This window comes from Nesoenas mayeri, assembly GCF_963082525.1.
Source record: "Nesoenas mayeri genome assembly, chromosome: 8".
NCBI classification, from domain to species: Eukaryota; Metazoa; Chordata; class Aves; order Columbiformes; family Columbidae; genus Nesoenas; species Nesoenas mayeri.
The window spans coordinates 11,169,644-11,241,732 of NC_137554.1; the positions used below are offsets into that span (position 1 = coordinate 11,169,644).

At 37.7% G+C, this 72,089-nt stretch overlaps 2 protein-coding genes across 2 annotated transcripts in view; one reads left to right on the forward strand and one right to left on the reverse strand.

Moving 5' to 3' along the window:
• Positions 1 to 747: 747 nt before the first annotated feature.
• On the reverse strand, positions 748 to 37,740 carry HFM1 (helicase for meiosis 1; the record flags this gene model as incomplete). The annotated part of the gene is given in 38 exon segments (XM_080348686.1): positions 748 to 814; positions 1,096 to 1,253; positions 1,645 to 1,733; positions 2,520 to 2,618; positions 3,246 to 3,355; positions 3,528 to 3,610; positions 6,248 to 6,366; positions 6,758 to 6,853; positions 7,278 to 7,433; positions 8,957 to 9,060; positions 9,773 to 9,930; positions 10,963 to 11,046; positions 12,004 to 12,089; positions 14,819 to 14,950; positions 15,037 to 15,134; positions 15,333 to 15,380; positions 15,469 to 15,575; positions 16,373 to 16,464; positions 17,079 to 17,159; positions 19,126 to 19,173; positions 20,109 to 20,242; positions 21,005 to 21,099; positions 22,580 to 22,725; positions 24,678 to 24,779; positions 24,869 to 24,912; positions 25,822 to 25,910; positions 25,998 to 26,198; positions 26,637 to 26,798; positions 26,873 to 26,908; positions 26,914 to 27,000; positions 27,347 to 27,498; positions 29,498 to 29,630; positions 31,273 to 31,343; positions 32,875 to 32,922; positions 34,430 to 34,695; positions 35,451 to 35,772; positions 37,180 to 37,301; positions 37,670 to 37,740. Coding segments are annotated over 38 exon segments (4,296 nt in total).
• A 29,431-nt stretch (positions 37,741 to 67,171) lies between these two features.
• CDC7 (cell division cycle 7) overlaps positions 67,172 to 72,089 on the forward strand; it is a gene marked incomplete at its 3' end in the record, with an annotated part of 14,284 nt that continues 9,366 nt past the window's right edge. The window contains exons 1-3 of the mRNA XM_080348978.1: positions 67,172 to 67,271; positions 69,886 to 69,972; positions 71,843 to 71,978. Coding sequence (XP_080205104.1) covers positions 67,178 to 67,271; positions 69,886 to 69,972; positions 71,843 to 71,978 — 317 coding nt within the window. The 5' untranslated portion in view covers positions 67,172 to 67,177. The remainder of the gene's footprint in view (positions 67,272 to 69,885; positions 69,973 to 71,842; positions 71,979 to 72,089) is intronic.

A 72,089-nucleotide genomic window follows, 5' to 3' on the forward strand; every position in this document is an offset into this window, starting at 1 on the left:
TACTGTTCAAACACTAGAGCTACAAGAGGATAACCAAATCAAATGCTTGGTTGCCTAGATTTGTACTATGATGCCTAAATGTCCATTTTATGACCTCAGGTATCAAACACAACTTTAGAACATTGTTTATAGACATTTCACAACTGGTTTGCTGAGCCTGGAAACACATTTGCTTGAAGGAAGTTGCATTTTTTTATTAACAAGTTGACAACACTGTTAAAAGGAATACAGTCTAAAATAACTTACCATTCTATTGCTTTTACTTGTAAATCTAATTATTTTACAGAATCATTGCTATGAAAAATTCAGCATTACAGAAACTGAAAGACAAAACCAAACGAGCACTGAGAAATTTCTGAAGAAAGAATCTTTCATTCATTTAAAGAGTCGTTGTGAGCAGGGCACATAATAAACAGCTTGCTTTCCCTTATGTGATTTTTACTTTTTCTATAAAAGTACCTTCAGATTGAGAACTATTCTCCTTTGACATATTCCAATATTTTTCTCTGTAATCCTGAAAACAGCAAGGACAAATACTTAAGTACTTTTCAAAATAAGATAATATACCTAGAATTCCACAAATCAGACATCAGTTTTGCTATTATCTACTCTATGCAGCAATCCAGCTATTAGTAAATAGGTATACAACAGAAATCAAATTCTCTTAGCTGAATTTGAAGGCTTCACTCTGTAAAAGCGACTGTAACTTCTTTTCCCCAGCACTTACAATATATTTCGTTATATGTTTTACAAAAGGCCATCAAATATTCCAAGAAAGGGCTTGACATCACTGATTTCATCATCAAGAAGATATCTAAGGAAGATTAAGTAAACAAAAAAATTAAATTAGGTAGATCAAAACCTATGAAATTAGGAACATTATACAAAGTTTAGTCAAGAGATACCATTACAAGCAACATAATTTTAAAGTAAATTTTTCTTTCCAAGAAAAGTTAATTGCTACCATTATTGTGAAAATTCATCTTTTAAAAATGAATGTTATTAATTAACACATCACCTAAACATCTGTGTTCCATGAAGAACTAAGCACTGGAACACTGAGGCAACAGAAAAACATACATAACCTTTTATTACCTGGGATCCACTTCTTTTTCATATTCCTTTGTGCAAATGAAAAAATCCTCTTTCCTAGTAAATTTAGAAGAGTCTGAGATTATTTTTGAGATCGAAGAACACTGTACAGTTTTCAGCTCTTGTGAAAGACTTGAGTGGTTTTTTTCTTGAAAACTGAACTGCAATGTAAATGTTAAAAATTGTATACAATTAAAATAACTAACCAAGAGAGGAACTGCCAGATTGTTGTAGTATGTAGTACAGATATTTATACTGATATTATGGTATTTGACAAGGACCAAGCAAATGATAAATATCATTACATGACTTGCAGAATAGCAATCAAACTGAGTAAATAGTTTTGAAGTCTGCTACATAAAGTAAATTCAAGTCCTAGTTCTTTGTATCATGAATATCACCTAACACAGGATGCATGTCTATTTGGACAACACAAAAAGGTTCAGAAATTCAGTATGTCCAAACTAATTCATAAGTCAGATATCGTAACTATATTTACACAAGAAATTATCTAATTACAGGAAATTCTATTATCAAAATATTTTTACTCACCATATCTGCATTTCCACTCTGTACAGATAAATTTGCTTTTGATGTGCTATTAACCATAGAAACGACTGAGTTCTGAATATTGGTCTCATCTTTTAATGTGCAGAAACTGAAAATATCAAGTTGAATAATTTAAGTATATTTACGGAAGGGCAAAATTATTTATTTTTCAGTTCCGGATTATCTATTTATTTCTTTCCATACTTACGTTTAAAAAAATTCAAATAATTCAACAATTCATACATTTTGTAAGATGACATTTCACTTACTTTTATAACTGAACAACCTTCTATACATTTAATCATACAGATACACATGAAATACAGACAATATTTTTAACTGAATAAAATTGTAATTAATTATAGAATGCTTACTCTGTTGAAATGTCATTTGTGGCTTTGCTGCTTGGATGTTGGCAAAGTGGTTCACACTTATCTCGAATTTGAAAGCAGATATTTCCATGTTTCATATAAGAATGAAAGTTTTAAAAACTGAGTCACAAATCAGTCAAAACCCCTTGTAAACATTTTACATAATATGATAATAATAATTTGAAAATTATCCAAATGTCTTAACACTTGAAATATTCCTTCTATGGGTTTTGGGCTAATGTAAAAGATAAGCAGAGGTAAGCACTTAGATAAATTAACAAATATGCAGTTGCAGGCCAGCCAAAAAATTGTAATTATTACTTTCTCAACCCTCCCTTCTGTATTAGATTTGTTCTAATATAGGAGACATTCAAGGTAGAGGAAGAAACCTGGTGGTCAAGTCAATTAACCAAAAAATTTCAGGCAGAACAAAAAATTGTTCTCAAATAACAGTCTGGGAAACAATTTGTAAGTAGGAAAAAAATAATTGTGTTAAAATAACCTTACCTAATTCTCTATTGGCAAAATTGCTAGCAAATACTAATTTCTCATCATCAATATCATCCCAAACATCATCTCTCAGTTCAAAGTCCACACCCAATGCATCTGAAAAAACAAGATCTGCTTTTATCTGTATCAGTCAAGTTATGAAGCAAAGATTTTAAACTTTTTTTTTTTTTTTAATGCCATTGTCTGTTGGCTCTTCTCATGCACTAATAGTGAATGTTTCCAAGAGAAAGCTGTCATACATTTGTAATGGACAAGTACAACATAAACGGTTGCATGTTTTACGACCAGTTGTTCGAGCTGTTGAAATGGTCACATTTTGTCAACTACCAACAAAAGCTCATATTTCACTAACTTGTTCCAGCAGAAAGGGAAAATAATAAAATATATAGACATAGGGGTAAAATGCCACTTTTATTACAAGTGGCTTCAGTGGAAATACATTACAGTCATACCTTTCAAGAAGTATTTATAGATTTGGAGCCTCATATGTTTGATTTACTCATTACTGTTTTATTTAAAAGTACATTTGGATGCTTAGATCAACATTAGAAATTGTTACTGTCACCAGAAAGAAAGCCAGTTAAGGCTGCTATATTTCCCTATACTTTCAGTGTTCTATAATGCCGTACTGGTTGCTGTAGTGACTTCAGCAAGTCTGAGTTTAACAGTATATTCAAGTTAAAACAATGAAAATAATAATTTTGAACATTAGCAATAACTTACTAGTCTTTCCATAATTCCAGGATTGCAGTTGTTTCTGAGATACTCCTAAGCTATTAACATTATCTACCTGGTCCACTGAAGGTGATGAAGACAACTGTTTATTGCTAGACCTATTAAAAAAAAAAACCCACAAACAAACAAAACCAGTGACATGTCAGTAAAACAGCTGCAGAAAGTTGCAGAATAATTTTATTAAGAAAATAGTTTTTAGTTGTTATAATGTATCATACCACCTAAAATAAGTCAGATTTTTTTTTTTTTTTAACTTCTATTAGTCAGTACCTTGGCAATGCCGGCAATGAAGGTTTAGGAGTAAAACCAAATTGTTTGAGATCCACATTTGGAGCTTGATTTAACATCTGCATCTAAAGAAAGCACATTATTGTAACTAATAAGACATAAACATATTAAACCCCATTGTTTTTTAACATTCTTAATGACATCATTAATACTGTATCAAGTTAGCATAATTTTAAATATAACATAGAAAATCTTTCTGATTATCTAATATGATCAGTTAAAAAGGTTTGAATTACATGTGGAGTACTCCACTTCTAGTGGAGTTATCCAAGTACCCCAGCAAAGTCAGACTGTTTATTGCTTCCATTACCTGTAGGGTGAATAACAGAATAACAGAATGTTAGGGATTGGAAGGGACCTTGAAAGATCATCTAGTCCAATCCCCCTGCCAGAGCAGGAACACCTAGATGAGGTTACACAGGAAGGCGTCCAGGTGGGTTTTAAATGCCTCCAGACTAGGAGACTCCACAACCTCCCTGGGCAGCCTGTTCCAGCGTCTGTCACCCTCACTGAGAAGAAGTTTCTTCTCGAATTTAAGTGGAACCTTTTGTGTTCCAGTTTGAACCCATTACCCCTTGTCCTATCACTGGTTGTCACCAAGAAGAGCCTGGCTCCATCCTCCTGACACTCACCATTACATATTTATAAACATTAATGAGGTCACCCCTCAGTCTCCTCCAAGCTAAAGAGCCCCAGCTCCCTCAGCCTTTCCTCACATGGGAGATGCTCCACTCCATCATCTTTGTTGCCATGCTCCGGACTCTCTTCAGCAGTTCCCTGTCCTTCCTGAACTGAGGGGCCCAGAACTGGACACAATATTCCAGATGTGGTCTCACCAGGGCAGAGTAGAGGGGAAGGAGAACCTCTCTTAACCTACTAACAACCCCCCTTCTAATACACCCCAGAGTGCCATTGGCCTTCCTGGCCACAAGGGCACAGTGCTGGCTCATGGTCATCCTGCTGTCTACCAGGACCCCCAGGTTCCTCTCCCCTACGCTGCTCTCTAATAGGTCATTCCCCAACTTATACTGGAACCTGGGGTTGTTCCTGCCCAGATGCAATACTCTACACTTACCCTTGTTATATTTCATTAAATTTTTCCCCGCCCAACTCTCCAGCCTGTCCAAGTCTCACTGGATGGCAGCACAGCCTTCTGGCGTGTCAGCCACTCCTCCCAGCTTCGTGTCATCAGCAAACTTCCTGACAGTGCACTTTATTCCCTCATCCAAGTTACTGATGAATATATTTAATAATATGGGCCCCAGTACTGACCCTTGAACACTCCACTAGATACAGGCCTCCAACTAGACTCCCCCCCATTGACCACGACTCTCTAGCTTCTTCCCTTCAGCCAGTTCACAGTCCACCTCACTACCCGGTCATCCAGACCACACTCCCTCAGTTTAGCTATAGGGATGCTGTGGGAGACTGTGTCAAATGCCTTACTGAAGTCAAGGTAGACCACGTCCACCGCTCTGCCATCATCCATCCATCCTGTTATGTCCTCATAAAAGTCAATGAGGTTGGTCAAGCACGACTTCCCCTTGGTGAAGCCATGCTGACTGCCCCTAATGACCCTCTTATCCCTGATATGCCTTGAGATGGCACCAAAGATAAGTCGCTCCATCAGTTTCCCAGTGATGGAGGTGAGGCTGACTGGTCTATAGTTACCCAGGTCCTCCTTCTTGCTCTTTTTGAAGACTGGAGTGACATTTGCTTTCCTCCAGTCCTCAGGCACCTCTCACGTTTCCAAGACTTGGCAAAGATGATGGAGAGTGGTCCAGCAATGACCTCAGCCAGCTCCCTCAGCACCCACAGGTGCATCCCATCCGGACCCATGGATTTATGGATGTCTAGATTGCCTAACTGCTCCCTAACCCAGTCTTCATCAACCAAGGCAAACTCCTCCATTGTCCTGACTTCCTCTGGGGCCTCAGAGGTACAGGGCTCCTCAGGACAGCCTCTGGCAGAGTAGACAGAGACAAAGAAGGCATTCAGTAACTCTGCCTTCTCTGTATCTTCTGTCACCAGGGCACCCACCTCGTTCATCAGTGGGCCTACATTGCCTCTGGTGTTAGTTTTATCTGCCAGGTATTGGAAAAAGCTCTTCCTGTTGTCCTTGATTCTCTATTGCAAACAAACAAGCAAACAAAACTGCAAAGAGGAAATAAACCACTCCAATATCTCAAATGCCATTCTTGATGCAGAAAGAACTAGTTTAGTACTACATTCAAAGGGATAAAGTGTAGGCCATGAAATCTTTCAGAGGTTAAAAACTAACATGCTTGGTTTTCTTATAAACTAGTGGATCTACCTGTCAATGCAGAAAGATCTCTTAGTAGCATTACTCTGATAAATACCACTACTTGTTTTTCATTCAGGTAATATTTTGCTAAAACCAAGTCACACTACATTACCTTACAACGATGTCTCTGTACCTCACTCACCAAATGCCATAAAACTAAGAACACAGAGTACATGCACAGAAACGTATCACTGGAAGCATTCCAAACAGCAGCAGAACCTCTAAAACATTCCTGGACCTTTGGCACCTTTGTACTTCTTAGCTTTTTGCATTCCACCCAGAAAAGATGAACTAGAATGTTCATATTTAGTTATAAAATTATCTCTTCAAACAATATATACAGACACATAACAGAAAAAAATAAATCTATTAAATGGCAGACTGTATTCAAATGAACCTTTAACCGTTTTACAGGGGGTACAGATGAAATTGAGTTTCTGCTCCTTAAATCAGCTAGGTACAAAGAAAACTTTGAATCTCCGTTTATCTCAGACTTTGGAGGTACTCCAGTTTTACCTGAAAAAAAAAGGAATAAAAGTAATTTTCAGATTAGTTTAGATAAAACCTAATTCTTTCCAGATCAATGGAAACTTTGCCACTAAGCTTAGCATCTTCTATTAAAAGATCCTAAAAGACGTAACATGCCAATATTTATATGAAATCTAATAAGCTTAACATTGCTCTTGAATCACACGCTAGATGTTCTGAAAAATATTAATCATTGTAGTGCCTATACAAGTGTTATTAACAAATCTTTTTATTACTGATTTTATGACTGCATCATAGCAACAACTCAAGCCTCTCTGGCTTACATTGCTTCTGTTAACATAGCTATTGATATAAGTGAAGCCACTCTAAATTATATTTGTCTGGAAGTAACAGAAATAGTAGATTTAAGAAAACTCACAGCAGTCATGTCCACACGCATCTTTATTTTTACAGCGATGGTTGCATTCTCTGTTTCCATATTTCTTGTAAATAGTCTCCTGTTTAGATCTGCCTCCTAGATAAATATAATACAGAAATGATGATTTTTTTATTTCATATGTACTGTTGAGTGAGTATTTCATGCAGTGAAGGATGGGCTGAAAGTAATCTGGGTCACTAGAGTTTTGTTGCCTTTAAGAAAACTTCGTGCTGCTCAAACAATGTAATTGGAAATAAATCAGTGCTACTGAAAAACAGAGGCACTACCACATTCCCAAATTCTAACAGCAGTATTAGATACCAAACACCCATGATTTTTCTTACTTTCAAATTCATCAAAGAATTGCACTGTAGTACTTGATGAGCAGAAGCAGCAGCATTGTATTTTTATTATACTTGAGAAAGAAACAGTATGGATAAATAAAGATCTAGCTCTCTACTGAAAGCAAAATTCAATTTTCTGTTGACTTTGGTATTAGTCAGATGATCTGACTGTTTACCTGTATCTACTTTTGCTGCTGGCAGACTTTGTGGTGAGCCACAACACACATCATGTGAAGACTCAGCTTTCAGTTTTTGATTTGTAAACTCCTTACTTCCCACTGTTTTCGGTGTTAAGTAAAAGGCTGTATATAGTTGCTGTATATCAAAGCCAACTTTGAAAAGACAAAAATATTTTAAATTGCTATAAACTGTTTATAAACTACTGATTACCTTCAGTTTCCTAAAAAGTTTAAGACAGTATAAACGTTATTAAAAGATCCTGGACATTTGCTAAAATAACGTACCATTAAAAGCACACTATTATATGAATGGATTCTTTATGATTCAGACTAAAAAACCCAAACAATTTCAGACTTAAACACATGGTTAATAGATGAGTAACAAAATTAGTCCCTTTAACAGATTTTTTCTGTGTTCTTTTAAAACTACGTCTTTCTATGGCTTTGCACTGCCAACACAATTTTAACTTTAAAAGCATACTACAGTCTGTGTTCCAGGAGTATCAGCAACTCTGTACTGGCAAAGGCATAAAAATGAGTATGTTGATGATATTTTTGAAGTTGAGTGCTAGTAATGGTTCTACTTCTAATTAAACCAAGATTCGTATGAAATTATGGGAGACATCATTCCTAAAAAGAGTAGTTTTGTCTTTTATTAGGCAAATATTGCTGGTAGACCAGACAGGCTTTAAAAAAAAAAAAAAAGAGATATCCTTCAAGTCCAAAAGAGAAGCAGACTTTAAAATAAGCAGAGAGTAGGAACACCTGCATTTAGTCCAACTCCACTGTTACCATTTGAGAGAAATTAGCTTTTATGTTGAGTTTTACTGAACTCAGTACAACATGTAGATAGCCAAGTAGGAATAGGAGGACATTTTTTTCTTCATCACTGGTTAGAAAACCCTCATTTTTCCTGAGCGACAGGTTTAGCAACAGGAATACAGACTATTTCAGGCTTGATTATTGTAACAGTCTCAATATTCAATGTTTACCACAGAAGCACCAAATATACTTCAGTTAATCTAGCACACAGCAATCTTGTTTACAGGTGGGGCAGGATGACAGAATTTATTTAATACAACCAGTCCATTTTGAAATTGTATTTCAAAGTTCTGTGTTTCAAGGTCATCACTGTCTCTCCTCATCTGCTGTGATAGTTCCAGTTCTACGGAAATTGACACTGAGGGGACCAATGTTTAAATCTACACATTAAGGCACAAAATTTTCCACCGTAGAGATTTCTTGCTACTGAAGTGGAGATGAATCCATATCTAATACTTTTTAAATCACAATGCAAAACCTAACCATTCACAAATACAGCTCATCCCAGCATAAATAACCTACCAAGCTGATAGGTTACCCCTACTTCAAGTTAATTCAACTTGAAGATGAAGGGCAAAAGAGAATCATAATCTGTATCAACAGAGAAAAACAATATTTTCTAGCAGCAGTTTTGATGTTTCCCAGTTCATTAATATGCTATTACAGTAAATGAAACAAACAGATATGTAATTAGGACTATTAGATAATACTCAACCTAGTAAAAACATGGAATATAATTGTTTCCTACATCAGTTAATTTTATTATATTTTTTGTTTGATACAAAATGTTTTATTGATTTGTTCAAAATTCTTATGCACTTGTTTTTAAATTAAAAGCACACCAAACAACCTACCATAATCAGAACTGATTAAGTTTATACTAATGTCCTCTGATTTATGAGCTCTTTTCACTTCAATTTTCTTCATCCAATTTCCAGTTTTCAGCAGAACAGAATCCCTGTAATGTATCAGTAAAGTTTTGTTAGATATGGACAATGAAAACAAGACTTTCCACTATGGCATTTGTAACCAAGTCAAAGAGCCTTTATTTGGTCTTAATTATTGGATTTTGCTTGATAAGTGGCCTAAGAATAACCTTGCAACAATATATGACTCATGGCCATAAGAGAGCCAGGATCCTGCAGATCAGTTTCAGTTCTGCCAGAAGTGCCAGACTTGGGCCAGAACGCATGTGAAGGTCATGCAGTTGGGAAAAAAATTTGTTTCTCTTTTCTCGTTTGCTCCAAGCATATCTTAGCCAACTGGAGAATTTAACTTCATCTCTTCAGTGAAAAAACATTTTGACAGTATGACATAATTACAGAAATCTAGCTAATAAAAGTAACAACTTGAGAATGTATGTTTTTAATAGGCATTTTACTTGTTTTACATTTATGTGGAAATTATTATGACTTCCATAATATGACATCAGTGTTGTACAGATATTTACACATGCTCTCCATACTGACAAGCACACTGGCATGTTTTTGGAGTTTTTCAATCCTGTGCAGCATTTTAAATGACAACAGTGACTGGAAAATGCTGTTGGATAAAGAAAAATTTTGAACCATTTGGTATCAGTAGAAAGTACTGCAAAAACTGCAAGTTACAAAAAGGATTAAAAGCCAAAACGCTTAAAAGATGTGAGGCAAAAAACTGATCATACATACATAATTTTCTGATTAAAAATGACTTGGTTGTCAGCATCTCCTATGAGCAATGTAACATAGTGAAAGTCTGTCGCCGTTCTCTTTGTCTGTAGCTGCTCATAGTTTGTTAATTTGATGGTTACTAAGATTTCAGCCAACGTATCACTGTATTTTGGAAGCTAGGAAAAAATTATATAGAAGACATAACTGCTAAAATATGCAAATTAAAATATATGCCCTTCCATAAATTTTTAACTTAGTACAAGCTCGATTCAAGCAATTTCAATTTGTTGTACAATTTTTATTTGCTGTTCTGATACACTATTATATTGTACAAACTTGCCCATAACTGAATATCCTAAATTTGATTAGGTATTGAGAATAAAAGACAGTCTACATTAAGTCCTTGAAAAATTCTCCTCTGTTCAATGCAAACAGACTCAAGAAGAAAACTAGGTATATTTTGGTATCTCAACATTCCTCTAGAAGATATTTATAATTGTTAAATCTTTATTCTGAGAATAACTTTAGCAATACACGTCTGGTATTATGTCAAATGAAAAACTAAAACAGAACGGATAATTATAACGACACTATTTCACACATTTATTGAGTTTTTACTTCAAAAGTGTCTTCATTTGTAACAACTTCAGGAGACACTTTAAGGCTATTTTTCAAATTTTGCATTTCAGAAAAGTAAAGTGGCTATGTGACCTGTTTAAAGACAAAATGCCATCAGAACCTCAAAGCTCTTATTGAACATGGAATTGCACCCTGCCTTTGAAAGGGCACCAGCTAGGTTAATGTAATCATTTACTGGTTCTCTGTTTTCCTAAGTGTGATGTAGAAAATAAACATGAGCTAATGCTTCTTCAGTAAGTTTCATATGTATGTTTTCCTTTCTCTAAGGTTTGTTTATATTCGAGATAGAAGAGACCTCTCAGACTCCCATATAATGCTGGAATGTGCTGGTTTGCATCTGTAACATGAAATACTATTAACAAGAGAAGCCAATGTATTATAGGGAATGTCCATTCCAGGGCTCTCCTTCAGCGTTTGAGAGTTTGATTATACATGTTGAGGTGGGAGAAGGCCACGATATTGTGTCATCTTCTACCAGTGAAAGCTCAAAATTTCTTTAAGTCAGCATCTGCTCTTTCATTTAATAATATCAGCATACAAACATTAAAAAAAACTAAAAAAGTATTTACCTGTTCAACGTCAAGTTCATATTTTGGAAGGTGCAAAACAGATTCTTTTATCTGGTTTCCAAAAGGAGGATGTCTGTTTAAAATCTGCAAAGATTCTATTTCATTTCTGATACATTCAGCTGATCAGAGATGCCAACAGAAATGTAACCCCAAGGAATCAAAGTCACCAGAGTAACTATGCTATCAACAAAAGCCCTTATCACTACTTATCTACTTATCACTCTTATCTACTGTCAGTGATGCCCAGAATAGCAAAATAACCAAAAGAAAGTTCCAATACTTTTTCATATTGCTATCACTTCTGTTCAGGTGAAGATCCAATGAACTAGCCAATCACTTCAAAACCTGACTACTCAGGTTTTATATGAAATGATCCTTCTATCTTGTCCTAGCTTTAGTCAAAACAAAACAAATTACAGGAAAACTGCAAAAGGGGGCAGAAAATAGAAATAAAATTCCTATAGCCAAAACAGAAGAACCCAAGTAAGATCGATTTCCTTTAAAAATCTGTTGTATCTTCCAGAACACTGGAAAACCAGTTTCCTCAGAAAAGAAGCCGAGAGCTAAATAACTTGTCCTGGGGTAAAATCTAAAGTTTCCAAAAATAAGAAGTGCTTTATAGATTACTCATAGATTTATAGATTACTATCTTTAACTAAAATTAGCAATAAAGGAAATTCAGGATTCTCATCATTAACATATGTTAAGAGAAACTGTAAACATATATTCCCTTATATGTTTTCTAACACTACCAAAAGGGAAATGCATATTGCGCTTTGTTTCAAACTATGTTAATGATGGAGTTCTACATCCACATCACATTTGCTGGAACAAAACATCATACAGATTTTCAAGAAAAAACAGCAGTAGCCACATTATTTTTTAAATTCAGTAGTATAAATGAATAAACCACTTAAAACACTCAATTTTGTTGACATTCATATAGCAGATATATATTAACCATAACACTTTTACTGGTAACAGTATTAATACTCAAAAGTTTCCTTATCATACTTATCTGTGTACAAAATAATAAATTACCAATTCAAGTTCCCTTGGATTTGTGTCTTCTATTTTTTGAAATGTTGTCAGCCCAGCATTTACCATAGCATTTGACAGTGATACACCTGTGAAAAATTTAAGTTTGATGCTGTTAGATGACAACCACTAATCTCAAATTATTCTCAACAACTGCATTATCGCAGGTAAAACCAAAGCAGAAATCATTTTGTAGTATGTTTTCTCAGCTTTCCACTCAACAAATCACTAGATTTCTTTTCAGTTGATTCAAAATCTTAGTATTGCTCATATCCATTAGTAGAGAGGAAAAGAAATGCAACACAAATCAAACATGAAAACATTCAGTATTTCAATACTGTCAATTTTTGGTTACGTTTTCTAGAGTAAAACAAACTTCAGATCACTTTCTACAAGAGTCAAGAAATACTTCTCCCTATATATAATGAAAAAAGCATGTCACAGCATTCTTTGTCTCAGAATTTTTTTCCTTATCCAAGGAATCATTTAACTATGTTAAAATCATAAGGATTTCAATGTTTTTGAGCAAGCTAACAATAAAATTCACTCAAAAAAAATCTTATTATAATCTTCTAGGAGTCCTTGCAGATTTAGAACAAAAAATTCCCATGGCATGTCTGCCACAAAAGCAGACTGGCAGAGAATTCCACATATAACGTTATTCCTCTTTATGATACCCTGTTCTTTCAAACTTGCAACGAGATTGAGAGTCATCACAGCATATGAAAAGGCATTTCCCTTACCTGGACCTACAGCCTACTACAATAACTGCAATAATTCAAGATAAAGGATAGTACCAAATACTTAGAATGATTGTGTGGATTCTTCATACCTAAGTCTGTAGAAACAGTAGAAGAGATCTGTAAATTAAGTAGGAAACCTCACAAGAGACTGAGGTTGCTTCTTGGCAGATATTACAGCAATCTTATAAGAAAAGACTCACTTCAACACAAGACTTCAATGATTTAGAGAAACAGAAGTATTTTTGTCCTTTTATGTACATTTGAACAAGTTTTGGGTCTGACTTAAGGAAAGCATCTTCTATCATCTCCCCTCTCCTTTGCAGAAGCTCTGCACTCACTTACCATAGTGAGAGTAGACTCTCACTTACTACTTTTGCTGCTGCTTCAGTTAGAACTGTTGCCTTGTTTCTTTATATATCTGAAGACTAGTTCTTTTGTCATAATTCCTAAAATGGCAGAAGGGTTTCTACTAGTCAAGAAAATAGGAGACATAAATAAGACTCTTTCTCTGTCTTCATCTATTTCTGAGCAAGAAAAAAAAAAACCCAACAGAGGTAGAAATTAAACTGAACAAGTAGTAAAGGTGATAAAATCCAGTACAGCAACTGATCCTTATCCTATCTGTCAGAACAAGCAAACAGAAATCAAACATATCATACAACAACAAGAGCGAGCATCATTATTGGACAAAAGTAACAAATTAAGGTAGTTCTAGAAGAGCAGTAAGAATTCAATTGAATCCTCAGTCTCAGTAAGACCAAATATCAGTTAAAGGACAGTCCTTATAAAAGAAATACTGACTACTAAGGGGTTTTTTTAAGATTAAAAAATAACATACTAAGAGTTTAAAAATCAGGAATTTCTGAATATGTTACATGGTATCAGTACCTTTCTGTGAGTTCAAACAATTCACTTCACAAACACACAGAACAGGCTTAGTAGCCATAGCATGACAGAAGTCAAGAATCAGACATTGTAATATAGGCATCAATTAAATATTTGATTCAGGAAAAGAGAGTGAACTGTCAGCAGATGGTTCAAAAGAAGCCTGTGAGCGGAACAAATGGTACTTTGAAAGTTAGCAACTCTTTTTAATATATGCTGCAAGAGCAGTGACAGCATAGGAGAAATTCTGGACACGAGGCAGACTTCTCAGATGACCTCAGATGACATTGGCACGGATGCAGTAGTGGAAATGAGTTCCCACCACGCTGCACTGTGCTGCGCACAAGCTGACAAGCCCTGTCTCTTGTTTTGAATCCACATGAATGAAGCAACACAGCTTCTGCACTGAGCTGGCAAGGTTGTAACGTACTGTACCATATGGATCTTCTGGCTTAGCTGTTCTCCAGCTTGCAGATCTCTGTACTATATTGTTCTGTACAGAGTAGATGTGTCTTTAAAGAAAGAAGAAATACAGAGAAGTGATTTCTGAAAGCATGAAGGTATGATAAGAGCAGACATGAGAGCAGAAAGCTATAGTATTACCTCATACAAATAAAACTACATTTTTGTAATACACAGGGCTGCAAAATTTCTGAACTTCTTTTCAAATAATTATGACAAGTCTGTACTTCCAACCAGAAGTTCATCCAGTAACAGGATACAGTGACTGGAAGAAGATTACTAGAAACATGTGATTCTCCTGTGTAAGAACATCCTGAACAATAAATTTATTTCTATTTCATGATTCCTATCCATGCCAATGCAAATTAAAGGGCTTTCACACATATAAGTAACAGGATCTACAGTGACAAGCGTTTGGAAAGGAAGGCATAGCCTAGTCAGAGATAAGCAACCACACAAATGCGGAATATGCCAAAGATACTGAGATGAACATTAAGAAAAAAGAACAACTCTGAATCACTTCGAAAGCCTGAAGAAAATTATGAAACAGATTACTTTTACTTTTATCATAACAGACTATTCTGGCAACTGTGCTACACAATTGTGGGAAATGAATAATTAGGAGATTCATTTAATTGCATAAGCAGACACCCCAGAAATTAGCAGGCTAATTATGAGTTTTGATTCTCTATCAGATTACACCTTTATAATTTCTGACTAGTACCTACCAATTTTTTCCAATTGTTTAGATACATGAAGTGAATTTTCCCAAAGTTTGCACCTGAAACACTTTGCTAACATCAAAGAGTTTAATAAAGCAGAAAAGTTGTTCTTACATGATGCCAGAAAGTCAGATAACCCTGTAAAAATAAGATTGACCTGTATTAATCGAAGAAAATGTGGTTTATTATTATATGTGCGAAAAAATGATTAAATTTTACCATACATCTAGTAACTCTTAAGCCATTTCTAAATATTCTGCCAGTATCTTGTGTCAAAGTAAAGTCTTGAATAGGAATGCATCCTAGCTGAGCCTGAATAAGACTGGAAAAAAAATTTGGTATATAAGCCACACTGTAAGCAAAGTGTAACAACATACAAGTTTCTACTGGAAAATTCAGAATAGAAACAATGAAATGCAAGACCTGGTTCTCTACAAAATGATAAAATTTTAGGAGGGACTTCAACAGTCATAAAATGAAAGTTTTTCAATAAAAAGTAACAACACAATATAATATTTACCAGTTTATTTTCATTTCTCTTGTTTTTATCTTCCCCTCCATTGGAAACCTATACATGAAAATATACATATTTCCTGTTATTCATTTTATTTATTGATAAAGAGATACTTTCCTTTTTCAATGTATTTTTTTTCTACCTGATCGTTATTTTGTCCTTGTCTTTATTCAAAGTGTTCAGTATTTTCTTTTCATTTGTTCTTAACTTGACATCCAGAAATTCTGTGCAATTGGAGATCATGGTAATCTGTAACAATTTAACTTTTAATTTTCTTTGCCATGTTTTCTACCACTTCTTCCAACATTTAAAAAAAAGTTTGAAAAAAATTTTGTCTCAACACTATGACCCTGAAAAGACCATCATTCTTTCTAATAGCAACTTTCTTACATCTTCCTATAAAGACTTTTATGTAACAAAGGGGGAAGATTTTTCTTTCAGTTTTCAGATTACTATTCTGCTTGAAATTATCCCAAATCAACCACACTGCTAACACTTTATGACATACAAGGCAAATATAAACAGTTTTTGCTATCTGTTACATATTTCACTTTACTTTCTTCATAGTTTAGTAAAAAAGATAGGAGAACAGGCATTCCATTTTTTCATGGCCAGTTTGTTCTACTACAGTATTTGCATGAAAACAAAATGTCTTTTGTGACTTAACAGTAGCAATAATAGCCTGTTATCTGACAGAGGAAAATGACTTAAAACAGAAAGACAATAACATTCCTTTAAGAATAAAATCTGCTGTCCATGCAGCTGTTTTTTTGCAATAAAAAGTAACTAGTACAACACAAAATATAAACAGAAAAGCTTCAGTAGCTTCATATCTTCATAAGCAAGGTTAGTGAGGGGAGACAGATTTGGATATCGGAAGATCTGAGTACAAAGCCTCAAAATGACTCCATATGCAATTTATTCAGATGTATTCTTTAAATCAACGCCTGAGCTCTTTAAAAGGAATAAAAACTTCTGCTTCTTATCTTTGACTCTGTTTAAAATCAATTGAACATATGTAAATTTTCTTTAAAAAGTTAAATTACCAATTCCTTTAAAGTCTCTGTTCCCTTAATTGTGGAAAATTGTTTCACTGTATCGAACGCAATATAATACCAAGCCATTAATCTTCCAGTCTCTGTAAAAGAAGAATATACCTTAAAAAGTAAACATACCAAGTATTTTTTAGAGCATTTTAAAAGTCACAAAATTGCATTAATTTCCTTATTACAGGGCTCTCTGAGGTTCACCACCAATAAATCAGTATGTTATTGTCCCCAGCTGTCCAATGGATATTACTGACCCATCACAGGGTGGCAGAAAGAAACATGTGCCAGTTACAGCTTTCTCCAATGGAGATGAATTCATACTAATATACCAGACTGTGAGCCATAGATGCTGAGAAGTCAATCACCTCTAGTAGAGGATTGTAAAGGAGAGCAGGTATTGATAAGACCTGTTCTTCTTTGTACCGTGTCACATCCAATTATCCTGTGATAATGCTCTGTAATTTTCTCCTAATCTGCAACAGAATTTCCAGCAACAAGAGAAGACCTATTCATGGTTCAACCTTAAGAGAATGAACTTCCATGATTTGTTAAAGAAACTTGTTCATATATTCTAGTCAATCTCTCAGCCTCTACTCTCTATTACATCTGTGTACTCCTACTAATGGACCACAACTACTCTTTGTAGTTCACTACTATCTCGACATCACTTCTGAAAAATTAGTGTATTTTAAAAAATTGTTACCTGTTGGTTTGAAATTATTTGCTTCATCCATCCTGATCAAATCAAAAGATGATAAATCATTTAAGTTCCTCAAACACAGTTCTGTAAACAATTTGAAAATAGATGTATTTTTAGCACGTGCAGAAAAACTTATCTTTTTACAAACCAGAAATGTCATAATCAACTTTCACTGAATGTATACCCAAGTAGCTCCACAGAACTCAAGTAAATGTTTTAGAATAGGATCCTGCTTCTACTAAAGTTGGTGGTTAACTTCTGCCTGGAGAAACCTCACTCAAAAGATATTTGATACAGAACAACCCAACTCTTTTTCAGTGAAGCAAAAGTAGCAAAATAAAAGAAACTATTAAAAGAAACTAAGAGATGCACAGAACGTAGGCTGCCATATTCAATTCTGAATGACAGACCAGAGAGCCCATAGTATTTATAAAAAACATTTCCACTACACTGTTAACAATCAAATGGTTAAAATCTTAAATATCCACAGGTACTTATGAATCCTTCATCAGAAATTTTCATGCTCTATCAGGTACATTTGTATTTACTTCACTAAACCTATTTAGTCAGATATCTGCATGAGGGTGACAAAAGTATTTTGGTTTTATCTCTTTCAAAACCAAGGAAATTAAAAGGCAAAAATTACATTCCTGCAAAGTCCAGTTAAGTTATAGTTCCCATAGCAACCAGAAATAACTCACATTGCACATGAAATGTATGAAAACATAACTATCCACATACCTACAAAACATTTCATGTGTACAGGGAAAAGTGGCTAGTGTCTGTAAGAACTTTACAAAGAGGTTGTTTTTAAGATCACAGCACTTCAAGGAAATATAATCCGCACCTAAAAAGCATTTATAAGTGAAACCTTCTACCCTAGCACTATCTGTAGAGGTGATTTCAAACCACACCTTTTCCCATAAAGGCTTACTTAGGTGGTAACATGCTTCATTCCCTTCAACCTACATGCCAAAAATGGAAATGTCCTGATCTAAAAGACACCAAAAGGTAGAAAACATCTGAACGATCATATGAACTATGTAACTTTTACTGATAACTATGGCTTTTTTTCCTATCTGCAAATCACAGTCAAAGTCTCTCACGTTTCAAGACTTTAAGCAGTAGTGTATATACAAAGTGTATTCCTGGAGATGGCTTCTTGAAACCCTTACAAAATAAACAGCTTCGACATAGTCCCACCAAGCCCAACATCAATCACAAATTTTTCTATGCAATTCTGTAAAATGTAATAAATGTGTAAGTGGATTCCAAGTATTGGTCAGAGAGCAGAGTTCTCAGATGATAGCAGTCCAGATGTCTGAATAGTAAACCTATACAATATGAGTACTGTGACTTACCTGTAAAAAAATATAGAATTTAAGATTTGTTCCTATCCTCAAATTCACTGAGACCATCACTGGACATGATCTGCCACACTCTGGAGTTCTATGAAATTCCTTTTTCACATTATTTTTGCATTTTTGAATGACCAGTGCAAAAATATCTATAATAAAAATAACATGCTCTCTCTGTCCACCTATTCTCTATTACTGCTGCCTAGCATGCTATAATCACTCAATGTTAAACTGTTTCTGAATAAGATGTTTACATTTTACATGAAGATGTTTACATTTTGCATCCTTTGTTTTCAAGGCTAAGTTTATGATGAAGGGAAGATGACAATTTCTGAAAAGGGCTTTTCTGAAACTATAGTAACAGAGATGAGATCAATCAGGAAAAAACAGTAAGAATTACAAGCAATCAAAATTAAAGTGCTCTGCTCCATATATCTGAGAATGTATATGGAGATGATGTGGGTAAAGGCATTTAATGTTTTTCCTCGATACAAGAAAAACTTTTCCACCAGTCAAAATGTACAGGTAGTGTTTTAGAAGTAATTAAAACTTAAATAAAAGAAATAGCACAACATAGTAAATTACATTTGTTCTGTAATGGATATATTGAAATTAATGGAGATATATAAAAACCTGGATCAACCTGCCCTAACATGTGGCCATTTACTGAAAAAAGTTTAAAAGCCACTTACCTTGTAATTTTGCTTCAATTCCAGTTTTATCCAGGCCAGATGAAAAACCTTCATGAAAAGACAAAAGGCTTTTTAACCTAATACAATGACATACTTCCTCCTCAATATCATTACCCATCAAAACTGATTTGCTGATTTTTGTAAGCCAGACCAATACACTAAAGTGAAAAAATTGTAAATATTTATTATACTGGGAACAAGTCAAAAGCCTTACATAGTGTACATATGTAAGTATTAATAAGTGGCTGTTAGAACAGATGTGCAAAGTTAAGAGCTGCAGATATTCCCCTATGTAAAATATCAGAGTCCTAAAAGTTGCAGAAATGTCAGGGAACAAATTAACGTGTAAAGTTTTCCTATTTTAGAATACAGGAGGCCACGTAAATTGTGACACACATTCAAGTACTAAATGGTCTATGCTCCTGTCCCATCTATAAATCCTTAAAAAAAACTGTCTCCAGCAAATGTCCAATGACTCCATGATCAGGTGTAGAGCAAATGACCATAAACAAAGATGTGATCAGGGCTGGGTCTGAGAGGCTATTCTGGACAAGACAAATTGAAAACACCAACATTAAGATTACTGAAATATTGTTTTAGAATAACTATGAAATATTAGAGATTTTTTCTTTCTTAGAAGCAGATTACAGATTCAGTGCTGCAAAGTACCTTATGGCTTGATACTGCATTACTACACAGTCCAGTATATTAAGATCAAGTAGATTGTGTTGAAGCTGTAAATGGCATCTTCACAATTTTTAAATGTTATACCATGCTGAAACTCCTATTACTTGTATTAAATTAAATTAAACTGAAACTGTTGTTCCTAAAAATATTACAGACCATATTACACATCTTGTTTTCAACCCCTTATGGAATAATAGTCCTTAATAAAATGAAACAAACAAATAACATGGATCTAATACGTTTTAGTGTCATAATTTAGATCAAATAAAAACAAAACAAGCAAAAAACCAACAAACCATAATGGGTTGGATTTTTTAAGGCTCTAATATACAAGAATGTTGATCGTATCCATTCCAAAGCTACAGTAACATCTGTGACGGTATGTAGCACTATTTCTGCATTTAAGTGCTCAACAAGATGCCTGTGCAAGCTAGCAAAACAAACAAACAAAAGGTAAGTACATTTACCGATCAGTAGCACAAAAAGTGGTAAGCCTATTTTTTCGGGAACAAACAAACACAAAATAAACCCCTCCCCCAGAGCCACAATGATTTTCTGAAAACAATAAAGAATATGTAAATAATGAACAATTTAATTTGTTTATTATGGCTTAATGTCCAGTAAGCAAAGATTTTTAAAAACTCTGTCAACTGTGAAGTTTCACAATTATTTACAACACAAAGCTCAAAACATTTAAGTTACACCACAGTGTTGGTATTTTGAATATATTTGAAAAATTGAACCTTAACAAAACTACATGTGCAATCCTGGTTTACCCTTTCATGTCTTAACTTTCCTACATATTTCTCTTGATATTCTGTTCACATCACGTGAATGCCAAAGTCTGGTATTTTCCAGACCCTTTATCATCTAAAAATTCAGAGACAGGATCTGGGTTCAATTCTTGCTTTTTGTCTTTGCAATATGTACCATTTCAGTCTCTTCATTTTTCCAGCAGGAATCTACAACTTTTTTTTTTTTGTTATGATTAAGATGTTCTAAGGATGTTTTTAGCTGATAAAACAGAGGCTGCTTACTTCTGAATAGCTTGACTTCATTTTCCTTAATATTTTTAAAAATTTCTTTTAAATAGACCAAAAAAACACCCCAAAACCCACCTGAAAAAATACATTCTGTAGAAACTATGAAACATTGCTACCATCTGTCCAGTCTTATAAAAATACTTGGTTACCTGCTCTCTATTATGTCAGCACCGTTTAACATCTGTATATACTTTTCCCTTGTACTCCAACGAGTCATAATAACTGCTGTAGCTGTAGTATCAAACTGAAAAATAAAACCACAAACAAAAACTGCTCTCTAGTTCTCCACAAAAAAAAACCCATTCCGGTTAAGTATGCATCACATATCTGTTGAAACCATGAAAACTCTTAAAATCCTTGTTGAAATGGCTGTTGAATGCCAAGGCCTCTCTAATGTAAGAGGCAAATTCTAACTCCTTTGAGTAGCAAGCAGGACTCAGGATTCCGGCCGTTGCTGGCAGGCAGGTCTGTGCACCAGCCTGTATGTGTTAATGTACATATAACAGATACATGTCAAGAAACAATACAAATGTGAACTGTTATTGACCTCCTTGCAAGGTCCACAGCTAAGGAAAGGATTTCTAACCACAACCACAGAAAATTACTGACACGAATTCTCATTTGTAATCCCCAAACATTAGAAAGTCCTGAATGAATAGTCAAGGTTTTATAGTTATTTTTTATAATCTTCATCATCTAGTCTCAAGCCATCTCACTTAGATTATTTTGTTTGTAATGGAAAAAAAATATTGTTAGATTGATTTATTGGGTTTTGTATGAGAAGTTTCTTGACTTCTGATTTTTTTAGATCATAAAAGCATATGCAATACTGAAAGGCAGATCTTGGTAAATATTTTAGGTCTTGACTCAGTAAGTTAAAGTGGGTGAGGATTCTGAGTCACAACTTTAAAAATCTTACTGAATTATAATCTCTATAAAAAAAAATATGTTAAGAAAGTTAGGAATATAGGAATTTCCATACTAGTTTAGATCTTAGGTCCAGATAAATGCTCTCATATACAAAATATATCACAGTGGCTAATATAAGCAACCTCTGGAGACAGACATGGGGTAATCTATCTCCCATATCAGGCTTTCTAAAAATCAAAAAGACTTAAAAGTATAAGATTTAACATAAATGATTCTGAGACTTTAAAGAGGTATCATTAAAATAATGATTTTAAAATCTACCCCTTTCCCTTTTACAGCCAAAGCAAAGTCTCAACCCTTTTTAAAACATCACATTCTTGGCATCGGCAACCTCTTGTGGAAATGAATTGTAGCTTTTTTTGAAGGCAATGTTTCTAACCCTCCCCCTCTATTCTACTTCTAACTTAATTAGATGTTTTCTTGTCCTGATATTATGAGAAAAAAAGCACATTGCTCTCTATACTAGTCAATATTCCAGAATTTTTATCATGTAATTTGTAAGTTGTGTGCCAGCTTCCTACTTTTTCTCTAAGCCCCACTCCTTACATAACCCAAAAGTAACCTTCAGATCTTCTTCCACAGCAAGGTGAAGGAGTACTTTTTAGTGGACAATACAAAAGAAAACATATTTTTTTTCTCAGTTAAGAAGTTACTCAGGAATAATTTAACTATTAATAACACCCTTTAAAACCCAAATGCTGCAGTAAAATTTTTGGCATTGTAGATTCTATGCCAAGAATACTTTCTACTGATCTGCCTATAGATAGTATCAATATAATATAGCATTAACTTACTTGAGGCCTTCCTGCTCTCCCAATCATTTGCAGAATATCAGTTTCACTGTACTCTTGGAACACTCCTCCAACATAGTGCATCGTGGATTTTATAACCACCAGATGTGCGGGTAGATTGACTCCCATTGCTAGGGTGCTAGTAGTAACTACATTAGATTAAAGTATACTGATTGCAAGATGAACACCACTGAAATGTCTGGCAAACATTAAACAAGCAACAAATAAGCTCTTGATTCCTAAGAGCTCTTATTTTCTAGTGAAGTCAGTGGGTGTTCTGTACCACAAAAGGATTAGATGTAGATTACAGATATGTATTTGCATACATTCCGTAACATCTGGAGATAATCCAGAATACAATCCATCTTCAATACAACATACACACTGAAGAAACATTATTCATATTTCTTCATTGATATTTGGATACAGCCATGACTTCAGCTTTGTACTCATCAATATCTTTGATTTTTTTTTTAATCACCAGTCATTAGCATTGTTTATAACCATGGTACCAAATCAGAATCACCACCAACACTATCAAAATACTTTACCAATACACATTCTCACAGGAAAAACACCAGTCAAATTTGTGACAGATTATCTCACACTCATGTTTTCTTATTCACTTTCTTTAACAAATATATAGGGTGGCAGGAACTGAACATGGAAAGCCAGCTACACAGGCCAACTGACGTAACTACTTCACCAGGAAAATAAAATATTTATGAATTTTCCAAATCTTTTTTTAATGAAAGAAGAACTGAAATTAGTAATTATAGGTGCATCAGGAAAGACAAACAATCTAAAGGCATAACCATACCATCTTGTTAGACTAGTATTGGTTTTCATATTATGATGGTATGCAAAATGGGAAATTTGTTAAAGCAAAACAACCATTAAAAAGTTGCAAAGAAAGGTTACTTACCAGCGCAATCAGAACTTCAGTCTATGTATGTGTGTCTATACATATATACACACGTGCTTGTGAGTATGCATACATTGCAAGACCAAAGAAGTTTTCCCCTCTGCAATATCTGTGAAAGGTGTGTTAAAACCCTATCCCCATCATCCTCACAGACAGAGAAAGTGGAATATGCCCCTTACTCTTTCAGTTTCCTCTCAGTTGTAGAAACGTAATTCTAGTAGCTCGGATGATTCTGAAATATTTATACAAATATGCAAGTTTGCACTCTTTCAGTAGTAGTCCATATGCAGATTCACATTGTGCTTAGCTGTGACACAGGGTCTCAAAGTTATCTTTGCAAAGAGCAACTGTGGAACCACTGTCTCCTGAGATCTCAGAACTGGCACTGCAGTTGGCAAAGCCATACACAGTGCACCAGGCGACCAAAGCAGAGTAGTCTACAGTGATATGGAGACATTTTACTACCATGGACATTGTAACACTAGCAAGGCTGCCAGATCAAAGTAAGGGCATCTACCTAAAATTTTCAAAGAGAGTCATAACCACTTTACAGGAAAGAAAAGATCTATGAATCTTTCAGTGTTGTACATGAACACACACAATTCCCCATAGGGTCTGAATTGTTTTTACAGAAAAAGAAAGTCTAGATGAGATGAGACCATCATGGCTCAAACAGATATCCTCCCAATTCAGATAACAGCGGACAGTGTATTTCTTAGGAACCTCCCCAGCCTTCAAAGCACCTTGCATGAGAGTTTGAAAACAGTATCATGCCTATCTAAGCATTAATGCAAAAGATTACCCTCAGGGAAGCCACTGCTGCAAAGGACACAAAGAAAGTATCATGTGAAGACACACTAGCAGAGTTCCACCTCAAGAGGATGGCTTAGTGCTATGAAAAGGAAATTAAAATGGCCAGACCTGTACAGACGTATGAGGGAGGATGACCTCCATGTATGCTGAAAAGAAGAAAAGTTCCATGGTCTTTGATACCAGTGCATATGTATTCACAGGGTGAAAGTGCACATGGAACACAAACACATCTTTATCTAGCTTTCAGAAAATAATTCCAAAGATTAAACGAACTATAGAATCATAAGATATTACCACTTCCAAACTGCAATCTTCTCAGAATACATTAACAACATTTTGACTTTCAAAGTTAAATTTACTTACAAAGTACTGGTAAGTCTCCTACAGTAAAAGCTCCTTCAATTATTTTTCTGTCAGATACCTCCATACCCGCATGATGATAAGCCACACCATACATTAAAAGATCTGAAAATGACAATTATATCCATCACTTGACTAAGTATACTCAAGCAAGTATTCATTCACAGAGCAGAGAAGTAGTAGGTTATATTTACCTCTCAGTTTGGCATCTTTCAACGAATTTGCAGACATCTGTAGTCTATGTAACGCACACACAAAAAAGAGAATACTTCAAAAATCATCCAATTCACTAATAAGTGGAATATACAAAGATGCAACTATGTTTTTAAAATGCAAAAATAAAGCTTCACATGAAACTAGATACACAATTACCTCACTAGAGACTGTAAGATGTATTCCTTGACATGTACATTTTTTACATACTTTTCCATGGTTCTACTGCATTTGCACTTTTAAAGATGTTCTTAGTTTTCAACTATGTTTGATTATCAAAGGGACATAGTCTTAAAACAACTTCTAAAATATACATTATTTGTATATTTTCAACTGCCACCTTTCCCATCTTTTCAAAGCAATCAAGCTGAGTCTCTGGGGCAGCTGTTGCAGCCTCTCCAGCCCAGTCATCTTTTCACGTCATGACCTACAATGTATGTGTTGTTCACGTAAAGCAAAGACAACCATGTTAGAGATTCCAATCAGGAAGTAGCTTCTGCAGCTGCCATGACTAAGCAAACCAGAAGTAAATAATTAATATGGGTCAGGGCTGAATTTATTAAAGGTATCTCATAATGCAAAGACTTCTGGCTTAACCTAAAACACCAGTAAGACCACATCCAATTGAACCGTCCATATGCTTAGTCTTTACACTATACGGCCTTACAGGTCCATAGGTATTAACATTTGTATGTTTAGAAAGCAGCTTTTAGAAACAACTTAATTGTTGTGAAAAGTACCCTAAATATCTGAGAAGCAAATAGAATTTCCCAAGAAGAGTGCCATTTTATAAAAAAGAATGTCAACTGTGATAATGATTTTGCTGCAGACACTCCTCTGCTAGAAACTGTATTTAGCTTGACAGCTTTCTTCACAGATGTTGCAGGTTTACTGAAATACACAAACACTTACTAACAACTCAAATATAAAATACCTTTGTTTCTGTTCTATACTCAGTAGAAACTTAGCATCTTTTGCAAGAACAGAAGCAGCCTGCTGTACTCCTTTTCTTGTGGCACAAAACTATAAATAAGAAAATATTTTTTTGCAATAACACTTTCAAGAAATAAATCATTTTGAATGTGAGAAAAAAAAAAAAAGCTGCTGTACCACAAGTGCTGGTTTTTGTTCCGAGTATGTTTGTATAATACTCGCTATCTTGTAGTTAAGAGTTAAGTCAAATTTGAATTCTGTCTGATTGTCACTGCAAGGAAAACCAAGAACAATTTTACGTAGCTTCACTGGTCGTTGATCCTCATCTATTTTCAGACATACAGCAGGTGTCTTACTATCTGAAAGCCATTCTGCAATCTTTAAAAGAGAAGAAATAGAAAGGAAAATGATAAATTCATGCTTTTAATCACTCTCTAACTGCATCACACAATGATTAACTTAGCTTTTGTCACATGTAAACTATTAACACATCTGACATTGCTTTTATCATTAAAATCACATGTGAAGTTCTGCTTTCTACAGGACCAATGTAATTCAGACTGAAATTTCAAGTCTGTTCTGATTTGTACTGAGACAAAAATCACAAACAGCAATCTAAAACTGAAGCATGTCCATCCTTGGCCAATACTTTCATATGGTTGTAGGTAATTTGCTACATAAACATCAACCTGACAGCTGGCTTAGGTTGACAGCTTCAAAATGACAACTTTGTTATCAATCCGCATTTATAATTCCAAGTAAATTTTATAAAATACAACTACATTAATTAAAATAGAGTTAAAATGTAAATCTTACATCTTCAGCGTTTGGGATTGTTGCAGAAACAGCTACAAATCTCAAGGGAGGAACGGTGTCATGATTCTCTAAAAGACGCCAAAGAGAAGACTGAACAGTCTTCATCCGACTAACTACAACTTCTAAAGTTGCACCACGGCCTTCATCCTTTATAACATGTACCTATTAGGAATTTTTAAAGATTTGCTAAATATTTCTCCAATCTATATGTATTAAATAAATATTATATTTTCTAAGTTTTCTTTTATCTTCAAGAACAAAACATATAAAAACTTAATTTTCTTACTTCATCAATGAGAAACAGTCGTACAAGCTGGACTATAGAGTTGTCCCTCCACCTCCTAGTCATGCTATCCCATTTTTCCTAGGAGAAAAAAAACACAACGCAACAAAACAACAGAAATTGAAAGATGTTTCAAAGGCCAACACATGCCAGAACACAGTATGGGCAGACATGCCTAACAACTCTTTAACTAAAATCAGTTAAAATAATTCAAGCTAATGCCATTTATGTGTCATCTGGCATGATTATATTACTAACTGTTGTTTATATGAACTAACAGTACGCACAGCAGTATGCAGGGAAGCCTAATGATCATAAAATTACTACTTATTACCACAAAAAAAGGAGCAGTTCTAGTAGCACAAAATTAGTAGACTACTAATGTCTGCTTATTCTAGGTTTTGTAAGAATTGGGACTGAAACCTACAGGTGTAGTAATAATAATATCAGCATGATGTATTTCAAATAAATCATCCATCACTGTATCTCCTGTCAGCTCCTTGCAGCTGAGTCCTATAGGTCCAAATTTTTCTTTCCAATCATCGAAACGCTGACTGCATAGAGCTTTTATTGGTGCCACTAAAAATAACACAAAATAATCAATTATATCAGGAAACCCAAATCTTCAACTGTATTGCTAAAGATGCTAATTGCATAAATGTTTAAGATGCCTTCTTTAATTTAATTTCCCTAATTTTCATCTTTGCTCCCAGAAACATAAAATTTGTAATTGGTGTTAGTATCCTATTATCCTGTGCCATGTGTATGGATCAATGTTCAGCTTTGGGCTTCAGTTTTTCACTATCACAAACAGGAACCTTCAATTAAGGTTATTTATGCCCTCTCTTAATCATGATTTTTCCCTCAGTCCCACATGGAAACAATCATTCAGCTATCAAATTTTTTTTCTCATAGACAGAAGAAACCACAGGAATCACACTTTTTCTAATGGCAGATCTTACAAATACCAACCTTTTTCCAGTTGAGAATGATTTGAGCACTCTGTATTCAGAGAGAAAAGGAGTTAAAAATGAGAAACCATCCACAAGCAAGAGAGACAATACCAGAAGAACCCCAAATCGATCTAAACCAAATTTACAATTAAGTTTAGTCATGATCATACTGAGCAGCTAACACGGCAGGTAGCAGTTCTGATGATGGTCCTCATGAATATCCGGAGGATACATACTATACTTTTGCAGATGGGGGTTGATTTCTAGAAATCAGAAGTAATTCTCTACAAGGACTGATACTAGCAACACATGTAAGTTTCTATTGGATGGGTGATCTATGTGGGAAATGCAGTGATTTAAGTGAAACAAAAAGTGGTGTACACATGATCTGAAAACATCACCTCTGTTTCAGAAAGAGTTGTAAAATCTTGTACATGTATCAGTAGTCTATAATATCAGTGGAATCACCAGCTCTAGAAAACCGATTGACCTGCCAGCAAGTAATTCACAAAATTGCAAAAGTAAGAATATTTCACTATGCAGGAATGAAAGAAGCTAGTGATTGCTCCTGGAGCTTCAGTCACCATTCCTAAGCATGTCTTAAAGCTGATTAACATCTCTCTTCCAACATTTGGAAAACTGATGTCTCCTTCTCCATCGTTGTCGAACCTGTAAATGTCAGCAGACCGAATTCCACCAGCAGGTAACTGCTTCCCTACTGAAAGTTCCAACCAGCCAAACTGCATCAATTCTACCATGGCAATCAAAAATGCTACAGCATACTGAAATGCTCCACTTCAGTCTGCTGACATGCCTGTTCATAACCAAGATCTGTTTACGTTACACAGTAAACTAAACCAACACTAGCGTTATTGTAAGGATTAGTACACACTGGAATAAAAAGAAAACAAATAGGCTGAAACTTGTGTAAATATAAAGATTAACCATTAATAGCAAGACTGACAAATATATCACTGTATGAATTAATTAAAACTTGGACGAAGCCACCAATTTAATCTGATTTACATGATATGAACTCAATTCTACAGGAGGGAAAGAAAAAAAGAAAGTATAATAGCTGTGACCATCTTGAAGTATTCCCATTAGTTCCTATAAAGATCCATTAAACTAATTTAAATCATAGCTCTTTTCCCTCTAAACCAGTAGACAGAAAGCAACAGTTAGCACAAGAACATGCCAGGCAAGTGAATATTGGAAAATTTGATCCTCAGAGCAACAGAAAGGCATACAAAAGATAGTGCATGATTTCTGGCTCTGCCACTGAGATTTTGTTTGAGTTTTCTTTGCTTCCGCTTCCCTCCCCCTTCCATGTACATCTTGTGTTCTTAGAGGACAAACACTTTGAGATTTTTTTAAATTTTTATTTGTATAGGCAATGTTGAACACTACAATTACACAGTGCTGTTAAATACTAATAATAGCTAAAACAGCACCACAAATAAAAAAACCCTAAAAGAAATTACTTCTTAAAGAATGAGGTAGGTCACAATTTCTTAACATATTTAATTTCAATATTATTAAAGCAATTGCTCCAGAGTTCCATATTTACAGAATGACATTTTCTACTGCTGTCACCAAAACATTTAAAGCTGCATAATACTTACTGTAAACAACTTTAATACTTATCCAAGGCAGTGGGGCTTCCATGAGTAATCTGGTAATAGCTAGCTCAAACATTACAGTTTTTCCAGAGCCAGTTGGAGCACAAATCACAAAATTCCTGTCTGTATAAAGAAGCTAGGAAAGAATTCCAAAGTAGTAAATACAACACAGAGACACATTGTACATAGTTCATACATTTCAAAAGGACTGCTATGGGAAAATGACACAAGGAAATTATTATTACACTAATATATGTACTCCTCTAAAAGATTTTGTATTAGAGATGAAATTTAAGTCACAGCAAAAGAAATAACATCTTCTGCTACACACCTGCCACAGAAATGTAAATGAGACACTGTTCATCTAAGGTTATTGTGTAATGAAGTTCACAGTTCTTTGACAAACAAAAACCCCAGTATCTAGCCTTAGATGACATTAATACAGAATCACTGCCAATGTCCAACTGCAATCAAACATAGGCTCATCACAAACATGACAGGCTGAAATTCAAAGTGCAATTTGTTTTCCTTCTGTAATTCAATCTACATTCAAAATTCCAACATTGTTGAATACATCATTTTAACAGAATAATGTTAAGTTTTCAATAATGACAAAAGTAGGTTTTGCATGACTGTGCTTCCTTCCTCCCTCCCTTCCCTGACATTCCCTTCTCCTTTATCTCAGAAGCCAGGTATGCCCATCTTGGGTTCCATCATGCTTCTCTGGCCAGGTTGACTCTGCCCTCCTCCTTCCTCCTCCGCAGTGTCACTCACCTATACTCCCTACACGCAGCACACTCCGTGCACCTTCGTTTCCCTCTTTCCCTCCCAACTCCTGATGGATTATATTATTCTCATTCTTGTGTCCTTTCTGGCTAGCTGTTCATGTTCTAAAACTATTCTATGACTGTTAGGAGCTCACAAGGATGAATGGGAATCACCTAGTACTTGATTTATAAAGAACTGTTGCAATGACTGACACTGGCAGTACCTGCTGAACAGCTGCAGGAATTACCTGTGTTCTTCATCTACCATTACCAGTTTTCCAGTGCTCACAAAAATCAATGAAATATGAATGCTGTATGAATACAAAATTTTCCCTGATTTTTGCGATATAATCTGTTGTAAAATTAACTGTGAATCAGAGAAATTGTACCATTCTTAAATTTTTTTTCTTAATAAAACTTTACTTAGTGGCTAAGAAATTTAAAAAAGAACATCTGCAACATCCAAAGTAGCTTTAAAAACATGTTTAGAAGTGTTTGTGAATGACACTGGCATTTCCCCTAGAGTTGAATAAAAATCTCAAATGCTGTGTTGAAGACTCTGATGGAACCTGTACCTCCTCTCTGAAATATCTATAATAAAATCTTTCTTGAATTGGTTGCATTCAAAATAAGTTTTGAGGTTTAAAGAAAGAGCATAGCTGATAAAAAGGGCACAGCCAAACATCACTTCTCCAAAAGGACAACCTTCTCCAAAGTTCTGCTTTTTTTTTAATCTCCCTCTGAAAATCACTAAAAAGTATTACCAATCTGTAGCCATAAATACTCATGCAATTCACATCTTCACACAAACGTATTTAAAACTGAGAAAACATTTTAAAAATAAGTTCTGGTGTCTTCTCCCAGCTAAGTACAACTCCGCTCAACTATTCCAGGAAGAGGATCTAGATATACTACAGTTTTCTAAACCCTTTTCAGTTCTGAATATCAAAGTACCATTTAAATTTATCTACAAAGTACTCCTTGCAGCTGCAACTAACGTTTCATACTTACATCATCCAAAGCTTTAGACTGTGCATAGTTAAAATACGGGAACTCCTTAAAAATACTTCTAAATTGGGTTGCTTGACAGCGTTAAGGAAATGAAAACAATCAAGTGAAAATTATAAAATTTACTTTAGAACTGTAAATGCACCTCTTTCTTGTAATTTGTATGCAAGCTTAAAACACACAATCTTACTCTGATACAGGCTTGTAAAAAAATTATCAAAAAGTAACCTATTAAACTATTCAGTAGCTTTATTTAGATTCTTGGTATGCTGTATCTTCTTCACCAAAAAACCCACTACCTGTTTGAGAGGTCCCAGTATTATTACCAATAACCAAGAACCTCCTCCCTGGCGCAGGCTCCATGGAATGACATAAAATTATGGAACGTGAAACTGCAAAGGACAAAACCTTTATTCTACACTGCAAACTAAATAGAAGAGCAAGCAGAGCACTGCTGTCAGCATATCTAAAGTGTCAACAGACACTTTATACAAGTCACTTTATACTTGTAATACAACGCACATTAGCACAATATTGCATATTTAGTCATTAACAGCAGCAAAGAAATTCACCTACGATCTCTTAGTGCTGACAATAAAGATATTTTCAATTGCCAATATTGTGTATTCTTCAGACAACTACATTCTAATCTAAAATATGAGTAATAGTAGAGTATTGTTACATTATATATCCAAATGAGTGAGTTGACCCTTGTCTGGACTTCATTGAAGCCACTCAAGCAGAGTGATGGTAACCGTGCAATCAGGGTGCACACGCGGTCAGACGTAACACCAACAGGAACAGGAACAATGAACTGCTGAGGCCTCAGAACAACTAAGTCCTTATTCCTTTTGGAAATTATGACACTCCTGAAAGCTATTCACATGAATTTTACTTGCCTAAATTTAGACATTTCCTCTTCCTGTTATTTAACCTAACATCTGACAGGTTATTTAAAATAAAATATTGGGAAAAAGAGTGTTAAAACAGGCAAATAAAAGGTTTGACAGATATAGATGGATGGTTAATTATGTTATGGGTTCAAGGCAGGGACAAGAAGAAAGAAAATGATTGCAAAATCTGCTTAAAGAATCGAAATATATTGTTTGAACACTACAACATAAACACAGATCTATAAGGGATATGTTAAATTTATTTTCTCCTGATAAATTGAGACAAAAAGTAAGATTCAGTTTTCTTAACATGCCTAAATACTAACTCACTTTTTCTTTATATAAAGTGAATAGGGATATATGTGTATATGTGTCTTTGCATATAAAATCTGGCCTGAAATACATGTTATGCAAACTAAAAATTTTACATTTTAAAAATAAACAGTTTTGAGGATAAAATTTGAATGTTTGAAATAAGAATAAATTTGCTTAGTAATGAATGATCTGTAAGTTGTCTTATTTTCATTCTAGCTTTAGAAGTCCAAAAGGTAAATACCTATTCATCATTTGATTCCCAGCACAGTGTTACAAATCATAACTATTATGGTGTAGTGCATGAGTTCTTATGGCTACAAATTAAACACTATGATTTTGTAAATGTAAAAACATTGTAATAAAATCATCAAACCAGATACAGCAAATACAAGGATACGTATTTCTGTAACAGCCCTCAAATTTTCCAATTTTCTTCCTGTAGTTCCTAAACAAATAAAAGTAGTAAATCTATAAAACCAGGTTTATTTGCAACCAATAAACATGAAAATATCTTTCTGACCCCAAGCTATGTGTTTTGTAAGGAGCTGCAAGGCTACAAGAAGGTCCAGGTGATACAGAAGGAGCTGACAGGGAGGTCACCAGCTCATCATTTGAAAAGACCATCTTGGTGGACCATCTTTGCTGAACTCACTCCAGTTTAAGGATGTCTTGCGTGTACCAGAGGCTCAAAACCTGGTGCAGTATGTAGATGTGGTCTCAAAAGTGCCAAGAAGGCGGAGATGATAATTTTCCTGAACTTCCTGGCTTCGTTCCTGTTAACAAAGCCTAGGATGCTGTGGGCCTTCATTATTCACATTCGGTGAACTGTTTGTCAGCACCCAGGAACTTTTCTGCAGAGCTGCCCCCTCATCAGTCCATCCCAGGGGAACCCCAGGGGTTCTCCTCCTTCCCCAGGGCAGGACTTTGCATTCATTCCTGCTGAATTTCATTAGATCCCTAGCAGCCCCCTCCTCCGGGACAGATCCCTGCAGTACTCCACCTGTGGTGGGCATGTGGGCAGAGTGTGACCCATTAACCACCACCCTCTGAGCTTGACTATCCAATCATTTTTTTTACTCATGCAGTTGTCCATCTATTTCTGATATCCTAACTTGGATATAAGCATGTCATGGAAGATAGTGTTTCTCAGCCATTCTATCATTTGATTAAAAGCCTTGCTAAAGTAAAAAAAACCAACAATGTCCACTGCTCTCCCCTCATCCACAAATCTGGGCACTGTTGCTCAGAAGGCAATTAGAATTCCATTCCTGACCAGTCTCCAAATCTCATTCTAAGCCACAGCTCTGCCCTACAATTTTCTGCTACAACTATTTTTCTATTCTGCATTTCTGCAGCAGTTAGCCAGGTACACAACGTATTGTACACTCCACAGATGTAATGAGTCCCTGCCACAAAAAGCTTAAAACCTAGGAATAAGCCACATGTATTAAAAAACAAAACAAAAAAACCCCCATATAAAATACTTGTTTTATAAATTATTTTTGTGTTTGTAATTTCATCAATTTTTCAGCACTTTTCTAAATTTTCCAGATTTTTCCTATTTAAAAATCTATTTCTACAAAGATGCAAGTATGAGCCACATCACAAATAAACATTCCCTTTTCAGTTTCTGATTTCAAATGAAGATGAGACTATCTATCACATTAAGGGACAAGGCTGCTCTTTTTCAAATTGTTTAGGGAACTGATCCAAAGTGAAACTTTTGAAAAGGTTTACATGACTTGGCCCTTTTGCAAATATGTCTTTCTTTATAAATTGTTTACACAGCTCATAAACAGCAATGCAATTAAGTTCCATAGAATTGCAACGTATCACCTCGAGCCGGTGGGAAAATGTTCTTCACTCTACTTCAGACTACGCATATACATTATTATTATATACCAAAGATAGACGGTTGACTAGTATTCTTGAAAGAGAGCAACAATAATTACCTGTTATATCCAGAATCTCTGAAGCATTAGAAAATGATTCCATTTTAATTCCATTTTTAAATGCAATGTTCCCATCATTTACCCTATGAAGAGTAAAATCTGAGGCTTTAGTTACCGGAGAATTATGATTATTTCTCCATAAATCTTCTTTTCTCACTATTTTCATGTTTTCACTTGTATTTAAGTAAGTATCAATTTCTTTGACCTCCACAGACCTATCTTTAAATTCTGTATTTTTGTGCGTATAACGAGATGCTTTAAATAGGCTGCAAAAGATCCAAGATTTTAATTAATTTGTTGAAATGTTACACAGTTTCTATAATACTTGAAATATATGTATGTTTGTATTAGAAGCAGAACTAGCAAGACACAATCATCAGAAAATTTTGCATTCAACTTCATCTGACACTTTTCTACCTGAAGACTACTTTCAAGATACATTTCAACTTTACTTTCTTTCCAGAAAGAACCTGAAAGAATAAACTGCCTGTCCAGATGGGCTCTGGTTTCCAATAGCAGCCTGTCATTCTCTGCATAATTAAAAACAATAGAACCATACAAGTTCTGAGGAATGAGAAGAGCTGGGCATAGAAGAGGAGTCTATCTGTAAACCTCTCCTTCCAGGCCGCACTGAAATAATGTTGAGAACTGCTCCAGGTATTCCTGGCTGGCTGACCTCAGCTCTGAAAAGCAAGTGATCTTGGCCTTCTTGCTCATTACCATGTGGATAAAGAACTCAAAATAGTATTTTGAAACCCCTTTCTTATTTAACAATTTATTTAAAATTAAAGCAACATTATTCCTTACTGTTCTCAGAGGCTGAGTTCAGGACATATTTAATTACAGTACTAAAATATTGCCAAAAACCCCATATTTTTTCTTATACTGAAAAGAATTTGTGTCTGGAGCGCTGGTAAAGTACCTTCAATTGAATGATCCAAAACTCTGCACTTTAACAAATGTATCCAAAATAATATGATTCTGAGAGTTGATAAACAATCAGAATTTACTAGACACGTACCTTTTTCTGAATGTTGAATGGGCACTCTCATCATCACTGTTTTCCGGAAAATTACTTAATAGTTTATTTTGTGAAAAATTTGCACCAGGTTGATGAGAAACCCCTGTTCCTATTTTAGATTTTTCTTGGTCAGAAGAGAGAAACAATGAAACCATTTTCAGACTTTCATGAGGAAAACTAATCTTCTCTCTTTCTCCTGTGCTTAACTGGAGCACTTCTTTTTCAGAAGCTATTCCAAAATGAAGAGGGCCTGGCAATTTATCATTTACTTCCTCAGTGTTACTCTTACATTGTTGTATAAACTTCTGGTGCTTTCTCCCTCCTACAAAACAATAAATATTCATATTCCTATTCATAGTCGTTTTATTTAATATCTTCCACATCAATTACATGAAGTGATACTTCTAACTTATTACAAGAACTTTAGTGCATATTTTATGACTTATGCTGATGAAGCATTAAATTAATCAATTAAAAGGTTATAAAAATAGGGTCACTTTCTATGCTTTCCACACAAAAGTAATGGAGCAAAACTATTCCTCAGAACTACAAAGTAGTTTGTAAGATGGAAACTCTTCACCTTGTCTCACAATAAAGACCGTATTTTTAAAAACATTACACGATGACCAAGCTTGAAGTTCCTACTACAAACAGCTGTGAGATCAACCCTGCAATCTCAACAGTCAAAATTTGTAATGATGTCAGTGACAGGCTGGTTTCATAGTCATCTTGGTTAATTATCACATTTTGCAGGGTTAGTTCTCAGAAGGATTGGTAACCTGATCTGTCTGACCATACCAGCATTGCTGTCAGCAAAAGGAAGGCAAAAGCAGAAATAAGCAACTGAATATAACAAGATTATGAAAGAGGTCTATTCTGCAGACTATTCATTTCAGTGTTATCCATCTAGAAACTTAAAATTACAATGGCCTGTTTGTGACATAACCTCAACGGTTCTAATTTTACAAACACCAGGCAGCTTATTTGAATGAGTGTTTCAGCATTGAATTGCTCTTGGATAAAGTATAAAAACCCCTTTTGTCTTAACAATATAATGCCTAAATAGAGAGTATAATAAATCAACACAGCAACTAAGAAATTCACAAATCTAGTTGACAAAGTAACCAAATTCTTTAGAATAAATTTTCTTAAGGTGATCCTGAATGTCTAGATGGAAGGAATACTCCACTTCGCAGCAGTTAACAGCCAGATTCAAATTTGGCTACTTGAACAGCAATTTGAAAAAAGCACCAAAAGGGATGAAAGTTAGTTTCATATAAATTCTCTGTTCCTTAGGTGGGAGACAGCTCATGCGACCAATGTGCTGCATGATGCTCTTACAGCTGCTTCCCACCATGTTATGGTACTTCATGAAAAAATGTGGAGTAGCTGTAATTCTGATCATAGTTCTTACCTTGCCCACTTTTGCAAAGTAAACTTGTAGCCTGTGTACGCCCAGAGGACCACCAATACCCCAAACATATGTAAGACCATCACTCTCAACTAAAATATATTCTTTGTCTATATTTGCTTACCTAGAATATTTCAAATTTCACAGCATTAAAAGAGAGAGAAGGAATTGTCAAGCTAATTATTTATTAAGCCATTCAAAATAAGTGTCAGACACTATGATTTAGTGGGACTTGGCAGTGTTAGGTTTACAGTTGGACTTAATGATCTTAAAGGTGTTTTCCAGACTAAATGACCCTGTGATTCTATTCTATTTTACCCATATGAGTGCTGGCTGCATTTTTTTCCAGTTCCCTCTGTAACTCATCTGCAGCTGGAATTTCAGCAATAGCTGGAGCAGGTGCAAGCCAGCAAATCTTCGGCTCTTTATTTTCCGGGTACCTATTTTTAACACACAAATGTAAGGCAAAAGCATTGTTTAAGCATCTTCCACAACATCTAAATAACCTACTGTTTCTTCTGCTAAAAATATTATTTAATTCATGTGATTTTTTAAACACAGAAAATTTAAGAGGCAAAATTTCTGCTAACCCGTTTCTTACAGCCCTAAGATATACCTGCATCATTCAAAACTCAGTATGCTTGGAGAAACATTACAAACTATGGGTTATGAACCTGGAAAATTCTAGTCCCATATTTCTATAGACATACAGAAAAGTGAGTTACAAAAAAAAAAAATCTGCTAGGTGGAATTCAGAGTGTGGAAAATCCTGGAAACCAATTATATATATTTAAAAATAAATATTTACCTTTGTCTTGTATCTGGTCTTTCATAAAATAAATTATCCAATGAAAAGACCATGTCTGCGGAGTTGAACATTTTTAGATCAAATGTGAAGTCTCTTAATCTGTAAAAGGCAGCACAAGGAACTGTGAAACCGGACTTACCCAAATTTAACCTGTATGAGCAATAGAAAGTTTATTAGCTACAAGTGCCAATACTTAATTTCTACTTTTTATTTCTTTTAGACCTCTTGCCTGCATCCTTCATTCTTCTTCAAAAAGAGAATAAAAGAGAATCCCTCTCCCGAGAAAATATGGTTCTTATTACTTATGACCAAAAAAATCCCTTTAAACAATCTTTACATTACTCTGACATGTCAGGAGGAAAAAAGTCGGCAACAGTGAAGATCCAGATAAACTTTATGCTAAATTATCTAATTTCTAAGAATAATGCTAAGATTATTTTATACAACTGCAGACTATATATTTTTTTCTCAGATTGTTTCTGTTCTGATGGAGGAATACAATCTGTCTTAAGATCTGATTCTGTCAAATTTTACAAAATAAAATTATTCTATTGTCTAAAACCCCCCAACAATTACTTTAATTTACAAGCAATTCAGATTTGCTTTTTAACCTATATGGAAATTGCTCACCTGGATAACTAGAGTATGGGCCCACCTTCTTAATGTTGTTAACAGGCTTGTTCTGAAACATCAGGACCAGAGATTATTTCTAAATTATTTAACATATAGATCAGTTTTAAGAATACCCTGGTTAATTTAAATGTTTTCTATATTGTACCAACTCCACGTTTTAGACATGTTTTCTTTATGTTTTTTTTTTGTTGAGAAGTTTCACAGCTCTTAATTTTGCTTAAGGACAATTTTAAACAGCAAAGAGCTGACTAAAAAAAATACCAGAGAAAAGATTTTAGAAGTCAAAAATCTTAGATTCACTGAAACAAATGGTAAAATACCAAATCAACTTCAGAGTTTATAAAACTCAAGAAAGGCCAAATTTGGTGATAAAATAACAAAGCAAAGCTATCTTCTTTACCTACAGAGATAAGCCAAAGGTGACACTTCTTTTGTACTTCAGCATCTCATTAGTAACACATGAAAAAAATCTCTTAGAGTGCTTTGCAAATAGGATTCAAGTTTACTTAATTACTGTATGCTGTCATCTGTGAATCAAAAATTTTAAAAATATTTTTATTCCCCAGAAGCTGTAAAACTTCAAATATTCCAGAGAAATGTTTCAAATTTAAAACAGAAAACATTTCACAATACTGGCAGAATACAGAACATGTAATCAAAACTGCCTGTGAACACAGGGAAGACAGGTTTTAGAACTTCAAACAAGAAATCTGTCAATGCCCCTTTTGCACTCCTTTTCACAGAAAGTCTGCAGCACCGCCTCTGACAATTTCTGTCCTCATGCCCCCCATGCCATTGCCACTTTTTCCTTCACACTAATGAATCTAGAATTTAGAAATCACACTAATAAATCTAACAGAGCTAGTTAATTTTGCCACTATGCTTTTACATGCTTTTAATGTCAGTAATCTAAAGCAGTTCTCAGGCTTGGGCGTCAGTAGTGGCAGCAGAAGCATCTGCCAGGATTACTATCAAGTTGTTGCTATTCAAGTAGTAATTATCTGCATTAAATGCTTATCCCAGCTGAATAACCACCACTCTACCAGCTCCAAGAAGTTTCGAACACTGCACACCAATATGAAATGGCTTTCATACCTCAGGTGAGGAATCAACAATCTATGATTATGCAACTTTCATTTAAATAATTTGGATTTATGATTCTCACCCCTGAGCAGTCTTTGTTATACACAATATTTAATGTTCCAGGCCCTTCAGATCCCCACTCTCTATACGTCATTTATTCTTTGACTGGCTCCATTAATTCCAATTGCTTGATAATGTAAATAAAAATGACAGCAGATGTCATGGTCACTCTAAGACACTGGAAACCCCTGGCACAACACTCCTTTATGCTGTTCTGCATTAATCCACCAGCTCGCTGGCTGTCAGCTGGGACAGGCCTCTCAAAATCCCCTGCCAAGAAATGGCAAAAATTCTCTCATGCTTTTAAAGAAGATTTAAAAAAAAAGGGGGGGGGGGGGGGGGGGAGGAGGGAAAGAAGAGGGCAAAACACATCTCCAAGAAAGATGGGTATGAATCAAAGGGTCTTTTCCATACTCTCAATGCTGTTTGCTGGCACAGGGAAAATGCATTCGAGATGGCAGAATGAGGGACGTGAGTAGGTGTTTGCAGCCACAGGACAGACCATTGACTCACACCTAAAATGAACATTTGCCAGCTCTTGTAAGCAAAGACCTCTCATGTATCTGCTTTCAGAAACAGTTTACTAGAGACTTACTCCAAACTCTACATGCCACAAAGTGGTCTGCTCAGTTTTGAAGCCCCTTTGCTTTTCATGTCCCTCCTAAAACCCAATCTTTACCTCAGACTATCGTACCTCACCTTAGTGCTCTATACACGGGGCCAAAGCGAACTGCAGCTGCTCACTGCCAGCTGTGGAGAGGGTGTCCTGAAGGGTCTGAGGGCATCCCCACCTCCCAGCGAGCCCCTGAGGCTCCCTCACAGCCCGGCCCTCGGCTGAGGACGGAGAACCTGACAGAGTCGCTCCCACCTCACCAGCGGCGCCTCCCGCCACCGCGGCGCAAAATGGCGGCACCAAAGGGGCCAAGGCGGTGCGGGAGCGCCCGGTAGCGCGGGGCGGCCGGTGCCCCTCGGCCGGGCCAACCCAGCCCGCGGCCAGCGGCGATTACCGCCCGCTGCTCTCCCCAGCGCCGGCCCAGGGACGGGCCGCCCTCCGGAGTGTGCGGAGCGGCCGGTCCGGATCTCCTTCGCCGCGGCGGGGTCTGCGGGCGCCCGCAGGCGCGAAATGGCGGCATGAGGCCCGCTCCTGCAGCGCCGCCTCTGCCCGGAGGCGCGGCTCTGACACCGGACAGACCACCTACCCTCACACATCCTGAAAATAAGGGAAAAGGAACGGGCTAAATTCTCCTTTAAACGGTAAAAAAAAGTATGTGGAGGGATTCCACTCGTGCCAGATTTAGGGCATGTCCAAACATGGATTTCTCGGGTATTATCTGTTGTAAAACCCTTACTTTTCACCCTGGAATAAGTCCGAAAAGGCAGCCAATTCTCACACCCTATGACTGCCATCCAAAGTATTCCTACAGGATTAATTAAATATGCTGAAAATATCTTTAAAACATTTTCTAGTGGATTTTTGAAAATCATTACTATATTCTTTGTCATCCTGCTGCTACTGAACTAGAGCAACAAAGCTGCCTCCAGCAGCTTATATAAATGGAAACAATATAATGTAAAGTATTTGTAGAAGTAGGTTGCACCCCCCCGCCCCAGAAATACTACAAATTATAATTCTGGACTTGCCATTAGAGCATGGCTTTTGAAAGTAAGTTGAAAATAAACTGCAGAACTGTCTCAGACTAACTTTTGAGCTTGTTCAAAGCTTCATGCCATTGAACAAATACTATAGAGGCAGCTACTGTAAATATGTATTTCCTCATACATAAATAGATGAAAAGGAGACAGAATATTTTCTCAAATATTGATTGATTTTAACATAAATAATTTTTATTTAATCAACTTTTTTGTTTTGCTTTCTTGAAAATATTGATTAATTTTTAACTTTCCATTCCAAATTCTTAGATATTATGTTTACGTAACGTAAGTATATTCTCTCAGACTGTGCAAGCCCAGGTCAATTGAAAGCATGCAGCAATAGTTATGATCAATTTTACAGTTATCTGTATATGAAGTCTTTATTATTGTTAGCTTAAAAAGGCTCGCATCAGAACTGTGTCGTATTACAGTATTCCAAAATTTACACCACATGTTTAGATACTTTAATCCACCTCCCCATCTAATTACTGGGCAGACAGCCAAGGGTAAGAGGCACTTCATTGCTCCTTCCAACATGACAGGATCTTGGCCAGAACAGAATAACAAAAGATTTTGTGATAGAGAGCTCAGAATACAGTTTGGGTTGCTAATAAACCCATTGTCTGAAATTAAATTTCTGAAGCCACCAATATTTTTCAGTAATTTGAACAGAAGTGGGAAAATGTTTGTGCTTAAAAGCGTACAATAAGCATTCATTTTGTGCTTGTAATAAATTCTGAAACCAGAAAGCATTTTTTCCTTTTTACTATTAGAGAATCCCTGCTTCGATTCTGGCCTCAGGCAAGTTTCCATCTTAGTTCACAACATCTGCTTTTAGCTGACCAGACTTTAAAGTTTAAAGCCATAATACAAACAGTTCATTTTTTAAAGCTATTTTTTCTTCGATTCCCTTCCCTAGGTGACATCTCCCTCAAGACACACACAAATCACATAAAATATATAGCAAAGCAGTCTCTCAACTGCTCTGAGACAGTTTAATTTTTGATTTTCCCCAAGCCTAACATCTGATCTGCCATATGTTTTGAGTCTTTCCAGCTCATGGAGATCACATACTAAGTCACAAACCTGCATGTTCTGTACCAATGCAACTAGAAAATCACAAACACCAGACATTGGTCAGTGATCCATATGATAACAGAATAATACACATACTTAGGAAATGCAAAGCTGTTGGATGATTCCATTTTCTCCATGACTTACAAATGGAACAAATCAGCTACAAACAAATAAAATGCAGAAAAGTATCAAGGCATAAGTGGGCTGACAATCATCACTGTATAATCTCAGTTTCCTTTGTTTGGCTTATCCACAATTTCAGAGATGTGACAACACCATTGGTCTCTAAAAAGTGCCCTACCTTGTAACAGAAATCACTATGAAGTATTAGAAGGGCTTGAAATTACAGGCAACTGCTGAACCGTATCATTTTTACCATACGCTTGAGGTGGTTGCGGTAGTTCATTTATTAAAGAAATTGTGAGATGCAATAATTAAAAAAATATTTGCAGATGTAAGCTTTTCTAGTCAAAATCGGGAAATAAAAAAACAGCAAAAACACAGTTGCTTAGATGAGGAAAAAGAGAGTTTCTTCTATTTTATCTGGCTGGCTCGCATTTACAAATGTGGGCCTGATGTTGCACCACCCTTGCAAAAACTTAGAACAGGTGAATAACTTGATTCACAGCAGCTGAAATTACTCATGTGCATAAGCGTTTGCAAGATTGGGTCTTAAGAGAGCTAAACGCAGCCCCGGCTGGGCCCGGCAGTGCCGCTCTGCGTGTCCGCCCGAGGGTCTCCCGGAGCCGATACCCGGCGCTGTCCCCCTGGGGCGCAGCTCCCGGCCAGCTCCTGCTCCAGCCCTGCCCCAACATCTGCTTCCCCGCAAAGTTTAGCTCTTGAACTTACTTTGGGGTTTGTGTGGCTACAGTTAAATGTATAGAACACTATTTTTTTTTTTCATGATGAGGTAGGGAATGTGTTGTTTCTTTTAGTTTTTTACCTTTGTTTCCTTTTCCAGTTTCTTACCCATACATTTTTTTCTTTTAAGAGAGCAACTCCTCCCACTGAACCCCTCAAGCATGAACTAACCATCAAGGACCATTTTCATTATATACAGGACTACCATCTTGCTTCAAATTAATAAAACTAGCACATTTCACATTCACAACTCCACCCTGAAAGAATCTCATCATGTACAAACACATTATTTTATGTCATAATTATTTAGAGACGTTAGCAATTTTGCATGTAGACAAAGGAGATATACTATTGAGTATAGATTTTACGGTTCACGTAGCTGATACGTTTTAATTTTTGTGTATTTAAATCATAGGCTCAGCTGATAGAATGAGACATATGCAGAAGGAAAGAAAAGGAGAACACTGTGATGATATTTACTCTTTTGGAGTGTACCTCTTAAGAGGTAAGTCACTGCTGCTTCCCCTCAAAACATGAAGAATGTCCCACTGATACAGTGTCCATGGAGTCTGCTTTTGAATAAATGACAAACCTGCTAGTTATATCTGCAGCCACAGTTTTGGAAAATAACTAACTGCTATTTTCATCTTGTCTGTTCCAACAATGTACTTTTTTAAAGGAAGGAAAGAATGGATGTTTTTTAAGCTAGAGCTATTCTTTTGAAGTTAGATCTCAACAGAAGTATAAGTTACAACAAAATTATCTTATTAGCTTTCTGCTCTAAATTATTATGAATCAATGATGTTTATACAATAGCTAACATCTGGATTCCAGATCCTCTGATACTTCATTCACTTTGGCAAGATTTCCTGTCAGCATAATTTCTTGCTTTGGATCGGAAACTATAATTGTATAATTGAGAAAAACAATTCAGAAACCACTGAAAAGAAATACATTTGTAGATTTCTTCTTTTAATTAGATGAGCGCATTGCAAAATCTACAGATTTTTCCTAGAATAATATTCTCATTTGTACAAAATAAAATCAATTCTAACAAAAGTAACATTATTAATAGTTCCAGTTCTGTGGTGAGCATTGTACAGGAACAGACCATTAAGTGGTAATGTTTTCTTATTACAGTGTGAGCCTATTTATCATTTTATCAAACTAGTTCTCTGGAGAAAGTAAAGTCTTCTTCTGCCTATGTTTTGAAGTAATGTGCACTGTTTATGAATTTAATTTTGTGTACAGTTCTGCAAATTAAAAAAATACTCACAGTAGTCTTCATGTATCACTCTAAATCACTGACTATATGTCCAAAATGTTCATTTTGCAGATCCTCAGTTCTACAAATAATCCTCAGTACAACTAGCAAACTGGTTGACTTTGAGCTAGGATTGTAAGTGAAAACCTGCAAACTTGCTCCTGCTCATTAAACCAGCAAGAAAATACATCATAGAAAGAATAGGCCCATAGAATAAGTCAACAAGTTTAATTCTTAGGAAATGGGATGTTTCTCATCTTGGAAATGCTGCTTATACAGAAATCTTAGTGTGACTGAGGTATTTGTCCACATTTAAGGGGCAGAAGAAAATTTGCAAGTTTTGAAAATATGGGTCTCATAGAGGACAAATTTTTAGAATATAAAGCATTTTTATTCACCAAGAGAGTTTGTCCGTTGAAATGTTTTTTATTTTGACAGACAATGTTTTGAGGAACAGATGAGACATAAAGAGACCTTGATTCTTTGCTTGACACTATGGCCACTTCACATCTATAGGTCTGATTCTTGTTGAAGGGTATTTATTTTCTTGATTTTGTGTCCACTGTATTTTCTCAGGAAAAAAAAAAACCAAAAGGGCAAATATCTTAGCTACCGTCCTCTTTGAAACCAAAGAATGGCTGGGGTTGGAAGGGACCTCTAGAGATCATCTAGTCCAACCCACTTGCTAAAGCAGGTTCACCAAGAGTAGATTGCACAGGAACGTGTCCAGGCGGGTTTTGAATGTCTCCAGAGAAGGAGATTCCACCACCTCTCTGGGCTGCCTGTTCCAGTGCTCTGGCACCCTCAAAGTAATGAAGTTTCTTCTCGTGTTTAGACAATCTCCTGTGTTTCAGTCTATGCCCATTGCCCCTCATCCTGTCATGCATCACTGAAAAGAATCTGGTCCCATCTTCTTGACACTCACCCTTGAGATATTTATAAGCATAAATCTCTCATCAGTCATCTCCAGGCTGAACAGACCCAGCTATATCAGCCTTTCCTCACAAGAAGGGTGCTCTGGGCTCATCATCATCTTCACAGTCCTCTGCTGGACTCCCTCCAGTAATTCCTTGTCCATCTTGCCCTGTGGAGCCCAGGACTGAACCTAGTACTCCAGATGTGGCCTCACCAGGGCAGAGAGTAAAGATAACCTCCCTCAACCTGCTGGCCACATTCTTCCTAGTGCACCCCAGGACACCATTTGCCTTCTTGGCCACAAGGGCACATTGCTGGCTCGTTGTTCACTTGTTGTCCACCACCACTCCCAGGTCCTTCTCTGCAGAGCTGCTTTCCAGCAGGTCAACCCCTGACCTGTACTGGTGCATGGGGTTATTCCTCTTTAGGTGGTCATCCAAAGACACCTAGAACAGCTCATCTTACTTCCTTTCTTGCTTCCCCCTTAGCTTATGTCAAGGTGGAATAAAGCAACTCAGCCACATAAACTGTGATAAAGAAGCAGTGTGATCCACATGTGAGGTGAATAGGGTCCAGCCAATATGGTTAATGGCTTGATGTAGTCAGGGCTAAGACATGTATATATTCTAGAGGTAATTCTGATAATTTTAAACTGTCGTCCCTAGGATGACAGCCTGCTTAGTCAGTTATTTCTAGTAATACTCTGTACTGTAGCTATGCTGTGCATTTTAAGTTAAACAGCAACAATATGCCAATTAAATTTCTGCAGACTATATGATCTAAACACCCTACAGATCCTTAGCTTTTTCAAAGTAGGTCCGTGTATACAGATTTTGTTTGATCTCTGGTTCATGTCAACCTGGTTTTGAAACACACCGTAACTAGAAGATATTTCCATGATATGTTAGTTATCAGGAGTGTTATCTGTACTGATAGAGGGGAAAAGAGTTCATGCAGTGATCTTTCTTCAGAAGTGAAATTTATTCTCCTTGCATTGAAATAAAAAGCATACATTCCTCAAAGTTTGTATTTTTTCCGCATATCTATTTTAACTTTCATGATCATAAATAACATTGTTTTGACCCTTACGATTTTAAGTTCAATAATTTGATGCTTGAGAGTATAGTAGTATTTACTGATTGCATCATAAAATGTCTAGTCCTAAGTAGAGCTTTAGGATATTACTGCAGTGCAAATAATAAACAGGAGGAAGTATGGGTGCAGAACTATATATCCTTGCAGCTGATCAAAGGGACATAAGCCAACCCTCCTGACTCTGTATCAGATACCAGGAAAATGTTTGTGTTGTGCAGCACTTGGACCTTATTGATTAAGGAATTTAGCATAATGTGGGTCTCCGAAAGGTGTGAGGGAACTGTACTGTTGTAGATTCAACAAGATGTTGACATTATAGTACACACGAGAATGATACAAGTATCTGATATTAAAGTATCTATCATGTCGATTACTTCATAGTAGTTTTGTGTTCACTTACCTTCACATTCAGATTTACGCAATTCTGTTGCACAAGTCTTGAAAGCATTTGAACAGAATATTTTTTCCAATTTAACCAAATTTTTACCTCTGTAAACTTCAGCAGTGTTGTATTTTTGGACTGAAAATCCTTGTGAAACAATTATAATTCAAAACTTGAAAATTTCAGTTAGGACACTTGAGGAAATTGCACCAGTTCCTCACATGTTGTCTTCTGAAAACAAAAGCCAAACCAAACCAGCAATTTACATGAGGAGAATAGAAAGCCCAAGTGCACTCACATTTAAGAAACTGTACATCACCAGATGGGTTTGTTCCAAGCAAACTGGGGGCTCCACATTGCAGAGCACATCAGGAAGAGTCATTGAATTAGATTGAGCATGTTCTGGAAAACTTCCAAAGTAGGACATAAAGGCAATGACTGAGGCTTGGGGACTTCTCACCATCACAAAAACATTTGAGTTCAAAATCCCACTGCACTTTGGCACAAAACATTGAAGATGGTTTACACAGACTCAATTTATCCTCAAAGCAGCACAACTGCTTTGGTGACAGTGGAGAACCTGAGATAGCAACATGTTGCAAAGAAAGAGAAAAACTTCTGTCACACAGAATTTTTGATAAAAATGGGAGAGGCAGCAAGGAACACAGTTGAAAAATGCAGTATGTCAACACACTACCAAAAGAAACAGAGCTAGATATGGAACACTTTTATAACAAGCTGACTACTGACAACGATACAGAAAGCAGGTGACAGCATTTCAAAGTCAAGACATTCTACATACTTGTTGATGTGTTTACAACAGAGATGAAAGAGCAGTTTCAAGATTTCACAGAGAAATACAGGCTGACACATTGACGTTGATAAAGTTTTTAAAACATCTTCTGATATAAAACCATGAAGAAAACTTTGTAATTTGCATATTTAGTCCAGCTACTCACTAATCAGCCCTTTCACATATTCTTTCGGATCATATAGACTTATTGATTAGTTTTTATAAGATATTCAGAAGAGCACATACATATATTTAAATACATAAAGAAAACATAGAATGGTCAGTGGACTGAGGCTGCCATCTGCAGAACTCAGGATGCAGTAATGCTCTGACAGTTTTGTGTGTCGCCTGCTGGAACATGGTGTATGTTTTCTACTGCAATGCCTTGTGGAAAACTGAAAGCCTTGGCTTCCTATTAAATTCTGGGGAAGACTTTGGAACTTACAGAATCTAGGAAGTCACTACAAAAAATGGTTGCGTCCTCCTTTTCCCAAACAGCATTATAGTTACAGCACTCACTAAGATCTCTTCCCTTTTAATGAAGTGATTTCAATCCATATCTCTCACCTTCTGAGTGAAAATCCCAATTACTCAATTATTGGGTTTTGTGGGCCAGGCCTGTCTCAGCTCTTTCATGGTAAAACCATGGGAAGTGCTATGGAGTAATTAAACCTTATGTAGAACGAGTGCATGTGTGCCAACAGGACTGTATGGCTCAGGAAAAATCACCTGAGAACTGGGGGACGTCCCTCTTAACCAAATCACTGCATTCCCCTAGGCTACAAGAGAATACATTCATGTGTGCTCTTGTCCAAATATTTAATTCATGCAAAGGAACCCAACCAAATACCCACCATAAGGAAGCAAAATACTTCTAGTGACAGTGATGTTTGGATCACATTTGCAAGGAGAGTCAAAAGGTCAAATCAGTATTTAGAAGTGGAAAATGTAATTTGTTCACGTTTTAATAATGCTGTATTGCATCAATTGATTTTATGTAACTTTTAAAACTGTTTAATTTAGTATGAAAAACTAAAGATCAAAAATTTACACCTTAACAGAATGCTTTTGCAAGTCATAATTAAAAAAATAAGACCAGCTTAACCTAAACTGTTGCTGCAGCGTCGCTAAATGTTAAAAAGTGTGAGTTTCAGGCACTTATTAGCATTCATTACTTCTTCATACTCATTTAAGCACCTTATTTTCCCATAAAACAAGCTAGAATTACGACATTTAGGCAAGTGACTTTAACATTTGGCCTTCATAAGCCAACTACAAAATACTCAGTACAAAAAAAAAATCATTTATTTGTGGCAAATGTTTTGTTTCTTGAGAAGTCACTGATAAAAAAATAAAATTTTAAGTAGCTAAAAATATATGCAAAAATAAATCTCTCTCCTGTCACCTTGTTTGAGCTCTTTTTTTTCTCTTGGCTTTAGCCTCTCCAGAGCCACAGTTGTAAGACCAGGGAGTCCATAAGAATGTCCAACATGAGCTCCAGCATGTAAAAAGCCATTAAATTTCACCAAGTCCCACCCTTTTTGGGGCCTGTAACTTTTCCTTTTCTCTCCACCGTTTGTTTTCTGCAGAGTGTGACCTTTGTCCCATATTCATGGTCTGTGCATTGACTTTGGAAGCAGGGGGTTTTGAGGCAGAAGCATTTCCTTGAGCAATAGAAGTGGCAACAGCAGGAGTACCAGCGAAAACAAAGTGTTGGGATAAGCCTTGTCTAAAACAAACAAACAAACAAAAAAATCACACTGCAAATCTATTTCTCCCAGTTCCTGCACACATATGGTGAAGAATTCTTAATCACCAGTGCACAATATAGAATATAGATCTACAGAACTTTAGTGTTAACTTAGATAAACTCAAAGAATTCATTAGAAATCGTAATTTAAAAAATGGAGTGTGAGCAAGAGAAATGCACCAAAGTGTTCAGACATAAGCCCAGAGCTGATGCAGTTTTAGAGCACACGTTTATCGTGCTGCCAGTCAGCACGCTGCGCTCTGGATGCCAAAGGAGAGCAGACAGACACAAGGCAGCTGTCGTGGTGGAGCTGGGATCTATCACCACAATGACAACCACACAATAAAGCAGCAGACATCAGCTCAGTAGGGGAGGCTTACTCGGCAAAGAAAAATAAAGGAAGAAGCACAGGGAAGGGCTCTAAGAGTGGCTGAGGCTTCTGGAAGGTGCATCTGGATCCTGAGTTCTCAACTTTGGTAGCACCTGACTTGGTCAGTACCCAAAGAAAGATCTGGTCCCATTTACTCACAGGTATTTCATGTTTCAAAAGTAAATTCTTGTTTCCCCAAATGCATTCCAAGCTTTTAAGACAAGGCCATTACTGCAGCTTGTTGTCATCTGTTTCACAAAGACTAAAAGGAATTTGCAGTGGTCTTCCACAGGGACTTTCTGCTTTGTCATTTGCTCATGGGTGCACATTGTGTGTATTTCAAGAGTTGAAAATACAGCTTGGGTATCACCTCATCCTCCTGTCTGATACACAGTATGAAACATGCCTCCACCACTGAATACAGGCCAACATTCATCGGAAACCTAAAAATATAAGCACACACGTAGTAGTACATATAGCTCTAAGCACGAAAACAGCAGTTATCTTAGAGAACAAGACAGTAATGAAACTCCTCCTTTGAGGCCACCACTTCTGCATGTCCAGCCTGAAATAAGTGTTTTAAGCATTATTCCTTTCCTACCAATTAACAAGTTGTACAACATGTCACTGACAGACAGGGAATTTCAAGGATTCAGACTAATTTCCCAGTAACTGCCACCTCACTTCTCTGGCAGTAAAGCAGAGTTTTCTTTTTAACTGGTGTAACTAGTGTTGCCTTTGTTGGTGTCTGGGAAGCCCACAGGCATTATCCTCACAGTAGAAGTGTAAGATTTTAAGATACATGATACAACTTGGTTGGTTTTGTCTTTACACTTAGGCAGTTTGGTACAGATTCAAAGTGATGCTTGAGAAATTTAGCTTAATTTGATTTGCTTTCATTTGTTAAAACTGCGGTCTTTCTGTTGAAGAGCATTTCAGATGATGTGGTGGAGTATGATAGAATCAGGTCTGTTCTCCAGACCAAAAATACAGCTTTCATTGCTGACAGAGGACAGATAAGTAAAAGCCAGTGAAACACCATGATCACCATTAATGTGACACAGGAACCAAAATGGTGGAATGAAGGAATAAAAAGTACATTTCCACCTAGAACTGTTTGAAAAATAGATATTTCATCCTGGTAAAATTCTAATACATTGGACTGCTTCCTTTTAAGACATCTGTTTTGAAACTTTTAATCAAAAGCTTGGGCAAAAGCAATATCTCCAAGTGGAATATTCTGATTATGGTGAAATTTCAGCAGAACATGGCTTTCCTTCATCAATGTTTCAGTAATTTCTAATTCATTCAGAATAGTTTTGTAGAAAAAAAAAAGCATTAATATGAGATTTTCCAGGTGCAGCTTTTTCTTTAAAATTTCAGTTATATTTTGGCATTATCTAAATTTTTCCTATCGACCATTTGTTGGGAAAGGATTAAAGAAGCATTATCTTTATATTAAATGGGGGAGAGAGGCTTGCTACTTAAATTTCTATTTGATATCTGTGACATTCCAAGTAACTGCTATTTTATACATCAAAACCCATAAGACATACCTACAGAAATACTGGAAAAGAGAGGGGAATAAAACTTGATCCTGAACACAAAAGACTGTGCTGCATTTCACTACTGTAATTGTCGCATCAAACCAAGCTTCTCGGTTAATAATCTACCAGTTCTCAGGAAAAAGAAAAATTATTTCAATTACATACATCAAATTTCTCTGTTTTAAAATGAATTCCTTTCAAAGAAGGTAACAGCTAGCACTGCAGAGGGATTTTTGCCCCTTTGCCATGCTCTGTAGTTCTGAAACACTAGCTGGAAACGGGACTTCAAGGCAGCAGAGGGGAGCATAAGATGAGCTCGGGAGCTTTCTGTGATTCTGCATCCATTGAATCATTACTACTTCAGAAACTCAAAAAAACCCTGGGTATTGTGTAAAATTGCTTGAGGGAACAACTTCAGAACATTAAAATACAGTCCACAGGCAATTTTCTAAAACACCCCCGCCCCTTTCCATAGTTCTGTTCTCCTTTTTAATATTTTAAGCTAGATGCCTTAAGTGATGTATGTATTACTTTCCTTTCAGTAGCGGGTTCTCTGTGACTGCGCCCCAGCTGCTCCCTCAGCCGCAGGACCAAGTGCAGCCCCTGCCAGGGCTGCTCTGCATGGGGACGGCACCGCCTGCCTCATGTGTGTTTCTTTCCTCTTCTTTAGAGGGGCATGGAACACTTCTCTTATGAACTGTGCTTCTTTGTTCTTGTGTTGATAGCTCTTCAGAACCACAAGTGTGGTAGGCACATGGAAAACACCAGACTACCACTGCTGCTCTTCGTTAATCAGTTAACTGAGGGGTTAATTTTACATCTGTTACACCAATGTAAACAAGGAGTAAATACAGTCTTGTCTATAATGATAAACTAAAATAAAAACACACATTACATTAGCTAAAGCCTGGAATTTTGGAGCAGTGAGTTGGCAACTTTTAGAGATTCACCATTTTTTTTAATTTGTATTTTAAACTGTAGAAGATAGAGGCAAAGTTTCCTGTGAGCCATAAGTGGGAGCAAAGACTGAAACCACTTTGTCATGGGAGGGGTGGACTTAAAAAGGATTGCTGGTTTTGTTTGGCTGTTTGTAAAATCATCTCTAGGGTTATCCACCAAACAATAAGAATAAAAGCTACAGTTTAAAAACATACTGTACCCATAGTTTTATCTAGGTTTAGAGCAGTAAAGCCTTGTATGCACGCACACATGCATGAATTGTAATAGCAGATAAGTGGGCACAGTTCTACTTGTAGGCAAAAAAACAGGTATTAGATTAAAATAATTGTTCTCACATCAGTGACAACCTCAAAAATAATATAAATGCTACAAGTATAAAAGCTATGATAAGAAAAGTGTTTCAAGCAAAGTCAGTTTTCCTGCTCATTGATTCTGGGAGCTGATCTCCACTTCTTCACTCATTTTTACACCACTGATGCCAAAATATGGAAAATGTGAATAAAATGCTGTAAAAAAACCACCAAACCTGAATATTTTTAATTGAGCATTGATAGGTAGAATGTATGTATAATTCATAGTTTCAAAATGTGCATAAAATAGTATACTGTTTAAGCAATAGTGTACAGTATCATGCTTTCCTAAAATGGATCTTTTAATGTGAAGAATTTAATCTTGCTAAAGCAGAACACAGATGTGAAACAGGAAAATGTTTACTCAGAGAAGATACACAGGGAAGAAATTCAGCAGTAGCTAAAGGACAGTACTAGTAACAACAGTGGAACAGCAAAGTTAAAATTGCCTAGAAACAGAACGAGAGTGGAAAATTTAGCCTTGTGCACTGATTTAAATAAAAGCCTGCATGTATGCTGTTAGATCATATTGAAAGCGACATTGTGTTAAGAGGATTGAGCCGATGAAGTTGTACTGATGGAAGCTTGGGCAGAATTTGGCCCTGCCTTTCACATATATTATACATGCGCTGCTCATTCTCTTTTGTTTTGCTCTGTTCTGACCCAGTGATGTCTCTGTTCTCTTTGATGCTGACTTCATTCTTGACCCTGGCTTTCGTCCTCTCCTGGTATCTCCTGTGGCTGTGTATTACTGCTCTCATTGCTTTAGCCAACTATTTTTCTACCATAATTCATTCTCGCTGAAATCTCCCGTTAAAAAATCTGATTATTTAAGGCTATTTGCTTTCCTAATTTGAAATGCTTGTATTTTAACCTTAATGGTTCTCAATATAAATACCCAGCAGAAACATTAAAATGAATCCACTTAAGGCAAATTTTAATGTAAAAATACGACCATTTTCAGCTATCCATACCAGCTCTTCATTGATTTCAGGATCTGTTCAAAGTGTCTCTCTTTGTTTTCCTCCATGGATTTTCTCCAGACTACCTTTTCATCTAAAGGCTTGACTTTCCACTCCACCTCTCCTTAGGAAGCAACTTTCATCAGAGCTGCACGGGTACCAAATGCTATCAGGACTGTGTGACACGCAGCTCAGTTTGCATTGTATACATACAAATGCAGATAAAGTCAGTAGAGAATAAGGTCCCATTGGTCAGTGCTATGCAAGAGTGCCCTGGGATAAACAGGCCATCTACAATACAGAATACCCATAACTGTGCCCAAAGGGTGTATTTTGGATAAAAACAGGAGGAAATTGGGTTTCTCAGAGTTGAGAGGAAATGGTTAGGACACAAAGCCTGTGGCTACAAGATTATTGAATATAATAGGGATCTGATGCGGTAACCTCTCCGCCTTTTTTCTGGCATGAAAGACAGTGTTCGTAGGGGAGGGGGGCATTACTGTTGCCTTATTTCTTTTCCCTTTACAAATCTCTGAAGGACAACCCCCTGCTAAGCTGCATGCTTCCACAACAGCTTAAAGATCCTTCTAACTAGGACAAACATGAAGACTTCCCAGCTTTCCCCAGTAACTCCAAACTAAAGCTGGAATGTTCTGTGAGTTTTCACCCTGATTAGCACCATTCTTCATTCTGTCCTTTGTTACAGTTTTACCAGTATTGCTTATAAAACCACTCCTAAGCCTCTTCTGCTGTCCAACCCCCTCCACTTTTCTCAGTCTTTCCATCTAATACTACTGCTTATTTGTTTTCGAACTTCACATGATAACACCTGTTTCTGAGTGACTCCTTTTATTTTGCTACAAATTCCAGTTGACAAAGGGACATGAGATTGCTGTGACAGTAAGGAACATCTAAAGAGTGCCACAGACTTGCACAAGTGTCAGTTTACTGCCACATTTGTAGCCAAACCGGTAACTTCTCAACACTTCATGTTAGTGGAATACATGTGCTAGCCACTAGGTAACTGACAACTCTTTATGGACAAAGCATGAACAGCCACCATTAATTCCCTCATTCCCCTTCCAGGGATGCTTGTAGCATGTCCATGGCCAGTTAGGCAAAAGCACGGGAGTACCTCCATGTGTTACTCGTGAATTAAATTAATTTTCAGTTGTCGTCTTGACATTAGATATTTTAGAAATGCCTGTTGGACAACAATATTTCCGTTTTCACAGATGAGTGTTTGGGCCTCACTACTTTCTTGAACAGTGACATTATTTTTAATCCATTTAACTCATCACTTCCATACTTCGTAGCTATAATAGGAAGCAGTTGCATAATCAGCTCACACATTTCTGCAGCAGCACCATATGGTCCTGTGGTTTGCATACCACGGAGTGAGGAACAGAAAAATCAGAACATAGTCATCAAAATTCTGCCCTGGAAAGCTTGTGTGCAGCCAAACCCTCTATTTGGAGCATGCCCACACCAAATTACAGCACTAAAGTATTTCCTCACAGAGGATATGAAAGAGATCCACAAACTCCAAAAATTATGTTGTGTGGGAAGATTTTGGAAAAAACTAACATACATGTTACCTAGCAAAATCACACTACTGCAGGGAGCAGGCAACCAGATATAGGCAAGGCAATATGACATAAGGTTTTCTAGATGAGTTTCTGTGCTTATAGGAACATTAGAGAATTGTGGTATCCAATGGCTCAAAAAAGCTAATTTTTCATGTATAAGACTGTCCTGCCTATTCCATATGCAGCCATACATGCTGCTTGGTACTGTTCCTCATCTCTCTGGAGAGAGCTTGTCTCATACACCTGAACATGTAAGCTGGTCACAAGGAAAGCACAGCTCCCACCGAGTTGTCAGAGGTCACAGCAGACTAGAAACATGGCACGACCTGCTGTACAGGGAGGAGAAGCAGAGCAGCCTCTCTGCACCTCCCTGTGTGAGAGTCCTGTGCAAGAAGAGCTTTCTGCTGTGTCCTGACACCAAGCTACACCTGCCACAAGGGATGGCAGCCACAGCAAACTCCAACATTTTCTTCTACCAGCTCACAGAAGTTACCTACCACCTTTCCATTTAATTAGGAAAGACAGCTCATTGCAGTTTTTTTATATCATAACAAGGAAGCTAGGTTTCATTTCATTACCTGTGGCTAACAGTAAAGAGAAAAGAGACAATTTTCTTTAAAAATAAATGAATCAGTCAAGTCACAGCAAAGCACTCACAAGAGAATTCATCCCTGGAATTTAATACAGAACAAGCTCTGCAGTGCACCAGTACACATTTTAAATAAAGCCTTTCCAAGGCACGTTATCCTCTCCACTTGGTAAAAGAAAACCAAAAAGGTTAGATATCTAAGTTCAATAACTATTATCCTTGCAGTAGCTGGTAAGCACTGTGGTAGTATTGGAGACAGCTGGCTTAGAGGTATGACTACTTTCAGTATGGGAAGACTGCAAGAAATTAATTGCTTTTCTCAGACTTCAGTATTGTTGCCCCAAGGAAAAACTGAAGCAGCAACAGAAGCAACCTAGAGGTGTATCAATCACAGCCCAGACTGAGTAATTGCTCTGATTTACTGCTGGGCTATGAGAACGTAAAAATCAGGTTACTTAGTTGCCTCAGCTAGGATATGTGGTTCCTGATTTAAATTTCTGTGTTTGCTGACTTTGGCCAAAAGACCTGGGAGTTTGAACCACAAGCACTTACAGTTACATGCAAAGAGACCTACCAGGCTGGGAACACAGGAGTCAAGACCTACCTGTCCGGAAAGCCTTCATGGAGACACTGCCATTCTTCTCTGTAATAGAGGAGACACATAGTGTAGAACTGAAATTATGAGTGCTGGATTTCTTCCTCAGTAAAAACCAGCCACCAGGGCACATCAAAGGCTGGCAGATCTTAGTGCTGGGAGGGATCCCCAGGGTGGGCAGCACCTCACCAGCCAGGGAGCTGGGAGTCAGGGGCAGCCCCCGGCACCCACCCAGTGCCTCCTTGGGCACAGGACACCAGCCTGCAGCTGGAGAAAGCTAGAGACCATCATTGTCACAGCATCACCAGGCTCATGGCCCCAGCCTGGGCTGAAATAGGGTTCTGGGGAGGGTGGGGAGGGGCCACAGGTGGGGCTGATCAGAGCTGATCAGGCTCATTGGTGCCCCCAGGCAGGTCTGATTGTATGTAACCACTTCCCAAAAAAAGGGGAAAAAAAAAATCATCGTATTAATATCCCTGGTTTTCCTCCCTTTGCAGGGCTGGAAGTAAAATTCCCATTCACTTCAGCAGGGAAAATGAGCATCTGTACTACCCCAGGAGTGGAGAGGAAGGACCTGCATATGAATTTTTGGATCAGTAACTTACCCCTTCCACTCAGGCCCACAAAATGATGTGCAAGTGACAATTTTTTTTTGGTATATCAGATATCTGTAGACTTAAAAATTATTCTTGGCTACAGTGCTATCACAGACATCCCAGCAAAACAGATATTTATACTTGTTTTATTTTCTGTTTTGACTCTGCTTATTGTGAATAATTGTGAATCATATTGTGAATAGGCAGCAAATACATACTGTTAAAGGAATAACAAATAACAGCATTCCGCTGATGTCTAAAAGTTTTGGCTAGTATTTGACGTACAGGAGATTAAACAGTTGCCAGAAAAATGTTTACTGTAATTACTTCTTTTTTTTTTAATTAAAGTCCAGATATGAAAGTTGCAGTGCTACAATATTGATTCTTCTTCAAAAATTAATGCAGCCAGTACTTTTAAGTGTAGTGCTTTCAGGACTTGCTCAATGTTATCAAAATACATGAAAATAAAATCTGGGGTTTTTTGAGGAATTTTGTAATTCTGAACACCTGATGATGTGTAGATTATTACAGAGTTACCATGCATGATTAAATTTTGCTCTGACCAGCATTAAGTATGCATCTTTATCAATAGCAACCATGCAAAGTTGAAAATTTGTGGATTATCCTTTGCCTCCCTGTTTCTGTCAGCCAAACCAGGATTCAGTTCTGTGCCTTTGAGAAGGTTACACATGTGTTTAACGTTACGTACACACTCAAGTGCTTGGTTGGATGAAGGTCAATATAGCAGCTTGCAGCTCCTTATGTCACATGCAAAGAATTAGTTCAAGAACAGTCGTGTATACAATTACAGGCTAATTTCTTAGTCTTGGTTATTTTGAGATGTTGAGACTTCCACAAGACATGCTACATGGTCTTGCCTCCAGAGACCAACTAAAATCAGTCCATGTCCAATTGGCAATGTCAAAATACAAGCCAGCAGCCCTTCCCACAACACATCTTCAGCTCTCTAGGCAAGCCCAGGCAGGCCAGATATACTCGACTGCTTCTAATTTACAGTAGTTTTGCTGCAGTGAATTCCAAAGGTATTGTAGGCGAGATTAAAACTGCTTGGGTTACAGCTTACAGTAGTAAAACGCTATGGGTTGATCTGTAATACTCAGAAGGTATTTCACATCCAGCCTTTTTCCCTTAAATTTTCATTGTTTTAAGTCACATCCAGCTGCCATTGTGCAATAGCACTGGACATCTCATGACTGTGTTGCTCTATATGTCATACTCCAGCTCCACAGGGAGGCTTCAGTGCCAGTATTTCCAAAATTGCCCATTTTACGTGCAATATACAGACCTAACTTGGGCAAAGCAATTCACAGAAACTTCACTGAGCTGCTTTAGTCTCTATGGCTTGCTCTGATTTTGCTGAAGAAAATTCCTGGGTCCCTGAAGTTTCCCCTGCTGCAGACATGAAGAAGCTGATGTTTTGGCTAAGCAGATGTTTTGTTATGCCCCATCAGGGCATCCCTGTTCTGCCTAAACCCACCAGGAGGCTGCAGACCTGGCTGTCCTGAACTGGGGTTCAGTGCTGGCGCTTAGTCCCATTGGCAGCCCCCTTTGCAGCACAGGTGGAACTGGGTTCACCATGGGAGTCTGACCACGTTCTGTGCCAGAAGGAAACGTTGAATGCCGGACACTGACATGATGGTTTAAAGGCAGTTTCAGGCTGTGCCTTGTACTGCCACAGATGCAGTTAATCCCAGGTCTGCAGCCCAGCAGCTCTGTCCAGAGGAGGGACAGCATTTTCCCCTTCTCCCTGGCATACCCTATGGTCTTTCCTAGGCATCTTTTCATTATACAAAATGATTTCAGTGTGTATCATCAAAAAATCATATTAAATTGCTCTGTTCCTTTCACCGACAGTTCTTGGAACTTAGGTTTAGTCCATTTTCTAGAAAGTGTCTCTACCAAGGAGAAATGCATAAAGAAAAGAGTATTTCATCTGGATAACCCAATGTTTCTATTACGATCACATAACATCTAATTATGTACTCCATAAATCTTCATATTTTGTTATGAAGCTCATAATAACAAAGTCTGATAAATAGATTCTCTCCCCTGGCCACTACCAATTGAGCAGAAAAAATACTTATTTATGAAGCTTTATTAATAAAATGTGAATAATTCAAACAGCTTCTTCAGTGAAGAAACAGCAGTAGAGTATATTCTTATTTGCATATAAATGAAACGATGCTTTAGTGTCAGAGTGAAGAATTAAATAATATGAATTTTTACAGTGCGGTTCTGACAGCCTCATAAATATTATGGTCATAAGTTGCAGTTTCCTAAAAATCTCATTTTATCTTTTATTACAAAAATACGACCAAAGGGCCAAGTCCTGCTCATTTTACATGTGTGAGTATTCCCAGTGACAACACAATTATTCAGTGAGTGAGGTTACCAGATTCAGCCTTATGTCAGATAGTGGAGCAAAAGCACAGTGTTATCTGCATATCTATTAGGAGAACAGAATCTCTTATTTAACCATGAGAAAAGCCTCGTATGTGGGTAAAATATAGAGAACAACGAAGACAATTGTAATTCTACATTCAAACAGATGCTCCAAGTAAATACAGTATACAGCATGGGGAAAGGGAAAGCACTCGGCTAATACCCATAAGATGCCAGTTTTCCCCTTGGTTATGTGGGTACCAGTTTGGCCAAGCCCAGTATTCCTGTTGGGTTCCAAACAATCCCAAAAGCTATAGCATATATAAGAACATTTGAATTATTTTAAATGGGTCATTGCTGGTGAGGAAAGCTTTGATTTTATCTATTTTAATTTTATCTAAAGGCTGAGAAAGTCTGTGAAACACAACCCCAGACCAGCTATCTGACTTTGTTTTTGGCTGTAGTCTCAATCGTCTGCTGAGCCGAGCCCTCAGCAGCCGGCAGTGTTTGAGTGTGGAAGGACTGGATTTGGGTAGAGAGAGCTGAGTGGGATGAAGCGCATTCTCCTGGAGGCAAATACAGCGCGGGCCGGGAACACGGCTTCAGAAACTGCTCCTGAGCTGTGGAGCAGCCTGGGATATGAGCTGGGTGCTGTCTTCTCACCAGTACCTGCCACAGATGTTTTTCTGGCCACAGCGCCGCACAAGTGGGACAGGAGAGTCAGTCACACAAGGAACAGGCGTACAGGGAAAGGAAAACCAGATCTGGGGTGCTTGGAGGAAGGTAATTATTTATAGGGATTTTGGAGAGTTTATAAAGTATAGAAATTTGTTTATGAAGTCTTGAAAAGAGGGACTATGGATGTATGTAGTCTGATCTCCTGAACATTACAGGCAACTGTATTTAACCCTGAACTGAGCCTGCTGTTCTCAAACACAACATAGCTTGTTTCTGGACAGCCTGTACGAAGGCATTGAGTCTCAATCTGGAGACATCAAGAGCCAAGGAATCAACCACAGCCCTTAACTGTTTGTTCCAAGGATTATTTATTGTCAGTGGTACTGAATTAGGTACTGAAGACTACACTAATTTACTTGATCCCAGCTACTAGGCATTATTTCTCCTTATTTCACTCTTCGGTAGGTTCAAGTGACCCTTTCAATCTTTTTTATCCAGTGGATAAGTTAGAATTTCTAGTTCTTCAATCAGGTCATTTTCTCTGGCTTCAGATGATTTTGTAGCTCTTCTCTATGCTCGTGTTTTTTTGGTGTCCATCTTGCAATATGAACATCAGAACTGTGCACACTGTGCCGTAATCACCCTTCGCCATTTGCACATAGAGGTAAAAACCGCCACCATTAATGTGCACTCTAAGTCAAGGTTTGCACTAACCCTTTTTTGCTACAGTAAACTCATCAGTCGACCCATCAGTCTTTTTCAAACTTTTCCATTCTGTAGGAAAGCCTACATTTCTTATTCTTAGGTATATGTCTTCTATTGATTTTATTAAAACATACTTTGTTTGAACAAGACACCATTTATAAAAGGTCAAGAATTCCTCTGCATCTTTGCCTGAGGTCATTTTTATATCTATTTTTAGCTCCCTTTAAATAGGCTGTAGAGGCTGGCATATTTTCTGACACTGCAATAATTCTTGAAATTTCAGATATAACCGATAGAAGATACTGGCAGACACAGACACTGACACGTTTGAGTCATTGTTCTGGGGCTGCGCAGCATTGGGAAAGGTTCATTTGCATGTGAGAGCAAAGCTGGCAATCTCAGCTTTCCTGTAAAATGGTTAAGGTACAGAAATGGAAAATGAAAAACAGAAAAAAGGACTGTAGTCCCATGGTTTTCAAATCAATCTCTTCATGTTAGTGCAAGACTCCCGAGTCCTGAATGATTGAATTTGACAGTATTCCTAAAGGGCACAATAGCATGAAGAGATTTGTCTCAATCTAGTGCTAAAGACAGAAAGTTTTGCCATAGAATCACATTGCCTAACAAAAAGAGGAATTAGAAGTTGGAAAGCATGTGGCATTTAGGCTAATGAAAACTGAGTAATACATTTAGCGGTCTATATGATAGTTAAAACTGAATTTAGTATATATGTGTATATGTATATATATTTATTACTGCTAGGGAACATGCCTCTCTTATTTGGTCTTTTCTAAGTTGTTTCTGATTTCTAATTCTAAGTTTCTAATTTATGAGCAGATGATCTTGACAGCAGGGGGATGTAAGGATCTCCTACCTCTGTTTGTGCTGGATACGTTCATCAACTATCTTCCTGGATCTTGCTTACCTCTTTTCCCAAGGCTGGAGGACAGTACAAATGCAGGGAGACTTCTACTACTTTAATTGACCCGGGAACAGATTAGTAGATGTGCTCTAGTGTCAGCATGGGTTCTTCTACATCTGTTAGCAGATACAAGAAGTTGGATTCAGCTACGGATTCTGTCAGGGGTGGATGCGATCACACAGCAATGTTCGTATCCCTTCTCGGCGAGCTCCCAGAGCTGGGCTTTGTCAGCCGTAAGGAATGTTCTGCATGGGCCTGGCTTGTCTTTTGACTTCTCATCCTTCAGATCCAACCTAGAGGTAAAGCCACAGGAGAAGACAGTGCAGCAGTTTGTCTTGCAGAGTATTAGATGTGCTGCTTTGTTTGTCATATTCAGTTGCTGCAGTTTGTTTTCTTTCCTTCTGAGAAGGACCCTACCTGGGTCCGTTGTTAGAACGGGAAGATCGCTGTTGAATGAGCAGATGGAGCTTTCTCTGCCCCACCAACGAAGGGGTTTCTGCTTACCCAGGCCAACAGAGGGCTGTCTCATGCAGAAGCTGTGCCTTCAACTGCTCTACAGTCATTCTGAATAAAGCAAAAATAAGATAGAGATACTTAAGCAAGTACAGAGGAAACAGAGTGGAAACGGTGCTCATAATCTGTCACTCTGCTGTGAAGATGTACATGAAGAAATGCTCTGATGAAGAGGTGACTTTTGAGAAGATATTCGTATGAGGAGAGTCAGCCAATTTGACTGAACTTCCTCCTTAAACAGAGGAGAAACAAGAAGGTAAAAGCCTTTTTTAAAGAGATAAGTGAGGGCGAGTGTTGAGGCTGGTATTTTTGGCAGGCTATAACGAGTATGACAATAAAATGAGAGACAATATTAGATTATATTACAAGTGCAGTTATGCTTGTGAGAACAAATAAAGGTAAATTTGACATGATGGAGAACTAGAATCACCAGAAAGACAGCACAAAAGAGCAGAACACATTTGGATCAATAGGAAAGGAGGAAATGGAGACAAGTGATCAAGGTAGATAAATGACCTTGGTCTAAATGAAAATTATTTTAGATGTTAGAACATCTAAACATACATTGAGATATTGCAGGGAAAGAAACCACAGCTAGACAGGGTCTAGATCAGAAGATATAATGAAACCGATTTCTCACTGTGTATGAATGCAGCCGAAGTGCTGGGGAGAAGGGAGCGTGGATCTGACTGACAGAAATGCCAGCAGTGGGAGCTGTACAGGGACGGTGACACGTCAGTGTCCTACATGATGACGGCTCCAGGGCAGGGAGGCCAAGGCTGGCTGAAACCCTGAGCTGGCCAGGAGGCAGCTGAGTTAAATATGCAACTTATAAATAATTACCAGCTATTTTGCAAGTATTAGTTTGAAAAAATAATCAGTGGTTCAATTCCATATGCAGCGATGGCTGCAGGTAAGATTGTCCCAAGAGGTTAATTTAGAATGACGGTGCCTGTCATTAGCACTGGGACAAGCCTGTGCTCATGAATGTTTATGCTGCCCTTCCAACTTCTGTAAGATTACATGGATAAATGAAGATAATTTAGCCTTCATTATTTTGTCATTATCTCTCATTTAATTAAGTTTTTCTATAATCTGCTTTTAAATACTGTCAACCTTAACTGAAATTGTTGAGAGTTAGCATACCTAATTTACCAAAATTTCAAGCTGCTGCACCAAAGCAGCTCAGCAAGTTCACAGAATCACAGAACATTAGGGACTGGAAGGGACCTCAAAAGATCATCTAGTCCAGTCCGCTGCCAGAGCAGGAACATAATAGGAGACTACACAAGTTAGCAAAAGTGGGGGAACCTCCTTCCGCTTTTAAGCCTTTTGTTAACCTAAGAGCAGCTTATTATAAGGTAATACGCAAGTTAGACGTTGCCTTGGGAACTTCGGCAATTGCAGGCATGGTTGTTACTGAACAAGGGGTGTAGCTGGGTATCTCTGCATGAAGTATTATGGTTCATAATCTAGCAAACAAGAGACCTGTGTGTTATGCAATGCAGGAGAGCTAGTCTTTAACAAGGAGCAATATTTTTTTTTTAATTTAAAGAAATAATGACCAAAATGGATGGAAAACAAAAGTGCTAAATTATTTACATACATGCAATTGCATTGGCTTCAGTAAAATCCCACAACTTCAAACAACAGCAAAACATAATTCTAATAAAGAGCCTCTTTTCCTCGTCCTGCTCATTGTCAGCCAGTGGCTACAGTGCAGATCAGAATCAAGAGGCGGGTTTTTAATCTGTGCAATCCTTTTGTTTCATGGTCAGACGATAAGACAAAGCAGCGAGCCGAGTTCTGCTTTCCACCAACACCGGTGTGAGTGGAGAGCAGCTTCATGGACCCTGCACTAGTTAACTGAATTCATAGCAGAGCTGTAATTGTAATTATTTCGCAATAATCACAGGTAGAAAAGACAGCTTCCAAGGGCTGCATGCTGCCGTTCAGAGCACGAACGCCTGGCACAGCTCCAGCGCTGGGCGCGCCGGGCCCGCACGGCTCCGAGTTACGGGACGCACCGGCCGCGGCCCCGAGGAACCGCTCACCGCCCGCACAGCGCTGGCTGATCGCGGATCCCTCGTTCCCCACCACGCGATGTCCATAGCAAGCCCCAGGCAGCAAGCCCCTCGGCCCGGGCCGGCCCTGGCCCTGGCCCCGCGCTGTGTCCGCAGCTCCGCCACCCGGGCCGGCCCCGCAGCCCGCACAGGCCCGACCCCGCCAGGCCTCCTTGTCGCCCCGCGCGCGCCGCCGGCCGCCGCTCTGGGCGGGCCTCTCCCCCGGCCGGCCAATAGCAGCACGCCTTCCTCCGGGCGGCAGTCCCATTGGTCGGGGCCGTGGCTTCCGTCGAGGGCCGGGATTGGCCGCGGAGGCGCGGTCGGCGAAAGGCGGCAGCAGGCAAAACTCTGGCGCGTCGCGGCGTCCGCGTGAGTGAGTCCCCGCGCGTGAGTCCCCCCGCGTGAGTCCCCCCGCCCCCGCCCCCGCCGATCTGCGGCCATGGCGGCCCGAGGGCCCCGGCACCGCGTGGCCCCGCCGCGGGGACGGGCCGGACCCGACCCGACTCGGCGCGGCCTGCTCGTCCCGGGGGAGATCCCGCTCCTTCCCCCCCGCCTCAGTCGCGGCTGATCCCCGCGGGGCCGGTCGGAGCGGCGGCTGCGCGCGGGACGGCCAAGTGTCTCTTTCCTGCGGCCACCCGGGGATCCCCGCACGGCGGGGTGTCCGGTGGCGCCGGCGGCCGGGGCGGCACCGGCAGCGCAAACCGCCGCTCCGCTGCGCGGCCGGCACGGGCAGGTTCGCTGGGTGTCCGTAGGAAACAGCAGCCACACTGGCTTTCCGTAAGTGTACGGGAACGTAGCGCCAGATCGGCGAGGAGGTCAGTTAGATGTAAATACGCTCCAGTGACGTGCACCTGTCTGTAGAAAAGGCACGCACATCACACCAATGGCTTTACTTACCTTATGTGTGTGATGAGTAGAACCTCTGTGTTAGACGACGTAGGCCTGTGAGGAACTCTAGGCACCTTACCACTGTGTCTGAGACTCCTGCTTTGTTGTGAGAAAGAGCGGGAGGCTGCGTCTGCCCCAAGCCTTGAAATACAGGTGAGCTCAGCAGGCCCAGGGATCTTCCAGCAGGGCTGGACTGACCAGCGCCTGCGTCCCCGCTGGTGTCACCTCTGCCTGGAGCTCAGGTGCGGCTTCGGAGACCCCCCAGTAGAGAGCTAACTACAATAAAACGTGCTCTTTGCAAATGCACTCATGGCCTCTGGCTCTTCTTGTGACGTGCCTGCGTATGTGTACACAGTAAGCGACAAAGCAGAGATATTAATACCAACTTTTATTTTTGACGTGCTGAGGTCTTTCTAGATAAGTTGCCATTTAAAGGAGCTTTGCATTTCTGTGGCAGCAGTCTGTTCCTGATAGCAGTGTGGCTTTAGCCGAGGACTCAGCAGCACTAGCACTAATTTTTGTATGCAAGGTTCACATATCTGACCCGGAAGACCCTGAACCTATGTGGTCTGTTTGAATCTGTCGCTGTGTTGTGTTTTGGGTTTCTTTTTTCTTATCTTGATAGTTTAGAGAACATACTTTTACCTGAAGGTGCAATTTAACTGCAAAAAAGTTCTTTAAGCTGAAACTTTGGATCGTATTTGTCCTCTTAATTTTTTCTCTCTCATGGTCTTTTGAGTGTTTTTTAATGTAAAAACTAAATATCTGACAATTAAACTTTGTCTGATGTTCCATTTTATAACTGTTAAGCTCACTTCCAAATTAGTTAACAATTTTTTAATATACTCAGATATTTGGGGCATTTGGTTCTGCAGACGGTAGCTTGTGCGTTTAACCTGAATGGAGACGACACCTTGAGTTACTGAGCCCTTTTCAGCCTCCTCTTGGCCTGCGAGCCATCGACATGTTCCCATGGTGGTTTGTGGGCAGACAGAAACGTTCATTTTCCTTTTCCAACCATGTTGTTTGGGACCAGCACTGAGCTGGGGCTGGCGCGGGGCGGGATCAGAGCAAGCAGGCTGTGGTGAGCCAGGGGCGTCTGTATTAATTTGCACACTTTATTCTGCTAATGAGGCCGTGCTGTGCCAGGTTTGGAACAGGCCTGTCTGCTACCAGCGGGCGTGTCTGCCCGTGAGAGAGGAGAAAAATGTCTTATCTCATTCCATTCGTTTCCAAGTCCCGCTTTCCAGCAAAGCTCCATCAAAAATAGCAGCCGTTGCCTGTCCCCATTCTGTTGCATGACAACGACAGACTAAAGGTAGCTCGAATTCTTCAGGGGCAAAACATATTCCTAGCTCCATAGCTGAACCAGATGAATCATTTAATTTGAAGTTTTTCAGAATGTATTTTCCCCATGTAGAAAAGTTCAGCCAGAACTTTGAAGGTCTGTCACAGTTACAAGCAAGGGAGATCTTTGGAAGCAGTGTTGGGCAGCTGTGAGAGGTGGTGCTTCCAGGCTGGCTGGCCACCCCCTATCCTGCCCTGCAGTTCTCTGCCCTTCTTTTCCTCATGAAATAGGATTATCAGTGGTTTTTTGATTGTACGCTTTATTTAATTCACAATCCTATTTACATTGTTTCCAAGGTTTGAGAAGAAGCACTTCAAAATAAGTGTGTGCTATTATTTCTTGTTGTGGGGAGGGCAACAAATAATTATGCCTTTTGTTGATCTTATCTAGAAGGCAGAGAAATCTCTTACATTGAGAAGACACTTTTTCCTCTGGTAATTTCTTTCAGGTTTTCTGTCTTTGTATGGGTGTTGCAGTATGTGGTGCAGCTCTTCTGTGTACATCAGTGCCTTGCTTTTCACAGCAAACTTCAGGGAAAAGATAACGCTTTAATGTGAATCAGGAAACACACGAGAGAGGAAAGAAAATCACTTGTGTCTAAGCTTATCCTGCAGTTCTCCTTCTCTTCCCCCCCTTTTTTCCTCTCACTAGAGACAGAATGGGTTTACTGGCTTAGTTTTTCTCTGGGATGATGGGTGATGCTTTGTTGTTTTAGGTAGTATAGGGGAGTTCTCCAGACCCCCTAAATCTCATCTCAGGAACAGAGTGCAAGGCCAGGAAGTGTCTCACCAGATATCCTTGCTCCCCAGGTGCCCAGGAGTGGTCCTCAAAGTCTTGGATTTTGTACTTTGGGTTTGTTTTGTGATGGAGACCGTGTTGAAGCCTCACTGTGATGAGCAGCACCCTCACCAGGCTGCAGACGTCCATGGGAAGCAGGAGCAGAACAGCAAGCTCTCCGGTATGTGCTAAATGGGGATTGGTCTCGGTACACAGTCGTGCCTGGGAGGTGCAGCTGGGTCAGCAGCTCTCAGCGCTCCAACAGCAGGGAATGTTGTCCAGGCAGGAACCCGAATTCAGTGTCAGACAAAACGGCGTATTTGGCAGATTCGTTAGCAGTTACGGAGAGAGCTTTTCATCGTTGTTAGTGTGGACCTCAGGACTCTGAGACTGGTGGCACAATGGCAAGGGAAATAGAAATCTGCTGTTTTCTAAAGACTTAAAAGATGTGCCTTTTGAGTCCTTGTTAGGAGTCTCGGTCTTTGCTAGATTCAAGTATTTTTTTGTAACAAAGCAACTTTACTGGAGGAATTCCAGCCCAAATTTGAGGTTGTAAGTTACTGTCAGTATATGTTTTCTTAGTAAAAACTGAAGCTTAAGCAACTCTCATCAGAAGTCAGACTAAAATGCAAGCATTGGAACAAACTTTATTTGGAGCAAGTTAGATAGCAAACTAGTTCTGAACAACATTGTTCTAATAGAGCCTGTTAGAAATATATCACTGCTGAAAACTATTTTCTAGCTCCGCCCTGTGGCTACTGACCTCTTGGGACGAAGTTTTGTGTAGCGTGCTGCAGAACCCAATAACAGGATTATCTCCCCTGTGTGTCTGAGTGATGCAATAACATTTTGCTGTTAAGTTCTCTATAGTTCTGTTACGTGGTTTCATCTTTTATTGTCTTTGAGTGTTCCTGGGGAAGATGTTACAAACATCAGCCTTTCCCCCTTCCTGTATTCTCTCGAATGCCTTACATTTGTTATATAATACGTGAGTATTTGTGTCAAAAGTTGAAATTACTGTGCAAACTAACTGGAAATACCACTTTTTAAACTATAAAGCTTTTTATCAGCAATTCTTTTTAGTGATAAAACAACAAGAACTACAGCAATAAGAGCAAAATTTCTGAGCATGTGGGCAACATGAATGCTGTCGATTCAAAAAAAGTTCCATAGTAACTTCTTGAATTTTTAAGGTTATTTTCAACAGGATTTTTTACTATATTGACAGTAAAATGTAGTGATCTGTCACACTTTCAATTTTCTGCTTTTCAGGGTGTTTAACTTAATCTGCTTCTGTAAAATTGGGAAATGAGCAGAATAACTGTACAGTTGATCAGTCTTCCTTTGCCTTTTCCTAAGGGATTATTAGACACAGGGTCCTGCACGTTGTGACTGTTAGTACCAGTCTGGTCATTTTTACCCTAGAATATTTTTGAAGTATGATTCCTAGCAGAACTGATTAACCTTTTACCTGTATTTGTTGACCAAAACAGTATCTTAAATGAATGTAAGTGGTTTTGGTGTGTAGCATAGGGTTTTTTTTTCATTCCTGAAATATCTCCCCTGAAATTACTTAAAACAACTTGGAGGCAGAGGGAACAACTTCAAGGACAAAAAACAGGTAAATGGATAGCAAGAGAGGCACCAGGCTTCAGGTCTCAAAAGTATTTTTAGTATGTTGGTTTTTATAAATTTTTGAAATTAAAAAAGTTACAATGGAAAGTTAATTATAACTTGAATTACCGACGAATTTATTGGACTTTTACCAGGAAGAAAGGGTTCTCCAGGCAGACTTCAGATTTTGTTGCTGCATAAAGTAGAGCTAACATAGAAGGCTGGAGATACATGCTAATCCGTGCTTTGTTTCTTGCATATCGGTGATATTTTGAAAATAATTCTCATTGCTTTTGACTTACTGTTATGGTAAAATATAGTGCATTTTTATGTATGCAGTACAATTTATATATTTATGTTAAATTTAATTTCTTATTTATTTTTTAGGATGGAAAATGTATACATATCTTTTCCTTCCATCTGATTGACTTTCCAAATATCAGTTTGTGCTTACTTCTGTATAATAAAATATTCTTCACCTCTTCTTTACAGAAATTAGTCACAGCATCTACATCATAGCTTCAAAAAAAATGAACTCTTATGCAGGGTATAGAGAACACTGAAACTACAAGGATTTGTAAACAGAATGGAAAACTACGTAATTTTTGAAATAATACAGTACAACATCCTTGTTGTGCCATCTAGTGATGGCAGCACGAAGTGCAGCAGCTTACATGAGGAGCAAACAGGGTGTTTTGTGTTTACTACTTTAAGTAACAGTGTGAAAGATTGCATTATTGATCTAAAAAAAAACCCCAAATCCTATGTTTTTTTATTTGCATCCCATGGATGTGCTCCAGTGTTTACAGAAACAACTATTATAGTTTTGTCCTTTATGAAACTGACATTTCAAATCTCATTAAAACATTTATCGATGATCTATAAACTGATGTCTCGCTAACCAGAGGCTTTTACCCTCTCAAGAGCTGCCAGGTGGCAGATAAGTGGAAAACAGAATAATTAAATGATGCCTCTTATAAGGGAGTATGATGAACAACAACAATAGCAAGTAAGCAGAGGGTAATGGCAGCAGGGGTAGACACCTGCCAGCTGGTTTTTGTCCTCTGTTTCTGTGCATTCCCAGTCCTATGAACTGAAGTGTGATTTGTGATCTCAAACATAGATCAAATACTGAATCAAGCTATAAGATTCCTAGCTTACTTTCCTCATTCTTTCCACAGCAGGAATAAAAAAAGATATCGAAAAACTTTATGAAGCAGTGCCACAGCTTGTCAATGTGTTCAAAATTAAGGAAAAAATTGGAGAAGGTAAATGTTTTATTTTTGCCTGCTTAGACTTAGATTGCTTTTTGTATTTCTAACTTAAAACATATAAATGCAATTTAAGCCAAATGCCTTTTTAAGTTACTTCTTGGTCTCTGTAGGAATTCTGATATGTTGCTGAGCATAGAGGTGTGCTAATTACAGACATTTTCAAGATATTTTCTTGAAAATCTGGTATATCAAAGCCTTTCAAAAAAACAGCATTCCAGTTTCAACAACTAAAATTTTGTGAGGTAGATCTGAGTAAATAAGTCTTGACATTCTATTCTTTTTCTCTTTTACATGAGAAATCTATTTATATGCAGCTGTGTTTTGATGTACTTAACTGCTGCTCCTTAGCTTTGCTTTGTTTTCTCTGAAACCCTGTGGGCAGAACTGGAGGAGGAGACTGAAAGATTACAGCCCTTCGGTTAAAAAAACAACACACTTTTTTTTTTAGGACATACAGTATCAAATTTCAGAACATTTGTGTATACCTTGCCTTCAACAGATATTATTGCAGATACCTTCACTAAACAGTAAGCATGACCATAAATAGATTTCTAGATACTTCCAAGCGTGGGATTTCAGCACTGTTTGGAACTTTACTCATTTGATATCTAAAATGCCTTGTGATAGTCTACACTTTTAAAGCCAGATGTTGATGAGAAGCTGGATTGTTTTATGGGTTTTGTGATGGAATACCTGCGATAGCAGGCTGCTTGGCTATAAGGTTTTGTCCCAGACCACATTCTCCCTCCCCACCCCAAAAAACCAAACCAAAACCAAACCCAGCTCCATTCACCACAGCAATACAAAATTTCCAAACGAAAAATAAAAGGAGTTCAGTCTATCATAAAAAAGATAGTATAATTAAACAAAACCTCCGTTTGTGAATAGTACTCTGATTTTGCTATTGGGAGCAGACAATGGTTTCAAAAAATACCACTTGCAGTTCTGCAGCATTATGAGAAAACAAGCTTCAACTTAGGATTCTGCGCTGGGGTCACTTTCATTTTAAAAGTTCTCACTACCAAAAATAATGTCTTAGGTCAACTTGGTAACCCTTGTTGCTGTTATCAATTCTACTGAACGTGTGGCTGTAAGAAGTATTTAGTTTTTGCTGGCATTTTGATGTATGTACACACTTAGAGACTGCTGAACTAGCATGATGCAAACATAATACTTAAAATGTCATCAAAAGTAATTTGTACTGTTTGTTCATATGGAACAGTGGTTCAGTTTGTATGTTCCAATATTTCAGATCATCGGGATAAATTAACCTCCTAAGAGGTATATTTGGAGACCCTTAATTAAATGGGTGGGTAAATATCAGACAGTCTGAATACGCTTCTTTCTCAATGAGTATCACATTCTGTCTATGCAGTAATGCTCTGGGCAAACAAATAGTAAAGTTACACATCATGGGGGAAGTCTTACTTTACAGATAAGGGAACAGAATTAAGAAAAATGTAGCGATTTCAGAAGAGCTTTGACTAGTAAAGGCAGTGCTTTCCAGATTAGCATTATATAGCCCACTTACATCGCAGGGAGAGAAGAGTTAGATGTCAGATGAAAGCAAGCTACCGAAACAAGAAAGCAAATCAAAGATAGGAAATTTACATTCAAAGAGCTCTGTGTCCCAGGCAAGTTAGACAGTGTTACATTTGCATTTTTACTGACATAAAAAACTTGTATACAAGATCACCAAATTCAGTAGTAGAAAAAAGGAACTGCGATTTTTATCTCCTAGAATCTGCTTTTGATGTAGTAGCAGGTATACTGCAGGATTGTGAGCTGTTAGATCACTCCTATAAAAATCTGAACTGACTTAATTAAAAATGCTGAAGCCAGTGTTCTTCTCCCTCCTTTACAGGTACTTTTAGTTCTGTTTACTTGGCCACAGCACAACTACAAACAGGACATGAGGAAAAAATGGCTCTGAAACACTTGATTCCAACCAGCCACCCTCTGCGCATTGCTGCTGAACTTCAGTGCCTCACAGTAGCAGGGTACATAACCAAAAAATCATGATTGTTGTGACTAAGCTGCTGCACGTTGTCTTGCTGTTCTGTACTTATTTATTTGAAGTTCTGGCACTTCACTTGCTTTTTTTTTAACTG